At 48.8% G+C, this 66,558-nt stretch overlaps 1 protein-coding gene and 1 pseudogene across 2 annotated transcripts; one reads left to right on the forward strand and one right to left on the reverse strand.

Moving 5' to 3' along the window:
• The first annotated feature begins 3,425 nt into the window (after positions 1-3,425).
• On the forward strand, positions 3,426-51,557 carry UBASH3A (ubiquitin associated and SH3 domain containing A). 2 transcript variants are annotated; one of them, XM_024239521.3, is made up of 15 exons: positions 3,426-3,538; positions 5,780-5,833; positions 8,870-9,056; positions 12,691-12,889; positions 13,077-13,190; positions 16,077-16,246; positions 18,017-18,225; positions 26,309-26,432; positions 31,785-31,884; positions 34,718-34,840; positions 38,861-38,953; positions 46,540-46,684; positions 47,399-47,505; positions 48,424-48,533; positions 50,945-51,557. In XM_024239521.3, the coding sequence occupies exons 1-15, from the start codon at positions 3,426-3,428 to the stop codon at positions 51,080-51,082; spliced, it is 1,986 nt and encodes a 661-aa protein (XP_024095289.3). In that variant the 3' UTR covers positions 51,083-51,557. The 2 variants fall into 2 exon arrangements, with proteins under 2 accessions (XP_024095289.3, XP_024095291.3); XM_024239523.3 differs by lacking the exons at positions 13,077-13,190; positions 47,399-47,505; positions 48,424-48,533 and having other exon boundaries at positions 50,945-51,125.
• On the reverse strand, positions 17,132-17,230 carry LOC112130555 (U6 spliceosomal RNA; annotated as a pseudogene).
• Positions 51,558-66,558: the final 15,001 nt, after the last annotated feature.

The raw sequence follows: 66,558 nt of genomic DNA on the forward strand, positions 1-66,558 counted from the left end.
CACTGCAATAAAGCCAAAAAAAATAGAAGGAACTATTATGCGTAGAGCTGCCATGAACATTCATAGACCAATCTTTGTGTGGACACACATTTTCATGTATATTTACCTTTATAAGAAACCCTCCAAATGTTCCCCAAAGTGGTTGGACAGTTACACATTCCCACCAGCACAGTGTGAGAGCTCCTGTTACTCCCCAGCCTTGTGTAAACCTGGTATTTTCCATTTTAGCTCTTCTGGTGGGTGTGCTGTGGAATCACGTTGTGGTTTTAATTTGCATTTCCCTGATGACTAATGATGTTGAGCATCTTTTCATGTCTATGTATATATCTTCTTTTTGAAAGTATCTTTTTTGATACTTTCCACATTCTTAAAATAGATGCTTATTTTCTTATTATTTGTTATAAGTATCTATAAAATATTCTGTATATTCTAGATACAAGTCCTTTGTCAGCTATATGTATAGTGATACTTTCTCCCAGTCTGTGGTTGACCTTATTATACTCTTTATGATGTCTTTCAAAGAGCAGAAGTTTTCAACTTTCGTGAAGTCCAGTTCATCAACTTTGTCTTTTGTTGGTTTATTCGCTTTGTGTCCTAAGAAAGCTTTGCAAACTCCAACATAGCAAACATTTTTTTTCTAGGTTTTCTTAAGGAGTTTTATAGTTTTAGCATTTACATTTTGAGTTAATTTTTGTGCGTAATGTGAGGTAAGGGTTGAGGTTCATTTTTCCTCATACCAATATACAGTTTTCCTAGCACTAATTTTTTTTTTTTTCAGATAGGGTCTCATTCTGTCACCCAGGCTGGAATGCAGTGATGCAATCACAACTCATTGCAGCCTCGATTTCTTGGGTTTAAGCCATCATCCCACTACAGCCTCCTGAGTAGCTAGAACTAATGCCACCATGTCTTATTTTTTTTTTTTTTTTTCTTTAAGAGACGGAGTCTCACTCTGCTGCCCTGGCTGATCTCAAACTCCTGGGCCCAAGTGATCCTCCCACTTTGGCCTCCCAAAGTGCTGAGATTATGGGCGTGAGCCTCTAGCACCATTTATCAAAAGCATTATCCTTTCCCCCATTGAATTTCATTGGCATCCTTGTTGAAAATCAATTGATTGTAGGTGTGAATCTTTTTGCACGACCCAATGACACACTATGACACATCATGGCAACCTGATTTGTAAATGTTTATGAAAAAGCAAAGGACAAAACCAGAGGGTTTAGCACTATAGTGATTAAAACAGTGTAGAATGGGCACAAAAAGGGACAAATCAAACAAGAGAGCATAAAAGTTAGAAAAAACTAATCCATATACAGTCACTTGATTTACAATAAGCCTCCTACTGCAATTCACTGGGCAAAGGATGGCCCTTTCAATGGGGAAGAAGATGAAAGTTTACCCCTACCTCTTGCCATACACAGAATGAATTCAAATGGATCATAGAGCTAAATATGAACAGCAAAAGTAGGAAAACTTCTAGAACAAAACAGATGATCTTCATCAATGTTGGATTAACAACAATCTCTTGAATAGGATGCAGAAAACTCTAACCAGAGTTCCTACAAATTGATAAGAAAAAGCAAACAACTTAGTGAAAAAAAAAAAGAGCAGAATATCTGAACAGGAATTTCCCCAGAGAGGATATTCAAATGGGCAATAAGCCTGTGAAATGGTGCCCAATATCATTATCCCTCAGGGAAATACAAATGGGAACCACAGGGAGATACCACTACACACCACCCCCACCAGAGTGGCTAAAATTAGGGACTGATAATATTAAGTGTGAATGAGGATATAGAGCTTTGTACAACTGCTTGGCAGGTCCTAATGGAGTTTCATGTGCTCTGTGATCCAACAGCCCCACTCCTAGATGCACACCTAACAGAAATGTGTGCACAAAGCACTCAAAGACACATACAAGAACGTCCTCAGCAACATTAGTTACAATAGCAAAACAACTGAAAACTTCCTGAATGCATATCAACAGAGAAATGGATACATGAATTACGTTATATTTATTTTATTTATTTTTGAGCTGGAGACTCACTCTGTCCCAGGCTGGAGTGCAGTGGTGCAATCTTTGCTTTCTGCAACCTCCACCTCCTGGGTTCAAATGATTCTCCTGCCTCACCCTCCTGAGTAGCTGGGATTACAGGCATGCACCACCGTGCCTGACTAATTTTTGTATTTTTTAGTAGAGACAGGGTTTCAACATGTTGGCCAGGCTGGTCTTGAACTCCTGACCTCAGGTGATCCACCCCCCCCCCTTGGCATCCCAAAGTCCAAAAATGCTGGGATTACAGGCGTGAGCCACCACGCCTGGCCGATATATTTATTAATCAAATACTACACAGCAATAACAGTGAACTAACTGTGGCTACAAGTAATAATGTGGATAAATTTTACAGGCATAATTTGAGGAAAAAGAAACTAGATGTGATAGAGAATATGCTATATGGTTCTATTTACATGAGGCTCAACCACAGGCACAATTCATATACAAGTGATACAGCAGTTTACTTTCTGGGGGAGGGAGGAGATAACTGGAGGAGGCCGAGCTGGGGGCAGAGGTGCATCTGAGGTTCTGAGAATATTCCAGAGCAGGCTTTCTCCACCTTGGCACTAGTGACATTTTGTTGGGGAGACTGTCCTGGGCACTGTGACATTCCCAGCCTCTACCCACTAGTGCCAGTACCACAATGTCCACCCCACCCACCACCACCCCCGCCTCATTTTGGAAACAAAAATGTCTCCGGACGTTGCCAAATGTCCCCTTGGATGGAGGAGGTACAAAATTCCCCTGGTTGTCCTGTTTGATTTTGGGTTGTGGGGGAATTAGGGGTTTGGGCTCATTTATGGAAATTCCTTGAGCTATACACATATGATTCGTCAACTTTTCTGTACACATATTAAGCTTTTAAAGTTTTTAAAATAAAAAAACAAGTCAATGAATGACTGAAAGAACCAGTAAGTTTTCCAGCAATCCGAGACAATAGATAGAGTGGGGTTTAATATCTTGTTCACAGACAAGGAGACTGGGATCCAGGGTGGGTCAGGGCAGGATCCAGGAGGGAACTCATTCCCTGACTTCTCCTCCACTTCCTTCCCCCATGCTCTCACGCATTCTTGCTCCCAAATACTGGCCAAGTCCCTATAGAGGCTGATCCCATGCAGGGGCTGGGTTGGACCTTTAGCCTCAAACCCCCGTGGTGGAAACAGTTAGGATTGGTGGACGCTGCACCCAGCATCCTGCAAACAGAATTCTGAAAACCGATATCTCATGCAAACAGGATATCAACTTTTGTCAGAAAGATCAAAAAGAGCTTGAGGTTTCTCTTCACAGCCTCAGCCTTGCCTCTCCCCCTCTAGCTTTATCTCCTCATTTCTGTGTGCAGGCAAGCTTCTTGGCCTGTGGGCAGGAAGAGATGGCAGCGGGGGAGACGCAGCTCTACGCCAAGGTCTCCAACAAGCTCAAGGGCCGCAGCAGCCCCTTGCTCCTGGAGCCCCTCCTGGCCATGGGCTTCCCAGTGCACACCGCGTGAGTACTGCCCAGAGACCCTGGGGCCCAGCCAGTGAGGCTGGAGCCAGACCCTGCTGCGGCCCCCGGCATGGATCTACAGGGGTGTAGGGTACGGCTTCCTGTCAAAGCAGTGCACCTTGCAGGGTAAGACACTGCCTCTTAACAGGGCCCTCTTCTGCTTTTCGTAAATGAGGTGATCTTGACCAAGCTTGTCCAACCCACGTGAGGCCCAGGACAGCTTTGGGCTTAAGCCATCATCCCACCTCAGCCTCCTAAGGCTGCCCTGTTCAATTTGTGTTGGCTGCCCAACACAAATTGGTAAACTTTCTTAAAATATTATGAGATTTTTTTTTAGCTCATTAGCTATTATTAGTGTTAGCGTATTTTATGTGTGGCCCAGGGAGGCACAAGAATACCCCTGATATTCTTGACCTTTTAAAAACCAGCTCTGCTGGCTGACGGGGGACCCTGAAATTTGTGAAAATCAGAAGCCATGTATTACTCTGCATACCCCATTTTGGGGGTTTGGAGGAGATTGGGGCCTGGTTGTAATCTCTCTATGTGCAGCTCAGTGACTCTGAAGGTGGCATTTCAAGATATTCAAACTCTAACGTGAAAAGCCCCAAAGCCCGCTGAGTCTCTAACACTGGGACCAACTGTCAGCAGGGCTGTGCTTCCATGCTGTCCGGGGAAAGTCACTTGTCCTCACAGAAAATCCCTTGAGTGTCTGATAACGAAACAAATGGGTAGGAAACTTCAGACACAGTGTGAGCGCAACTCTGCTGACCCAAGGGAAAGGCCTGCGTGTGGAACAGCTTAGCCTTCAGAGTTACCGCTCTCGGAGAGGGAGGACACGACACCAACATTGGGTTATAGCTTTCATGGCAAACCAGTGCCTTAGATCTGACCCATTCAATTTTTCACATGGAAAAATATATCAGAAACACACTTGAGATCTGACCCATTCATTTTTCACATGGAAAAATGTATCAGAAACACACTTTAGGTAACTTTGGGTTGGGGAAGGAGCTAAACTTTCCTTCCACACTATAACAAAAGCTTGGCCAAATTGGGTGAAGTAACTTTGAAGCTAGATAAACCCCTTTCTTCTCCCCAAGTCAGGGCTTTGTCGTCACTGTTATGTTCGAGCTAAGCCAGGGGCCTTTGAATGGGGAGTGGGGTCAGGCATGTGCAGGGCAGCCACCGGGCACCATCCAGGCATTACAGACAATGCAGCTTTTGTCCACTGCTCGCCACCCAGTTCAGGCAGGACACTGGGCCCAGAGAGTGCATTAGTGGCGGAGGTAGGACTCTAACCAGCTCTCCATGCCTTTGAAGGAGTCCACGCTGGATTTTACTACTAAACCTGTAGCATGGACTTCTATTCAAAATTCCTTCCAGTTTAAACATTAAGCACATGTTGGAGGAAGAGAAATGTGTGTTAATTTTCCCACACCAGAGCACCTCATAGTAAGGGCCCTGCACCAAGGCTGCCTTGTTCAAACCTCTCCAGGTGGCCAGAGCCCCATCGGTGCCCACCCAAATAGCAGCATTCGGCATCATGTGGTGGGTTCCTCATGGACGCCCGCTGTTTCCAGTCTGCATTCCTGATAAATTACCTTTGCTATATTCCATTCTGTTTCATTTGGTCCAGTTCTGCCCAATTCAATGCAATGTACTTACGTCCCAGGTTACCGTGATGAATAAGACTCAGCCCTGCGTTCAGGGAGCTCTTGGTCTAGCAGGGGAGAGCCGTGGGTGCAAGGGGACTGTGTAAGCCATGACAAGTGCCTGCCTGGGTGCTTTGGAAAGGGCTGTTTCCCAGCAGAGAGGTGTGGGAAGCGAGCCTGGGGATCAGGGTCGCTGATGCTGGGGCGAGGAAAGCGTGGGTCCGAGCCAGGGGCACGTTCCACAAGGTGGGTCCACTTGCTCTAGGCAGTGGGGAGGGGCAGGCCAGGGAGAGGGATTGCAGGAGCGGGCGGAGGTCAGGTCCTCAGCACTGAGACCCTGTGCCAAGGGCTGAAGCAGGTAGCCAGGGAAGGACAGTGAGGGGGAGGTGTGAGCTGGTCAGCATTGTCCAAAACCACGATGGCAGCCCTCAGGGGACAGGCGCTGGAGCTTCCAGCTGGAAGTTCAGCATCAGGCCCTCTTCAGAGCACCCCCCAAAGATCCTGGGTGGGCAAGACTACATCCTGCCTCTCTGGTCCTTTTCCCAAGAATGGGCGACATGACTCTGTGCCTGTGTCTGCTCTTCTGCAGGCTGAAAGCGTTGGCAGCCACGGGGAGGAAGACGGCGGAGGAGGCCTTGGCCTGGTGAGTGCAGCCACTCCTGTAGACCCAGGAGCGTTTGGGCTGAATACCCTGTGCCTGAGGACTCCCTCCCACCAGGGCTGACGCCAGGAAGAGCCGGGCGCCTCTGGGTGGGATGGGGCCACTGCGGAAGTGAAACAAAATAACCTCCCTGCCTACCCATAGTGCACTGAGGGAGGGGCACAGGGCTTTGGTTAACCATGGAAAGAGAAAGAGAGAACTCTGAACAAGGCTTTCTTCACTTACAAACCTGATTCAATCCAATTTGACTGCCAAGAAGAACAGGTTCATGTGCTTTGCTGAGTAAATGGGGAAGACATAATTGTTGTGTTGTGATAAGCACGTAAATGAGGGTAATTGTTAGAATAAAGTAATTAGGTTAAAAATGGCAACATTTGGGTTTTATATTAGTACTGCTAATATTCAACCTATTTGAGTAATTGAAGAGTAGGCTGGGATTTTGCATACTTGTGTTTGATTAAGTCCTCCTCAGCTGCCTACTACGATGGATAAGATTGAGATAGATAGGAGGATGTTTGTGTTTATTGATGGAAAGATTTGAGACATAATTGACATCTTTGCTGATAGAAACTAGCGGCCACCATGCTCTCGGGCTGCCTCTGAGGGGAAGGGAGTTTACTGGTGGTCATGAAGCCAGGTGTGTGGGTCTAAGGGCGACAGGTGTGTGGGTTGGGTGAGGGCTCTGATTTGAGGTGACCCCACCAGGTACCAGCTGCGTGAGTGATTCTGCAAGCCACCCACTGCCATGGGCCTGTTCTCTGCTCTGGGGATGGAGAGGAGGGCCACCGGTTCTCTAAAACCCTCTCCCACCTGGATGTGCTGTGGGGAGTCCTTCATCCTCTGCCCTGAGATAGCCGCAGGGAAAATCAAACAATAAAAACCAGGTCCCGGGAGGCTGGAGTGCCCTCCCCAAAGCAGGAGGGTAGATACTGATCCTGGGTCTCTGAACGTGCAGTGTTCCCAATGGGATGCCCCCTCCTCCTCCAGAAAGTGTAGGCCACGGGCAAAATGGGCAACCGCTTCACAGACCCCACTAAAGCCAGTTGCCAATTTTGGATCAGAAACAAGCCCACTGCTGTGAGGGGCATGGCCAGCACCTGCCCACTGCAACCCAGTCAATAAGACTAGGAACCCCACCAAAAAACAGGGAGGCAATGGGGTCCCCTAGACTCAGTCAAGAGCACCCCAACCTCTCACTAGTAACCAGGGAGGTGGTGCAAATTGAGATATCATTAGAGCAAACAAGGTAACTCCAAGTGTTGATGAGGGTGAGGGAAGGGGGGGCCTCACATGTCACTGGTGTCACTGAGGAAGGCAGTGCTGGGTATCTGCCAACCTTGGCAATGTGCACAGCCCATCAGCCTCCATCATGCATCTAAGCAGATTCCCTGGAGAAACGCAAGGAGCCTAAAGAGACATGTACAAAGATCTTGATTACAGGGTTATGAAATGGTTTTAAAATAAAATAATTTAGATGTTCATCAGTGCGGGAATGAACAAGTGCAACATTATATATGTATATGATGAACTATTACACAGCCTTTAAAAAATTCGCGCTGACAAACTTCACTAGATGTATGTATCAAGAGGGATTAACTGAAAAGACATGGTAGAGGAAAAATGCCAGTTGTAGAATAATTTGAATAACAGCTTATGATTTATGTAAAATAAGTGCTATCTATAAGTCTGTTACTTAAATTTCTGGGAGAAGACAAAGCAGCTTCACCCTCTGGGTGAACCCTGGAAAGGGGGAGGGTGGGAACCGTGATGGAGAGGAGAGGTAACTTCCTCTGTGATTTTTATTGAAGAGAATATGGTCTTGCATAAGTTCTGTTTCCTCTAGTGATTGAATACTACTTTCTAAATTGAAAATTATATCAAGGCACTTTGCTGAGTAATTAGAAATTCTTCCAAACCATGATTTCTAATGAATGCACGATAAATAGATTTGCTATCAGTTATGGAGTTTTTCTTCTTTCTTCTAAATAACCCTAAATAACCTTCTAACTTTCTTCTAAATAACTTTCTTCTAAATAACCCTAAATAAATGTTTCATGTGTAAAGTTTTGCCTATACAGTACTTTGTGCTCTTTCCTCGGGAGACGTTTCTGGAAGTAGAATTATTAATTCAAAGAGTGTGGACATTTTAAGACTCTCAATACCTATTGGCAAATTGCTTCACATAAAATTTGAAAGGTCTGTCCTTAAGTCCTGCTGCACCTTTCACACATTGAGCAGAACTTTTATCCTTTTATTAAAAAAACTTTTTGAACTTGACAGATGAGAAAAATGCTGTCTCGGAGCTATTTTATTTCCATTTTTATCGTTAGTGACAACGAACTCCTATGCTGGGTCATCTGTCATTTTTCCTTTAATTTAAAATAACTGTCTGCCTGAAATCCCAGCCACTCAGGAGGCTGAGGCAGGAAAATCGCTTGAACCCAAGAAGTGGAGGTTGCAGTGAGCTGAGATTGTGCCACTGCACTCCAGCCTGGGCGACAGAGCAAGACTCCATCTCAAAAACAAAATAAAATAAAATAAAATAACTGTCTGAATCTAAAGAAACGCAGTAGCTACCTAAATTTTGTCTAGGTTTTTGGTTTTGGTTTTTATATATATGTAATTTGAAGTTTGAGGTAAAATACAAATGTGAGGGTTTTCCACAAAATTTTCCCACACCATCAAGGAGATGCTGGGCCCACAGATCATTTGAAGACCAGGTTTTAGGTCTTGCTGTCAACTTTCTTTCATTTTTTCCACCTTTGACTTTGGAATCAGACTAAGGTGGGTCTGAGAGCAGGACTCACACTGATCAGGTCTGTGCCACACACAGCTCTGCTGCAATGCCTCCCACCAGTAGGATGGCTGTGAGATTAATATATGTCATAAGCATATATGATGTGTTCAGTGTGCCCTATAATTCTGCATTGCTGTCATTGTCATTCTGTTGTGTGTCCTCAAAGGGGAAAAATCTTTTTGTTGTGACAGTGGGTGACGCCGGCTTGCTCTCTGTTGCAGGCTACATGATCATTGCAATGACCCTTCTCTAGATGACCCCATCCCCCAGGAGTATGCCCTTTTCCTCTGTCCAACGGGGCCCCTGCTGGAAAAACTTCAAGAGTTCTGGAGAGAGAGCAAGCGCCAGTGTGCAAAGAACAGAGCTCATGAGGTCTTCCCACACGTGACACTCTGTGACTTCTTCACGGTGAGTCAACCCAGTGTGCCTTCAATGCTCATGGCAGCTGGAGGCATTTTTCTGTGCTAATTAGGCCATGATGAGACAAAGCTGACTTATTTAAATGGGATGGTCCAGAACTGCATCATTAGCTGGCACCTTCATGTGAGCTGTCCTTTATTTTCCTCTTTGCCTTCATCTGGTCAACTCTTATTCATCCTTCAGAACCCAACTCATTTATCCTCTCCCCTTTTTGAGTCTTCTCCAGCTCCCCAGGCAAAAGGAGCTGCTGCCCATTTTCTTGTTCATGTGTCTACTGGCACTTTTGTATCATATGGGCCATGTGTCTGGTGCAGCACCGCATCCCTCACCAGATCAAGTCCCTTAAGGGAAGGCAGATGCCCCACTCATCTTTGCACCCCCAGAAACTAGCACAGCCCCTAAAACAGAGTTTGCGCTTCCAAAATGTGTGGTAAGTCAACTCAAGGACGGGTGATTGTTGGCTACCCCCAAATGCAGAACTTTTCCCTGTCTCAGGGACCAGCCATCTGATTCAGAAAAAAATGGCCCAGTGGGTAGCTCCACAGCCACACACAATGGCCCAGCGGGCAGCTCTACAGGGGCACTGGGAAGACAAGAAGGATGTGGGAGCTTCTCAGGAGAAAAGAAGGAGAAGGGAGGGACAGACAGCCACTGCCCTCCTCAGCTCCGCCAGAGGGGCTTAAGGAAGGGCACGCCCACTTTCGCTACTGCGGCCTGGCCACAACTCTGCTGTTGGCAAACTGATTTGTTCCACCCATTTCAAGGAATTCCATCAGGGCCCAAAGAACCCTCCATTCCAACACCAGGCCCCTCAGTGCTGGATGGTAAGGAGGAATGCAAACCTCTGAAGGGAAAAGATTTCTGGAAGATGTCCCAGGAGAAGCAGCACCTTCCAAAGCCTCCAACCACCACCCCGGATTGCCTGAGACTTGCAGGGATCCCCAGAGCACAGGACTAAGCCTGGGAAAGCCCCAGAAAAATCGAGAGAGTTTTCACCCTACATCAACATCAATGGTACTTGTGACAAGCTGATTCCCTTCTGGCTCACCCTCTGGAGCTAACAGGGAAAGGCAAGACAGCCCAAGCCGTGTGACACAGCTCAGAAATCAGAGTAGGCCTTAGCCCCCTGCTCCTTCCCCAGCCCACTGAGGCACAAGCACACACACACACACACAGACACAGAGACACACACATAGCTCACACACACAGACACACACAGATTGACACAGATACTTACACATGCACACAGATACACACACATACATGCATACAGACATACATAGATATAGACACACAGACACACACAGACACAGAGATGTACACACGGCACACACAGATATACACACATACATGCATACAGACATACATAGATATAGACACACAGACACACACAGATAGACACAGAGACATACATATGGCACACACAGATACACACACATACATGCATACAGACATACATAGATATAGACACACACACACAGATAGACACAGAGATGTACACACGGCACACACAGATATACACACATACATGCATACAGACATACATAGATATAGACACACACACAGATAGACACAGAGATGTACACACGGCACACACAGATATACACACATACATGCATACAGACACACACAGAGACACACAGATACACACAGACACACACATATATACATGCATACATGGATACAGACATACACAGACACACAGAGACACACATACACACATACATGTACATAGGTACACATGCACACAGATACACACAGATACACACACACAGGAATACACAGATACATGCACATAGACACAAACAGACACACACAGAGACACACATTAGATACACACACATGCACACACACAGACATGCACATACATAGACACACGCACACACACAGACACACACATAACCACCACGTACCCACATATGCACACAGATACACACATGCACACACACAGACACACACATAAGCACCACATACACACATATGCACACAGATACACACATGCATACACACAGACACAATATAGACATATGCAGGCATACAGACACACATAGACATATGCAGACACACACACATAAGCACCACATACATATGCACACAGATACACACATGCATACACACAGACACACATATAGGCATACGCAGACACACATACACACATAGACATACGCATATGCAGACACACACACACACACACATATAGACATATGCAGACACACACACACTCACACACCTCCCTCTGTCGTTAGCTCCTCCCAGTCCCCCACCCCAGGTCTGGCCTGGCTGTGGTTAGTGGAGCTCCCCTCACAGGCAGAAGAGTGTAACAGAGACTCACTGTGTACCTTTGATGCTGTAAAATGAAAACACTGATCTTCTGAAGTGTGATATTGATCACAGCTACATTTATAACATGACTATTCTTGAAAATTACATATCTGAGGCCAAGAAACACAATGTGAGACAGATTCAGGAATGGACATGCGTTCACTGGGTGGTTTTGTGTTGAGTACCATTGAGGGCTGCGGAGAAAACAGACAGGGAGGAATGTCAGGCCGGCCTGTCCACGGGGAGATGGAAGCTGCATTAAACACTGTGATCTGGCCTCATACTTGGGCTTGTAAGAAGCACTGTGGGAAATTCCGAGGGCAGCCCGGTGCTGGAAAGAGAAGGGATCAGGCCATCTCCCGCCAGAAGGATGTGGTGTCTGGGTTTCCCCTGTGGTCCAATGTGGCCAATGGCACTGGGAAGGTCTTCAAGCCCAGAAAGCAGCCTGCCCAGGGCGGTAGGCAACACCAAGCCCAGATGTCAGGAGAGGCCACGTCTGGCTGGAGGACGGGGGTGGGAGCCCCATAGGCAAGGCTGCCGGGCCAGCACCTGTCGGGCTCTGTGGGCCTGAGGGATTCTCCAGGTGACAGAGAGCCTGCGGCCTCAGGGGTGGGAGCTGCATCAGAAAGAGGGTCCTGCAGCCACTCAGGGGGCATCAGGGAGGCTGGGCCAGGGGCTGTGCAGGCTAAGGTCCTCCAGGGAGCAGACCCCAAGGCAGAATTCCCAGTGCAGGAGACGCACAGGGGAGAGACTGCTGGTGAAGGCAAAAGAGGAGGAGAGGGTTGGAGGCAGGCAGAGCCTCAGTGCCTTAGAGGAGTCCCCTGTGGAACCCGACTCAGTGCTCAGCCATGGACGAGAGGGCGGCCCCGCCACTGGAAGTGCAGCTGAGTCCCCCTCACTACAGGCTCTGAGCAGTGCCTGGGCAGCCTTGGAGTCTGCTAGAAACCTCCAGAAGCCAAATCATGCAAACCTGAGCAAAGCAGTGGGCCATGGGACTGAAGAAAGGGCCTGGCAGGTGATGAGCATGTGCCATGGAGGGAGGGAATGCAGTTCAAGGACCAGGGGATTTCCAACCTAGGCACCTAAAGGAGACTCCATCCCGAAAAGAAACTTACCTGAAATATTTGAAAAAACCGAGGTCCAGGTATAGAACAAATCCATAACCCCAGATAAATTATGTTACAGCGTTTTGAACAGAAAACAGTCTCACTTTAATTGCTGCCTGATTGTTATTAATTAAATTAATAGATGACTTCTGATGAGAGGTGTGGAAATACAGGATCTGTCTCTGTCCCCTTAGTGTGAAGACCAGAAGGTGGAGTGCCTGTACGAGGCACTGAAGAGAGCTGGAGACAGGCTCCTGGGCTCTTTCCCCATGGCCGTGCCCCTGGCTCTCCACTCCTCCATCAGCTACCTCGGCTTCTTCGTCAATGGCAGCCCCGCAGACGTCATCCGGGAATTCGCCATGACCTTCGCCACGGAAGCATCTCTCTTAGCAGGTGGGCAGCCCTGGCCGGTTGCACACACAGGGCCAGATTCACAGTGAGTGAGCCCTCTGTGGCAGGGACTAGCCCCCGGCACATGGATGCAGTGGGTGGGTTCCAGGGGAGCAGAGCCCAGCAGCAATGGTGGGATGGCTGGGTGGGCTTTCTTCCGGGCTCAGTGGCTGCACCTGTCCTCACCCAGGCACTTCCGTTTCCCACTTCTGGATTTTCAGCCAGGTGCCTGGACATGGCCCTAACCTGAGGTTGAACAATTTAACTAGATCTTCCTTCATGAGCCACTACATCCTTCAAAAATGTAAGCTGTTAGAAAGCTTCCAGACCAGCTTTGGTCTTCTCTTTAGGCGGGAATAGCCTTACGTTCGCATTATATGGTTTTTAAAATGCTTAGTTATATGCCAACAGCCTGGGAAAGTGCCCCAGAAGGGTGTGCCAAGCATCAAGACTGAGTGGGTGACAGTGACGGGGTTGGAGGCTGGTGCACACAGGGAGTCAGGGCCTCCCCACTCCAGCCTTCAGTGGGAGACACAGAAGTCCTACGTGACTTATTTCTGTATTTTCAGTATGAGCTTAGTGCTCTCTCCTTGGCCTCTCCAGGGAAAGATTATTTAGACTCATACTGAGAATCATCAAAATTCCCTTCTCTCCAGACACCAGCCCTGGCCTGGAGACCAAGGCTACCACTGGGGTTTAGTGGAAAGGATTGTGGACTTGATGTCAGAAGATGTGATTTTTTTCTGTGTCCCTGATGAGTGGCGTGACCTTAATCAAGTCATGTCCACTCTCTCTGTCTCTTTTTCTTTCTCTACAAAACAATGAGAGCTCTCACTCTTCAAGAACAATGTTGCCTGAGTCTGTGGCCCACCACGCCATAGTTCCCGGGACACAGAAGGCGCTCAGTATTGCCGTGATTTGCCGACTCTAAAATCTGACGAGGCTGCAGTGCCTTGGTGGGAGGGCTCCCCACTCTCTCTCTCCGGGAGTGAGTCTGTCTCTGTGCTCAGATGTGTATGAAACACAGATCCTGGCCTGTAAATCCATCCACGAATCCTGGGCCTCCACTTGGATGGCAGCTTGTGAGTCTGGAGATCGAATCTGCTGGGTAATTAGAAAGTCGCCCCCGGTCTTTGTGGATTAGTCTCCTTTATCAAATGATGGCTCTTTCACACCCAGGCCCTCCCCCAGTGAACCTCATTGGCAGTATCTTAAAAACAGGAAACTGAGGCTGCAAAGGGTGAAGTGCCTGCCCAAGGTCACTGTGGTGTGTAGAGTGGTGTCCCCTAAAAATGTATGTCCACCAGAAACTTTGGAATGTGACCTCACTTGGGAATAGGGCCTGTGCAGATGCGATTGGTTGGGAGGAGGTCACACTGGATTAGGGTGGGTCCCCGTAAGTATAGAGGCCGCGTAGAGACACAGAGAAGCCATGTGCCGACTGAGGCAGAGACCGGAGTGATGTAGCCACAGGCCAAGGGACGCCTGGGACCACCAGAAACTGGAAGAAGCCAGGAAGGACCCTTCCCAGGAGCTTTCAGGGCGAGCGCAGCCCCGCCAACACCTTGATTTTGAACCTCTAGTCTCCAGAAATGGGAGAGAATAAATTTCTGTTGTTTGAAACCAGTCTAGTCCCCTAACCAGGCTGGTGGAGCTGGGACCTGAACCCAGCTCTGTCCTGCTCCATGCTGCCTGGGTTCATGCTGGGCAGCCCCACTTCCTGTGGGAGCCAGGGTTGACCTCACATCCACGCCCCGACCCTGAGCAGGCTGTGTCCTGCCCTTCCGTGGCCCATGCCTGACACCGAGGGGGTGGAGGGGCCTCTCTCAGTGATGAGTGACCAGTCACTACTCTGAAGTGGCCGAGGTCCCGCTCGGGGCAAATGCACGAGGCCCCCTGCCTGCATTGGCCCTCCCCAGTGAAACATGCCCATAGGCACAGGTCCACAGAGAGAAGGAAACGCAAGGGCCCGTTCAGAAGTTGGTGTGACTCACTCTGACGTCAGCAACCTGCAGTGGGTCTTTCCCAGGCCGCACTCACTCACATGGCAAGGCGGTCCTCCCCGACTGCTAAAAACAAAAGTCAGAAAAGGAATTTCCCCACCACCTACACACTCATGCCGCTCTGGGCTGCGTAGCCTCAGTCCCCTGGCTTTCCTAGAGACCGTGGGAGCTTCCCATTTGCCTCTAAAGGTTCACCTCTCAGGTGGGAGACAGCAGTGGGCCCCAACTTCGGGGCTCCAGGGAAAGGCTTACATCACCCTTGACCTTTTTTAGGGAGTGAGCAGATCCTGTTTGTAAGTGCCTTGCCGTGGAGTGGGGGCAGGGGACCTCTGTGCACCGACACAGCGTCTCTAGCAGGAAACTTTAGGTTAGGAGGCTGATTTCCCACTGCAGCCTTGGCGAGCAGGCGCTGCCATCCTCCAGCAAATGCTGCTGAAGCAGAAATTGGGCCAGGCCCAGAGGCTCGGTCAAGGTCACCCTGCAAAAGGGGGCACGGTGCAGCCTAAAACTAGGTCTATCCAACACCAAAGTTTGTGTTGTTCCTGTCAAGACACAGACCGCCTCCCTAGGACATAAAATACTTTGAGGCTCAACTGAAATCAGATCCTGGCTGCTTCGGTGATGCCAGCTGCTCTGCTCACTGACCCAAGAGCCCCTTGCAGGACCAGGGAGGGCTAGGGCCACAAGTGCAGAGGACACCCAAAAAGACCTGAGGCTCAGCCACTCCCAGGACTTCCTGCTTCACCAAAACAAGGTGAACCTTAAAGACACTGTGTGTTTTATAGTTTTGTTGCCTAAAGAGTTTTCTTCTTGAAACTCTACAATTAAACAAAAAGCCATTGAACTGGAGCTCGGGCCTGCAAGTCCAGGCCACTGGGTAACGTGCACACCCCGGGGAATGGAGTAGCCGTTTACTCTGTGCATCTGAATTGTGCATTCAGGCAGCTAGCCTGCAAACTGATAGGTCCCCAAGACCCTGAACCCACATCTCCATATCCTCCTCTTTCCTACTTCCTGGAAAAATCTGCAGGGATCCAGCCATCTCCTTTATGATGTGAGTTCTGAGTGGGCCAAATGAGCTCTGAGTTCTGAGAGCCCTTGCCTTGTTGAGGAAGCATGGAGGTCGGAGGAAGGAGGCATTTAGGTAACAGTGCCCTGGCACCCTCTGTGTTTCCCTGATTTCACAGACTGCTCCGTGAAGCCTTGCACCAAGCAGCTGCATCTGACCTTGGCCCACAAGTTCTACCCCCACCACCAGAGGGCGCTGGAGCAGCTGGCCAGAGCCATCCCCCTGGGCCACAGCTGCCAGTGGACCGCAGCACTCTACTCCCGAGACATGCGCTTTGTGCACTACCAGGTGAGAGAGCCGAGCAGGGGCTCATAAGAAGCAGATGAATGGGCAGGGCTCAGTGGCTCACCCCTGTAATCCCAGCACTTTGGGAGGCCGAGGCGGGCGGATCATGAGGTCAGGAGATCGAGACCATCCTGGCTAACATGGTGAAACCCCGTCTCTACTAAAAATACAAAAAATTAGCCGGGCGCCTTGGCGGGCACCTGTAGTCCCAGCTACTCAGGAGGCTGAGGCAGGAGAATGGCGTGAACCCGGGAGGCGGAGTTTGCAGTGAACCCAGATCGCATCACTGCACTCCAGCCTGGGCTACAGAGCGAGACGTCTCAAAAAAAGAAGCAGATGAATGAACAGCCACTCACCTGACAGCACGTACCCTCTGGAGCCCTCCAAGGGAGATATGTTAGTAGCAAGGAAAATTTCTATTGCTTCTCTAAAGCCATTCGCTTTCTTGTGCAATTTACAACCAGCATTCTTTTTTATGTGAGTTAGAGATGCACAGACATTTTAAAACAAAATAGAAGCATTTCCAATATTAGAAAAGGAAGCCGGGTGTGGTGGCCCACACCTATAATCCCAGCACTTTGGGAGGCTGAGGCAGGTGGATCACTTGAGGTCAGGTGTTCGAGACCAGCCTGGGCAACAGGGCAAAACCCTGTCTCTACTAAAAATACAAAAAATTAGCCGGGTGTGATGGCACGAACCTGTAATCCCAGCTACTCGGGAGGCTGAGGCAGAAGAATCACTTGAACCTGGGAGGTGGAGGTTGCAGTGAGCGGAGATCGTACCGTTGCACTCCAGCCTGGGCAACAGAGCCAGACTGGCAAAAAAAAAAAAAAAAGACAGAAAGCAGAAAGGACTATTGTAAAGGTCTATGAATACATGTTTTGCTTATTAATTCTTTTTTATTTATTTATTTTTTAAATGTAGGGGCCATGCTAATCTTCTCCGTAGCGTTCCAATTTTAGTTACATGTGCTGCCAAAGTGAGCACAATTCACTTTAAAGAATGATTTGAGTGAAACCTCATTCTGGGACTTCCTGCCCATGAATTGATGGGTTTAGAAACGAAGTGTGTGATGCTCCTTTCAGACCCAGAGAGCACATGAGAATGAATCCACCATGTTCTGTATCGTATGAGAAGGTGTCAATAACCTCACACCAAGGAAAGCAGATGTGAAAGTCTGCTTAAGCCTTCAGATCTTTTGTAGACAAAAAAGTACCTAGATGGATGGATGATAGATAGATCCCAAAATGTATTTCTTTTTTTTTTTTTTTTTTTGAGAGGGAGTCTCACCCTGTTGCCCAGGGTGGAGTGCAGTGGAGTCATCCACGCCCACTGCAACCTTTGCCTCCCAGGTTCAAGTGATTCTCCTGCCTCAGCTTCCCAAGTAGCTGGGACTACTGGCACCCACCACCATGCCCGGCTAATTTTTGTATTTTTAGTAGAGACGGGGTTTCACCATATTGGCCAGGCTGGTCTCAAACTCCTGACCTTGTGATCCACCCACCTCGGCCTTCCAAAGTGCTGGGATTACAGGCATAAGCCACCGCGCCTGGCCCCAAAATGTATTTCTAAATCTATCCAAAGAATTCTATGCTGCGTTTCGTTATATTCTGTGCTATATATTGCCAGACAAAGCTTTGGATGGAGACTTGGAGACACAGAACACATTGGAGGGGCAGAAAGCAGGAGGTGGCAGGTGATAGGCCTCCTATTGCTGCCATTTTCCAGTGTAAATCTTTGCTCGAGACATGAAACCCTTTGCCTCTTTTCTAGACCCTGAGAGCCCTATTCCAGTACAAACCCCAGAACATGGATGAGCTGACGCTGAGACCTGGTGACTACATCTTTGTGGACCCCACACAGCAGGACGAAGCCAGCGAGGGCTGGGTGATTGGGATCTCACAGCGGACGGGCTGCCGGGGCTTCCTGCCAGAAAACTACACAGATCGAGCCAGCGAGTCTGACACGTGGGTGAAGCACAGGTGAGTGCTGCCTCTGGCTGCAGCCCCGTCATCTCTCTCTGAGTTACTGTGTGAGAGTGCCCACCTGCAAACAGTGTGCTTCTAGGCCATTCCATTATTGGCAAAATTGCATTCTCCATGCTGGCAAAATTATTCCTGCAGGTATATAGTAAACATCTTGGTTCATCCATGGTTTTCCGACGATAACATTCAAAAAAGAATGAATTACTCTGCATTAGAGTAATTTGAGATGGCAATCCCCAAATTATTGCAAAATACTACTTCCTTATCACAAACATAATAAATTATACTCAGAGGTCCTGAGCTTAGGTTTATTTATTCTTCTGCTCTGTGTATGAAATGTAAAGTCCTAGGGCGTATTATTAGTTTTCTATGACTGTATAATAAATTACCACTAAAACAAAGTGCAATTATTATCTTATTGTATTTATGGGTTGAGAGTCAGAGTCCAGCTTCACTGGGTCCTCAGCTCGGTGTCTCAAGGCTGTAATAAAGGTGCCTGCCAGGGCTGGGCTCCCCGCTGAGGCTTCACCGCCCCTCGCCTGAGCATACACAGTTGTTGGTGGAAGTGATTTCCTTGAAGCTGTAGGGCTTCTGGTGAGTTGCTTCTTCATCAGCTGAAGAATCTCTTAATTTTAGCACCTTTAGCATCATCTGGTGAGGCTAAGGACTTTCAGAATCATCAGATACTGGTTCTTTTTTGTTCAATGTTCTTCCCTCAATTTATCTCTTTCCTCTCCCGCTTCACTATAAATAACACGAAGAAACCAGGTGATACACTTAACACTTTGTTTGTAAACAGCCTTAGCTATGTGACCAACATCATCGCTTACAAGTCCTGCTCTCCACGGACAATTTCATTAAACTCTCTGGCACACATGGGAAGGATCCTCCTTGCTCCGATTTCCTGGAACACGTGTCACATTCCTTTCTGAGTTCTCCCCGGAGGATTCACCTTTCACATCCCTATTTCCACTAGCAATCTGTTCATGGTGATTTGGGCTTTCTCTGCCGTGCTACTCAAAAGTCTCTTAGCCTCTGCTCACCGCCAAGTCCCAAAGTTGTTTCCACATTTTGAGTTCAGAAGGTTTCCAGCTTCCAATGGTTCGGCTTAGGATTTCATAATGATACGAAAGTGATATGGGTTCAATAGAAACTGTACTTCAAGTGCCCATACAGTCATTCTGCACTACACTTTCAGTCCAACATTTAACGAATTACATGAGATACTCAACACTTGATTATAAAATCGGCTTTGTGTTAGATTATTCCGCCCTATCATAGGCTACTGTAAGTGTTCTGAGAGTGTTTAAGGTAAGCTAGGCCAAGTGTGATGTTCAGTAGGTTAGGTGCGTTAAACGCATTTTCAATTTATGATGAGTTTGTTGGAACATAACCCCATCTGAAGTTGAAGAGCATCCTCTGTTTGTTAGAACAGCACCCCATTCCTGATACCAAATTTAGTAAAAGTTTAACCAGAGATGCAGAACCAGTCACTTTCATACAATATATAATACAGATAAGTATATGTACAGTTGTCCCTTGCTATCTGCAAGGGATTGGTTCCAGGACCCCCACAGATACCCAAATCCTCATGTTCTCAAGTCCCCAATATAAAATGCTGTAGTATTTACATGCAACTTATGCACATCACCCTGTATCCTTTAAATCATCTCTAGATTACTTGTGATACGTAATACAATATAAATACTATGCAAATAGTTGTTATACAGTATTGTTTTTATTTGTATTTTTTAAATTGTATTGCTATTTTTTATCAATTAATTTTTTGAATATTTTTGGCCTGCAGTTGGTTGAATCCACAAATGCAGAACCTCCAGATACAAAGGGCTGACTGTACATACATAATATTTTATATTATATACACATGTATCACACACATATATATATATGGAAAGGTATATATGTATACACACATCTATATTGATTTACTACAATGAATTGCCTTATGGAATTACTGGGGCTAGCTAAGCAAGGGCAGACAGGCAGGAAGGGAGGATCCTACTCAGGCTGAAAACCCATGGGCAAGCTGAAGCTTGTTGTCCACATGTGGCAGTTGGAAGGACCACCCGGGTGATGGGAGAGCAGTCACAGACACAGCTGCTATTGAAGTCTCTGAGTGTGAGGAAAGCCTAAGTTTTTAAAAAATGCCTTCCAACTGCGTAAGTCAGGCCTGCTCAGAATAATCTTGCTTTTGATTAATTTAAGTTCAACTGATTAGGGGTTCTTGTCACATTTGTAAAATATCCTTCCAGCAGCACCTAGACTAGCATTTGCTGGGATAGCTAGGAAGACTGTGTGTGATGCTTAGGATGACTACTGCCTCCCTTCCATCCTCCAGCTCTCATGAGAATGCCTCTTGTAGCCCACCCTGATCAGACATGTGCTAAAAAGGAAGTCTAGGAACTGTCGTTCAGTCTGGCCAAGTTGCCACACCATAAAGCCATTGCAAAGTGTTAAGGTGGCTCTTGTGAGCTTTTTCACCCTCTTCTCCCAGGTTCCAGTTAGGAGAGTGGAGAGAGCAGGCAGAGGTCAGAGTACACATGGTGAAAAAAGAGAAAAGTTGCTCAGCCTCATGGGTGTGCATGTTGGGGTGGAGTTCTTGCAGGTGTCAAGACTGATGGTTGGAACAACTGAATGATGAGAGTGGGAGGAGAAGGGCAGAAATACACAGAAAAACCCTATGTTGTGGTTCTGGGCTTCCTGGCACCTTCAGAGCTGTGTGGCTGGGGAAGAGAGCCTGGAAAAGCACCATCATGGCCATCCCTCTGTCTCCAGGCAGGAGGTCTTAAAACCATTTTATATTTCACTTATTTGTTTAATTCTCTCCTAAAATGCTCCACAACTTCTCTAGGGTTCCCGCCATCACCCTGACAAATAAATAAATCATTAAGTTGAACACAGATGTATCAGCGTCTACTCAATCTACAGATTTTCAGATCTGTGCTGGACATTTGCTGTGGACATCTATTTCCAGCATCTATACATCCAGGGAATTATTTTCTGTACCCTTCCTACTGAGGTTCACACACAAGGCAAAACTATGAAAATTGTGACATTTTATTTGAGTAGTCATTAAAAGCTACTTAAAAATTCTCAGAGGCTATATGGATAAGCCTCTGTGTGGGTAAGACTAGCATTTTGAGTAAATTAAGAAAGAATATATTTTGAAGAGCTGAAATAAATGATTGCATATTGGTCATTTTTATCCAAACCTCCCAAAAAAGAAAAGATGGTTTAATAGTACCTGATAGAAGCTCTTGGTGAAATGATTAGAATTTGCAAGAAATAGTAGTAAAAATAATGGAAGTACTGTCTGAAATATTTATAAAAGGAGATTTGGTGACTATGGCTGATTTCTTTAGGTATTATATTTCTTTTTGCTAATTATTCAGACACTGAGATTTTTATAACGAGCCAGGGACAGCACCTATGTCCCTGGGCTCCCCCACTAAACATAATAGCCACTTGACACTCAAGGAGAGCAGATTCCAGCTAAAGCCCCACAGCTGTGCATACATGACATTCCATATCATCTTCTCTTGAGGCCATGTAACTTCTTACCCTAATGAATAAGAACTTAGGACCACAAAATGCAAATATGGGATGAAAAATGCAGCCGTAGTCACGTGTCTTTATTTATTGATGTGTTGACTCCTAGTCTACTTAAATCTATTTTAAGGCAGCTTAAGAGATGTCCAATAGCTTTGCACACTAACATCACTCCCTGTGCCTGGCTCTGTGCCATGCATTTCCCTTATTAACTGATTTACTTCTCCAATACCCCCGGGATAGGCACTTTTATTGCTCCATTTTATAGTTGATGAAACTGAGACACAAAGAGATCAACTCACTTGCCTATGTTCACACTGCAAGTGAGCAGAGGAAGCCAGATTCCAGTCTTATACCTAATCCCACGCTTGGGCTTTCAGCTATGACCTCAGCTGCCTATAGAAGAGATCACTAAAATTTAAAAATAAGTCCATAAATTAAATTATGACACATCCATATAATAAAATATTTGCAGCTTTAAAATAAAGGGGAGAATTTTATATATTTATTTGAAAAACTATGCAAGATTTATTGATAAATGAAAAAAATAAGTTGCAGAACAATGTGTATGGCATGATATACTTGTGGGGGAAGGGGAGAGAAACACATAACTGTCTGTAAATACATGTGCACAATATTTATTTCTATACATGTGTATGCCTAAAGGTTCCCTGGAAGGGAGAATGTCTAGAAACGTCTAACCATGGTTACCAGTGGGTGTTGGGAGTGGGAGCCAGAAGAATGGAACAGAAATGGGAGGGAGTCTTTTCAAACACGACCATTTCATAATGTTTAAATGTATGAAAGATATAAATGCATTACTTACTCAAAACATAAATTAATCCATTTTAAATTTCAAGAAGAGAATATAAGAAAGCTGGGTCAAAGGGAGAGTAAAGGTGGAAAAGCTAGACAAAGCCAGGGCTGAGGTTTGTCCACACCTTGGCGTATGCTGTGAGCTCCCAGCTCTGGGCTTTCCCACATCCAATGAGAAAATGGACACACATTCAACCAACAGTCATGGCCATCCCAGATGCATGCAGACCAGCGGTTCAGGAGAAACACAATTTGCTGACATAGACATGTCCGTGGGTCCAGGGGCCACATCAAAATCACAGGATGTGGGTGCCACAAGGGATTGTAGAGATAACCGAAGGCAACTCCCCTGCTTGAGAGCTGAGTAGACTCGGGCCCAGAAGGCCAGTTGATGTTGTACAATCAAGGAAGCTCTTGCTTTCTTGGAAGCTCAGTTCATCACCTGATCCAATCAACAGTTTAAGGAATAGAGAGGAGATGCTGGCTGTGCCCTAACTAACCATCTCAATTTCAGGAGGGTTGGGGGCTCCCCTGTGGCCCTGCATCATTCATCATGTCTTTTGCTCTCTGCCCAGGATGGGAGAGTTTCACTGTCACAAAGGAACCACAAAGACTCTGCAGAAGATGAGTCAGCGGCTATGATACTTTTCACTTCACAATTAATACATTAGACACCTGCCATCAACATAACCATTCCAGCTTTTATGCCTGACGTTTCTGGGACTGTTCTTTCCAGAGGAATTTTCTCTTGAGAATTAATCAGTATTAATGAAAATTGCAATGAGAGGAAAGAGAAATAAGCTCTGGGCTAGGTGCTGTGGGTTGTCTGATTGGTCCTACTTTGGAAGCACCCTCATTGTGGCTGGGGGAGCAGCAAGACACCCTGACAAGCTGTGATCTGTGCTTATGGGCCAGTGAGGTAGATGATGGGAGCTGTTGGACTTCACTGTGCTGGCTAAATCTTTTCAAATTGCTAAAAGTCCTTATTAAACATCTAAAGCTTTCAAAATCAGAAAATGATCCTTGAATGTCTCCACACATCACTGACATATTCATTAGTGGAAAATGGGGTCAGACAGCAATGTCCAGAGGCCAACTGACCCATGGACTGACAGATAGCTGTGCAAATGTTGAATAATTACTTCCTACAAGCCCTGGTCAGGACTCACACTTGCACAATCCAAGCAGCAGAACCGCTGGCGTTAGAGTGCCTGGAAACAGACCTGCAGGCACACCAGCAGGAATCCCCCTACCCGCCACAGAGGGCACCTTTCCCTGTACGAGTCTGCAGCTCCGATGTGTAGTACTTGTCAATTAACACATCAGTCACCCATCACCACTATAACGACCCCAGCCTCAGCTTCCGTGCCGGATGGTGCAGGGATTCTTTGGACTTACCTACCGCAAAATCACACTATGATGTTTGTCCATTGCTTTGAAGATCAGAGATGGCCTGGAGAGACTGGTGATGGAAGACCGTATTCACAAACACAGCAGCTTCCAATCCTCTGTACAGGAGAGCAGACGGAGCGCCCCTGTGGGACAAAGAACAGGGGGGTTTGAGTGTGAGAGCTCGGGAGAATAAGTGCCATCCCCCAGTCAAGATGAGGACATTCCCAACACTGAAGACAGACACAGCAGATTACTTCAAAAACCTCAGAGCAAGTTTACAGCAAATATCTCAGACATAAGAAAGGTACAATTAAGGGCTAAATTGCATCCTGCCAATATTCATATGTGGAGGTCCTGACCCCTAACACCTCAGAATGTGACCTTATTTGGAGACAGGGTCTTTGAAGAGGTGACTAAGTTCAAATGAGGGCATTAGAGTGGGCCCAGATCCAATATGCCTGGTGTCCTTATAAGAAGAAATGAGGACACAGACACACACAGAGGGACAGCCTGTGAGGACACGAGGAGAAGGTACCTGTCTACAAGCCAAGGAGAGAGGCCTCAAGAGAAACCAGCCTCAACGATGGCTTGACCTCAGACTCGCAGCCTCCAAGACTGTGAGGGCATCTGTGGCTGTCGTTGAAGCCACTCAGCTGTGGGACTTTGTTATGGCCGCCCCAGGAAATGAACACAGGGACGTAGTGATGCAACTCCCAGATGGCAGCTATGTCCTTTTAAGAACCAGGGAGAATTCAAACACGTCTGTTTCATGGTGTAAGTTACCGTCAAGAGGCTCTCTTAAGTTAAAGAGAAAAATGAAAATGTGAAAATGTTAAGTTCTTTTCTTTCTCCTTCCGTCACCTATGTTCACAGAGTAATCTTGATCGTATTTCATATGAAAGACTAGCAAAATGTCCTCCGTTTCTCTCTGTAAACCTCACAGATGTCATCTGTTGATAGCAAAGCCCTACTATCTGCACAGCGAGCCGCAGGGAGGCTGTGGGCGCCCTCGCCTTGCCCTCAGGAAGGGGAAACCAACCAACATTTCCTGTGCTAATGTGGGGCTATGAATTGTGCCTCACTGTTCTGAGCATGTTAATTTGAAGAGGAAACTGTCGATTGTTCCAATGAGACTATCTATAGTCTTGGTCTACTTAGGATCAACTCAAGTGTGCGTTTCCTATCTGTTGGCATCTGACAGCTTGAGAAGATGCAAAGTAAATTGGCCTGGACCTGCCATAGTTTATAGATGGAGACAGGGCAGGCAACAGTGTAAGAAGATCAGGTGCAATGCAGGTGCTGAGATGCAGAAGAAAAGATGCCCTTTCTGGCTCTGGACGGGTCTCAGTGGAGGCGTGGGAGCTACTGCTGGTTTTATGAGAATGTGGGGACTTGAGACCTCTATGGGAGAAATGTAAACATTTGCAAATGGGCTGGGTAAATAGAAACATGCCCTGTGCATGGCTGAGAACAGTAAACTGTGGCGGTGTGTCAATTCCTCCCAGAGTGGATCAAAGGGGATGGTGTATTAGTCAAGGTTCCCCAGAGACAGAGACAGAGACAAAGACAGAGAGACAGAGAGAAAGAGAGTGACCGAGAGAAAGAGAGAGAGAGAGATCTAGTTGAAGGAATTGGTTCAAGACTGTGAGCCTGGCAAGTCCACAATTTGCTGGGCAGGCCGGCAGGTGGGAGACCCTGGGAAGCGTTGAGGTTACAGCTCAAGTCCAAAGGTGGTCTGGAGGCAGGATTTCCCCTTCCTCATGGGACCCCAGTTCGTTTTCTCTTAAAGCCTTCAACTGGTTGGATGAGACCCACCCACAGTGACGTGTCGAGACATTCAAGGACCATTTTCTGATTTAAAAAGCTTTAAATGTTTTTAATAAGGACTTTCAACTATTTAAAAAGATTGAGCCAGCACCATGGAGTCCAACAGCCCCATCAACTAGAGGGTGGTCTCTGCTTTACTCAGCCTAGTGACTTAAATGTTAATCTCATTCTAAAAAAATACCTTCACAGTGACATCTAAAATAACATTTGACCCAATACCTGGGTACTGTGGCCTAGCCACGTTGACATGTAAAATTAGCCATCATAGATGGTGATCATTGTAATAAAAAACCACGTCATCCACACTTCCTGAATCCTGAGCACTTTGCACACGCTACTTCATTTTGTGCTCATGGGAACCTTTCTGCTGAGGTTGTCCCGGACATTCTCAAGTACATACACGACCAGATGCTGGGTCTCCATGGCAACAACACGGTCTCACCTCTGTTCAAGCCGTGCTTTCCTTCCCCCACAGGATGTACACCTTCAGTCTAGCCACGGACCTGAACTCCAGAAAGGATGGTGAAGCCAGCAGCAGATGCAGTGGGGAATTTCTTCCACAAACGGCAAGGAGTCTTAGCAGCTTACAGGCCTTGCAGGTAATAGAACATTCCCTTTTTTCTTTTAGGTAAACTAAGCAAAACTACACTTTGTATTAACTTCACGGTGGACACAGCTTCGTAGGTGTAGCTTTTGTTCCATAGACACATCCTCCCTGCCCTAGAGTGTGGTCAGCAAGGGGGCCTCCCACCGGTGCTGAGGTGCCAGGGGGTCCTGCCCTGGTCTGTCTGCTCTGGGCAGACAGGGAGCCACCCCTCCATGGCAGAGTGCCCCACCTTGAGCTCCTCAAGGCAGCTTCAGTCATGGTACCAGGACACGGGGCAAGGAAGAGGCAGGGACACAGCACTGCCCTGAATCCCGAGTTCTCATCCCATTCCCTCATTCATGAGCCAAGCGGCCCCCAAGACGTCACCTGCCCCGGTGCCTTGGCCCCTCATCTTTTGAGGCAAAATTCTCCATAACCTGGGGGTCAGCAGATTCAGGCCAGGGTCCAGGGCACAGCAGGGCACCCCGAGTCGGCCACCCTCATGTGGCACATCCAGGAGTGCAGGCTGCCAGGCAGGGACACCAAGGAGCAGGCAGCCCCTCCCTGAAAGCAAACAAGTGACATCGCATCCCTGATCCCTGTCCTGTGATCTGAAACTTCACACTCCTTACAGAGGAGCCCTCAAGAAGGGGCTGTACCTGCTGCTGGCCTTTGTCCAGTTGTCACAGTAGTGGAAATACCTCTCTGTCCTTGTTCTTCCCAAATTCTTCCGCCTGTGCCCTGCCATGTGCCGCACACATTACTTTAGGATCTCTCATCCCTGCTATCCCCAATCGACACAGGAGGCACTATTCCTTCCCACTACCCATTTTACAGATCTGAAAACTGGGGCTTATGGAGGCTAGGAAGCTTGTCGGAGAGCACACAGCCTCCTAACCACCCTCCCATCAGATTGTTGGGAGGATTACATGAGATGGGCCATCCAGTGCCCACCACGGCCAGGCCCCTGGTGCGGAGAAACTATTGTGCCCAGAGGGTGGGGTTGCAGTAGCCTGGCTTATTCCCTAGTCCCCGGGGCCCAGCCTGGTGCCTGGTCCATAAATCTCCAGAACAACCAAAAGAAGGCTCTGCTGGAACTTGTCACTGGCTCACCCTAAGGTCAACGCTCACCCTCTGTTACGGATTGAATTGTGTGCCTCCAAAATTCCTATCTCGAAGTCCTAACCCCTAGTCCCACTGAATGTGATTGTATTTGTAGACAAGGCCTTTAAAGAGGTATTTAAGGTTAAATGAGGCAACACAGGTGATGCAATCTGATCCAATCTGACTGCTGCCCTTATAAGAAGAGGGGATGAGGAAACAGACACACAAGAGGGATGGCCCTGTGAGGACACAGGGAGGGGACACCACCGGCAAGCCCCAGACAGAGTCCTCAAAAGGAACCAGCCCTGGCAACACCGTCATCTCTGACCTCCAGCCTCCAGGACTGTGGGAGAGTAAACTTCTGCTGTGGAAGCTAAACAGTCAACCCACACGCAGCGTCCCTGTCGCCATTTGCGCCTCCTGGCAGCTGGTGCAAATCAGCCCAAAGCTAAGTGGCCTTGGCAGGTCTTTGCAGCCTTGGTGGCTAGGCGAGGAGGCCTTTTCTTGAGAAATCAAGAATGTGTCTCTGAAGCTGGGTCCATGTGAAATGGTGATCAGTATTCACCATGTGAGAAAGGCCCAGACTCAGGAGAGCTGAGACTCCCCAGGGCTGTGGCCTCAAGATTTAAAAAGCTGATTTAAAAAGCTTTAAATGTTTTTAATAAGGACTTTCAGCTATTTAAAAAGATTGAGCCAGCACCATGGAGTCCAACAGCCCCATCATCTGGAGAGTGGTCTCTGCTTTATTCAGCCCAGTGACTTAAATGTTAATCTCATTCTAAAAAAATACCTTCACAGTGACATCTAAAATAACTTTTGACCCAATACCTGGGTACTGTGGAGAAGTACCCAGGTATTGGGTAGGGGGAGAGCCTGGAATGAAAGTCTCTGCTCGTAGCTCAGCCTGTGTCTAGACCGTGCTTTCAATGGCTGAAAACAGAACATGCGTCTGCCTGTGAACTGGCCCCCCTCACATGGTCTTCTCTATAGGGATCTCACCCCTTCCCTACAGTAAGAAAAGACAGCTGGCCGCAGGTCTGGTAGAATCATGGCCCCAGAGATGATGCCCTAAGCACGGGCACCTGTGCATGTGACCATATTAGGAAAGAGAGTTTCTGCAGATGGGATTGAGTGGAGGGTCTTGAAATGGGGAAATGATCCTGGGTTATCCAGGAGGGCCCTAAACCCCATCACAAGTGTGCTGATGAGAGAAAAGCAGAGGGGATCTGATACAGCAGCAGAAGAGGCCATGCAGCCACACAGGCAGAGACTGGAGCAATGTGGCCACAAGCCAAGGAATGCCTGGGGCCACCAGAAGCTGGAAGAAGCAAAGAATAAATTCTCCCCTAGAATGTCAGAGGGAGCATGGCCCTGCCAACACCTTGACTTTGGACTTCCAGCCTCCAGAGCTGTGAGAGAATAAATGTCTGTTGCTTTGCACCACCCAGCCTGTTATGGCAGCCCCAGGACACCAACGCAGCACCTGCTGTCTAGAGAATTGGTACAGTCCTGCCTCATTCCACAGATCTCAGGGGTCAGTCCATTCCACTCCCCACAGGGCTTTCTTTTGCTTTATCATCATATTCCTGTGGCAAAGCTCCACAGAAGAACATTTAAAATGCTCTGAGCTCTTCCAGGAAGAAAATACCCCAAATCCAAAACTTCAGCCCGCAAGTTGAAAACTTCAGGGACTTTGTTACTAGGCAGAATGAGGTTCCAAGCACATGCGTGCTTTGCAATCTACTTTCAGATCAGCTCTCTACAGGAGAATGGGCTAGGATGTTTTAATATTCATTCTGAGATAGGGGCGGTGGGTGCTGCCTCTTGGTGTCAGTGTAGGCAACCTCTGCATAACCACACTTCACATGCAAGAGAGCAAGACAGCAAGACAAACCTTCCCCTGAAGCTCTTCCCCTGGTGATGCGTGTTTCTATCCTGAAACAAACAACTGAAGTTCTCCAATAAGGGAAAGAAATATTATTCACTTGGTCTTACCGTGTATCTGTTTTGAAGACTCAGCCCAGTGACCCTAAGAAAGTGTTTGCATGGCGACTGCAAACGTTCTCACTGGCTCACCAATCCCATAGTTTATGCACCTACCAAATGTAGTCAGGGCTACCTAGAACTGTCTGGTCCTGATAAATTTCAGCAGCTGGAAATTCTGCATTGTCCAGGCCAGTGGGGACCTCACAAGGGATCCACAGGATCTGGCAGGAGCTGCCCGTGGTGCTGACCCCAAGAACGTTTGCTTGCAAGGCAGGTGAAATTGGCCCCCACCCTACTTTCTGGTGTCCCTTCCTTCCCAGTAGTTTCCGATCACTTCCCAAGCTACAGGGACACCACTGGGGACCACTCTTGCCAGAGCGAGTGGCCAGTTAGTGCAGACCCTTGAGACTGGATCACTGTTCACAGAAGCAAGTCCAGACAGGAATGATCAGCTGCACTGGCCGGGTAGAAAATAAGTCCCTTCCTCCCCAAGGGTGTTTGGATGTTAAAGGCATTTGCATTTTCCTCTCTAGGATTTGGAGGGAATCAGGGTGATGCTGGGGCTGGTGTACGAAGGTTTATGCGGACAAGGCTCACCTCTCCTCACCTGTCTTCCTTACCCTGCTCAGTAGGAAAACATACACAAGAGCCGCCCTCTCATTTTAGCCCAGAGAGAGCTGTGTGGCCAAGAGGGAGCAGGGCAGGGATAACGCCTGTCTGAGCTGCCTCCTGTCCAGGGGTCCTCCCTACCCTGTCCATCCCTGGTCGCCTCAGCTCCAGGTAGGATTTGGTCCCCAGAAGGCCCCGCAGCCCACCTCCTGTGGCAGGCCCTGTTCGCTCTGCCCCCACCATCTCTGTTGATGACTCATCTTTCCATGTTCATCCCTTGGCCCAGGGAGATCTGCAGCTCCCTAAAGCAGGGATGCTGTGGACTGCAGCTTCATGGCCCAGCATGTGACATGCTCCCTCCTGCGGTGCCATGTCACAGGGAGGTTGAGGCATGAGTCCTGGGTGCCAGAGGGCAGCACCACTGGGCCTGTGTTGCTGCCCGGCTCCCCACCTCTTGCTCTGAAATGGACCCCCCTGGATAGCCTGGGCCTGGCTCTGGGGCTGGGAACGTAGGTGAAGGGCCAATGTCAGCTAGCACAATAGTGCCCTCCAGGGAAGCAGCCGAGCCTGGTATCTCCCTCTAGGGTCCTGGTGCAGGGCTTATGCTCCACGCAGCTGTCCTGGTGGCCTCTAGCTGGCTCGGCCCCTAGCACTCTGCTCTGTGGTCTCGGGGGGGCATCCTCAGCTCTCATTCACTCTCTTCATCTCATTTGCAGTGGGTTCCTCTCAAGGCCAGTGCCTCCACTTGATCAGCCCTGCACAGCACGGGGAGTAGGGTGCCTAGCCCCCTGAGGACAGAGCGCCCCACAACACCATCCCACACAGAGGAAGGCCCCTCCCAAAGGATAGCCGGCCTCACTGCCCTAAGCATGACCTTTGGGCTACTTCCCCAAAGCACAGGCTCCCCAGAAACAGGGCGGGCGTGAGCCCTGTGACTACGAGGCTCCAAGGCCATCCTGGGGCTACCTGAGGCCGGGGAGGAAGGTGCCCGAGAGCTGCTGTCCCTGGCTCCAAGCTGCTGGCCACCGCCAAGGCCAGTCTCATGCCAAGAGGAAGTAAATAAACTATAAAGTACTGTTTTCCTCTAGCATTCAGCCAAACAGAGAATGACCAGCTACGGGAAAACAGCAAGGGGATGGATGAGGGCTTCTCCCCTTGGTACTCAGAAGCAGAATTCATACCTGGGAGCCATAAAAGGACAGCCCCTCAACGTGTCAACACCAGGGCAGTCCTGGAGGGCTTCTCAGAAGAAGTGTGCCAGCAAGAGAGGAGACTAGATATATAGATAGGTAATCTATACTATAACAATACGTACTATAATATAGATAGGGATAATGTCCTAAGACGTCTCTATGGGAATGAAAAGGACTTAGAAAAGACAGAAAAGTAGAAAAACAGATGTGTCATGGTAGGGGCCAATCCTGTCTCTTTTCATTTTCTTGATGTTAGAATGCCCAGAAAATAAAACACTGGAAGAAATTGAAGAGATTGCCAATTTCATGTCCTCTTTCATTCTAATGATTTGGGCAAAATGGGCTGAGCTATTGACTAACGAAGGAAAAAATTCCCTCACAGTTGCTGGGTGACTGGGAGAGCTGCCGTTGGTGCAAGTCTGGTGAGATGGATGTTAAACTGCATGTGCCTTGCTTCCTGCCCCACCCCCCAGGCCACCGTTGCAAGGAAGAGCGTGCTGGTGGTTCGCCACGGGGAGAGATTGGATCAGATCTTCGGGAAGTCGTGGCTGCAGCAATGCTCCACTCCTGATGGTAGGTCATGCTCAGGCGGGTCTACGGAGAGAAACACTGTAGATCTGACCAATGAGATCTCCTTCTCAATGACCTTACATGGCACCAGATCCCCTGAGGCACCATTCTGTAGAATGACCATGTGTAGACTGTATATGTGGAAAACGTGCCTGCTACATCTTCCTCCAGGGCTGTTCCATGTATGCATTTGAGTGTCTGTGTTGTCTGTAAGAATCTTCCATCAACTTCTCTGTGGATCATGGAGGAATGGTTCTCCATAGGAAGCAGTTCTGCTAGTGTGAATGCTTGGACAGGTCTTTTCATCCCAGCAGCATATGTATGTCATTTCATTAGTGAATGCACCCTGACCTGTGGTCTCTGACCACGCCACTTCTGGCACATGCTGTACTTCTCAGTCTCATCTCTGAACCTCTCCAACCTGATCTTAACTGATGTAATTTTTGGCTATGCTGCTTAACAGATGCACGTATTCTTGAACATGCCTCTTGCACACCCCAGCTTTTCTCCTCTGAATGCCAGGAAGTAAGAACAGTGCTTATAAATACACATACCCACAAGCCAACCTCTGTATTGATGATCAATGTCCACATCAATGCTCATCTCCTAATAGGAAGCCTGTAGTGTCACAATTTCTAAGCCATGACCCATTACATAAATTAAGGCATTGAACATAGTGACAAAATCAATTCACAGTTGCTAGGTTAGCCGAACCCTTTTGGGATCCCCCTCCAGAAGCCCAGCAGACCCAAGAAAGTGGGAAATGAGTAGGGAAAACCATTGGCAGATGACAATCACACACCAGAAAAGATTCTGAGCAGATAACATCATGATCAAACATATTTCCAAGAACTCACAGAGCTAATAATATGGTCGCCTCTATAAAACAAGATCAAGTAAAGATACAAGAGCTTAAAGGAGTAACAATAAGACAATAGGTGGCTATCAGGATGCATTAACAAACATATAAGAAACTTTCTTTCAATAAAACAGTTTTTTTAGCTATTGAATTACTGAAGCTACAGATTGAACTGACACACCTTGTCCATGGTGGGGAGAACCAATACAAAACAATCAACACCAAAAATAGTTATTGAACTTCATAGAAAAAGAAAAAATATTTGGTCATCTGGGCAAAAGATCAAGTCACTTATAAGGGAAAATATTTTAAAGGCACTGGAAATCCCCATCTGAAAGGAAACTCCTGGTGGATCTTTTCCCAAGGTAGAGAGGCCCTTGACAAAGTGAAGAATTACATCTAGTTTGTCTGAATTTTGTATATTGCAGGGTTTAATAAATCACAAGGAGGTATAGCCACGTCCTCCCCCAAGGTGACCAACCTCAAGGGACACAAGAGAGATTTGGGGGGCTCTACTGGCCTCTCCCCAGCTCAGCTCACTTTTGGCCCAGGCACCCACATCCTCACAGAGCCCCTTACCTCACCCCATATTCCACACAGACTCTGTTCCCATCAGAACCTGACTTTGCCCCACATCCTTGTCCTCCCCTGAGCTCTGCCCTCTGCCCCCAGAGTGATCACAGCTGAAGTGTCAATGACAGCAAAATACCTAAATGGAGTGTCTTGACATTTTGGGGGGGAATCACAGATGCCTTTGAGAATACAATGAAATTGATGGACTTTCTCTCTGATTTTAAAACTGCCTTTCCCAACAGCTAATGTTGGCATTGAATAAACACCTCTAAAATGCAGGGTTCAACCAAGAGTCTCTGCCCATGGAAATCCCAGGGAGGGAGTCTTCAGAAAACTCCTATATGGAACCTAAAACACAGGCATGAAAAATAGCCACTGTCCCCCGCTGACCCCTGCTGCCTCCCACTGCCCCCCGACTCTGGGTTTGTGCAAGGCTGTGGGCCAGGATAAAGGGGCATGGCATATTCTGGGGTGCAAAGGGCAGGGCCTGCTATGTATGGCAGAGCAGGTCTCAGCAAGGTCAGTGTGGTTGCTGGAACCTCCTAATAGCCAGGAGGCTTGGGGTCCCTTTGGAGAATGTGAAGGCAAACCAGAGTGCACTGGAGGGCGCAGTGTGTCGTGGTGTCCTGTGTGAGGATATCAGTCATCCTGACATGAGACCAGCTCCCCGACTCATTGGCCACTCCCTCTTGAGTCAGAAGCTGGGCTATGGGTGTTACCTCACTGACTCCTTGTTATCGCTGCTCTTTCCCTGTTTTTTACTGATAAGAGAGATGAAGTCATTTGTTTCTCGCTGCACAGTGAGGAGATAGTGATGCCAGGATTTGCTACCAGACTGTCAGATCTTGGAACTCAAGGTCAAACTCCACGTGAACCCTGGCACCAGGCAGCCTCTGGTGGGAGAGAGTCCCAGTGAGCCCACCTGACTTCCAGCCTGGCTTCAAGCAATTGACTAAAGAATGCACAACACAGGCATCTCCAGCTTGAGCACTCTGTCCCCTGAGCAAGAAGGATACGTTTAAAGCTAGGGGGATGGATCATTGATGCCAACTTCAGATTCTTACCGAGTTACACTAAACTAGTCATAGAGACACTTTATCAGGTTCTTTATCAGAAAAATGTAAGAGTGAATCTTCATGGGGCATTTTGGGAGGACAAAGAAGGTTGCATAGTTCCTGGGGCTGAAACCTAAGTTTTCTGCATTTGAGAAAATGTGTGCACAGCCGAGCAGCACCTTCTTCTCAAATTGAAGCCATGTTGCAGAGCATGTTCAGAAACAACACAGTTGATAATAATTTCAATAATAACATTGCTGTTAGAGTGGGTCTTGGTCTTGGGAGTTTTGTGGAACAAATCTGTACTAACTTGATGAAACTGAATGTCTGATGCTTATTTATACTTCAGGGAAATACTACAGGCCAGACCTGAATTTCCCTTGCAGTCTGCCCAGACGGAGTCGTGGGATCAAAGACTTTGAAAACGATCCCCCATTATCATCGTGTGGCATTTTCCAGTCCAGAATTGCAGGTATGTTTGAGGGCTGTCTAGTAGGAAAGGTAACAATAACAGCAACAATGATTATGGCTAGCAAGCATCCATCTTGAGCCCTAGCTATACACCCTTTGATACAGTGTTAGCTTTGTCTCCAGTCTGCTGAGGAGGCTGGGGCACAGAGAGGTTAAGCAACTTGCCCAAGGTCACACAGCAAGAAAGTGGCAGTGTAGAGGTTTGATCTAGGAATGGATGATTCAGGAAGTTGGCAGGAATGAAAGAAAGGCGTGGAAAGAACAAGAGAGGGGAGGAAAAATCAACAACCAAGGAGCTCCAAGGAGCTCACTTTACAAGTGGGAAACCACATCCTCTCATTGGTTTTATTTCAAAATCTGTCACTTTGGGCTTTTGTTTCATGTCTGGTGGTTCTGCTTCTAAGTGACTGAGTTTATTTAAACAGAAGAGACCGTTGAGTTCATCGAGTCTTCATTTCCTAAATTCAGAAAATGGAATCCAGAGAAGCAAGTTACAGCAATGGTTAACTGCAGAGACCCCCACGGCCCACTCGCCCAGGGCCCCACTCAGGCGTGTGCTCAGAAATGTTTACCCACCTGCTCCGGGCAGGGTGGGAAGTCCGAGTTATAGAGTTATAGAGTTATAGAGTTAGTTATAGAGTTATAGAGTTATGGAGTCATGGAGTTATAGAGTTATAGAGTCATAGAGTTAGAGAGTTAGAGTTATAGAGTTATAAAGTTAGTTATAGTGTTATAGAGTTAGAGTTATAGAGTTGTTATAGAGTTATAGAATTATAGAGTTGTTATAGCATTATAGAGTCATAGAGTTAGTTCTAGAGTTCTAGAGTCATAGAGTTATAAAGTTATAGAGTCATAGAGTTATAGAGTTAGTTCTAGAGTTATAGAGTCATAGGGTTATAAAGTTATAGAGTCATAGAGTTATAGAGTTATAGAGATAGTTATAGAGTTAGTTACAGAGTTATAGAGTCATAGAGTTATAGAGAGAGAGTTAGAGTTATAGAGTCATAGAGTTATAGAGTTATACAGTTAGAGAGTTAGAGTTCTAGAGTTCTAGAGTTCTAGAGTCATAGAGTTATAGAGTTAGAGAGTTAGAGAGTTAGAGTTCTAGAGTTCTAGAGTTCTAGAGTCATAGAGTCATAGAGTCATAGAGTCATAGAGTCATAGAGTTATAGAGATAGTTATAGAGTTAGTTACAGAGTTATAGAGTCATAGTTATAGAGTTAGAGAGTTAGAGTTATAGAGTTCTAGAGTCATAGAGTCATAGCGTTATAGAGTTATAGAGTTATAGAGTTCTAGAGTTCTAGAGTCATAGAGTTATAGAGTTAGAGTTCTAGAGTTATAGAGTTCTAGAGTCATAGAGTTATAGAGTTATAGAGTTAGAGTTCTAGAGTTATAGAGTTCTAGAGTCATAGAGTTATAGAGTTATAGAGTTAGAGAGTTAGAGTTAGAGAGTTCTAGAGTTCTAGAGTTCTAGAGTCATAGAGTCATAGAGTTATAGAGTTATAGAGATATAGAGTTAGTTATAGAGTTATAGAGTCATAGCGTTATAGAGTTATAGAGTTAGAGTTCTAGAGTTCTAGAGTTCTAGAGTCATAGCGTTATAGAGTTAGAGAGAGAGAGTTAGAGTTCTAGAGTTCTAGAGTTATAGAGTCATAGAGTTATAGAGTTATAGAGTTCTAGAGTTCTAGAGTTCTAGAGTCATAGAGTCATAGCGTTATAGAGTTATAGAGTTAGAGTTCTAGAGTTCTAGAGTCATAGAGTCATAGAGTTCTAGAGTTAGTTACAGAGTTAGAGAGTTAGAGTCATAGAGTCATAGAGTTATAGCACTTGCTGAGTGCAGTGGTGAGAATACTGCACTCCGCGACAGCTGATTCCAGACTCCCAGTGTGAGCTCCCAGGACACCGAGTCGGGAGGAGATGGTGGTCCCAGGCCTCTGTCCCTGGCTTGTAGGCGACATTTTCTGTCTTCCTCTCCTCTTCTCTGCATGTCTCTGTGCACAGATTTCCCCTTTCAGAAGGACACTGTCATACTGGATTAGAGCCCACCCTAATTTAATTGATTGAGGTGCACACCATTATTTTAACTTATCACTCTGTAAAAATCCTGTTTCCAAATGAGTCACATTCTAAGGCACCAAGGGTGAGGACTCTAACATGTTTTTCAGGGGAGGGGATACAGTTCAACCCAGAAGAGCCTCCACTGAAACCTCGCTCATCAGCTTTCGGGCTATGCAATTTTTGTGCTGTAGGGACTCCCATATTTCCCTGAGAGCAGGGCTTCCAATATCACAGGGGGAAAGGCAGTGTACAGGCTTGTCCTTCTGCAGGGTCCAGCCCCACAGGGTTGGTGGGTCTTTCCCCGTGTGCGGTGACGAGAGAGTGTAGAAATAAAGACACAAGACTAAGAGATAAAGAAAAGACAGCTGGGCCCAGGGGACCACTACCACCAATGCACGGAGACCGGTAGTGGCCCCGAATGTCTGGCTGCGCTGTTATTTATTATCCAATAAATACAAAGCAAAAGGGGCAGGGTAAAGAGTGTGAGTCATCTCCAATGATAGGTAAAGTCACATGGGTCACGTGTCCACTGGACAGGGGGCCCTTCCCTGCCTGGCAGCCAAGGCAGAGAGAAAGAGGAGACAAAGACAAAGACAGCTTACGCCATTATTTCTGCATATCAGAGACTTTTAGTACTTTCACTAATTTACTACTGCTATCTAGAAGGCAGAGCCAGGTGTACAGGATGGAACATGAAGGCGGACTAGGAGCATGACCACTGAAGCACAGCATCACAGGGAGACGGTTAGGCCTCCGGATAATTGCGGGCAGGCCTGACTGATGTCAGGCCCTCCACAAGAGGTGGAGGAGCAGAGTCTTCTCTAAACTCCCCCGGGGAAAAGGAGACTCCCTTTCCCGGTCTGCTAAGTAGCAGGTGTTGTCCCTTGACACTTTTCGCTACCGCTAGACCACGGTCCGCCTGGCAACAGGCATCTTCCCAGACACTGGCGTTACCACTAGTCCAAGGAGCCCCTCTGGTGGCCCTGTCCGGGCATAACAGAGGGCTCGCACGCTTGTCTTCTGGTCACTTCTCACTATGTCCCCTCAGCTCCTATCTCTGTATGGCCTGGTTTTTCCTAGGTTATGATTATAGAGCAGGGATAATTGTAATATTGGAATAAAGAGTAATTGCTACAAACTAATGATTAATGATATTCATATATAATCATGTCTAAGATCTATATCTGGTATAACTATTCTTGTTTTATATTTTATTATACTGAAACAGCTCATGTCCTTGGTCTCTTGCCTCGGCGCCTGGGTGGCTTGCCGCCCACATCCTTCCACCAGCTTCAGTGGGTCTTGAGTTTTCTCAAATGACCACAAATGTGAAGCCCCGCCCATTTCTGAGCTCACAGTGGTGCAGATCCAAAGCCCAGGCCCACGGGGCTGCTTCTCTGCTGAGGGTCTTAAAGCCTGAAGTCAAGGTCTCTGCTGGGCTGAGTTTTCATTGGGAGCTCAAGTCTCCTTCCAGACTCATTCTGCTGTTGGCCAAATTCAGATCCTTGCAGTGGGAGGACTGAGGTCCGTTCCTTGCTGGCTGTTAGCTGGGGGCTGCTTCCAGCCCTAGCAGAGGCTGCCCACATTCCTTGCCATGCAGTCACCTCCATCTTTGCAGCCAACAATGGAGAATGTTTTGCTGAATCCTTCTCACTTCACACTTCTCTGACATTCTTCCATGACTGGCTGGAGATAATCACTGCTTTTAATGGGCTCACCAACTTGGTCACCCCCACCTTGGATCCCTTCCCTTCTGCCATAGGATGTAATGGTCCCAGGAGCAACAGATCATCCTGGTCATGGGTTCCACCCATACTTGGTAGCTGTGCAGGGTGTGTCACACCAGGGGGTGGAAACCTGGGCCCTTTGAGGACCCTGCCTACCACAGGGAGCACATGGCTTATCTGCCATTGGAGGCTAGAATTATGAAGGGGCATTTTCTGCCCTTTTCACTATTTTCCAGGGGATGCGCTACTGGACAGTGGTATCAGAATCAGCTCTGTGTTTGTCTCCCCAGCCCTCCGCTGTGTGCAGACGGCCAAACTCATCCTGGAAGGTCAGTGAGAACCTCAGTGAGCCTCTCCTACCGCCTTGACCTTGGGGCTATTCTCCAAGGGGAGTGGGAAGGGAGTGGAGGTGGAATTGGATGACTGGCAATGAATGCCCACACCAAAGTTGTCAGGCAGGTACAAGCCAGCCGTCCAAGGATGCTGGCAGGCATGCTGGGTCCGTGAGCGTGTCTGGAATACCAGGACCGTCAGACCAGTAGGGGCTGGTGTAGCTAAATGCCAGGGCCTGTCCTCATACTATTTCTCTTTGGCCTCCGTCAGCTAGGCATTTTTAAAATACACGTGGAAAGCAGCATTCGAAAACCTTGAGAGCTGGGAACTGCTACGGTTCCTTGTAAGTCTGAATTGCATGACCCTGGGCCAGTGGAGCTGTCCAGCATCCTCAACGGCTGATGTGTGCCAGGAAGTCCTGGGCAGACCCTTCTGCAGCTCCCACCTATGGGAAGAAGAAAGTTCCTGCCCATAGGAGAGCAGCTTGTCCAAGAGGCCTGGGCTCTGCCTTCAGCCTGAACCCTGTCCTGCTCCTCTTTGTCTGGGAAGAGGGATAAGATCTCGGTCCCCAGGCAGGGACTGGCTGTGGCCAGGAGCATGGGTGACATGCAAGGAGGCATGTCACCTCCATGGTGACAGGGGAGAGGGCAGAGCACAGAGACGCAGATGCAGTAGGAGGGCAAATGTGGGGGACAGGGCTTGCCTCGACTTTCTCAGAGACCTAGGAAGTCAGGCCACCAGCGGAAAGTGGGGGCAGGGACTGTGGGAAGTTTGGGGTGAGCTGAAGGTATGAATGGCTGTCAGGGAGACGGGCCCAGGACATGGGCTGGGAGATGCAGAGTGACTGCTGGGCAGCACTCAGAGCCCACACACAGTTTGTGAGCATGAGTTTAAATGGAGGTGCATCAGCCGGGCTGGGGGTCTCTTCCAGCTTAGACCGGGAGTGGGTGGAGAGTGGGATGCAGCTAAGGGCAGGGTTGAGCTGTGAGTATGGCGGAGCCAGAGGGGACGGGAAGACTTGAGGGCATAGTGAGGGACTGCCCTCACTATGGGACTGTCCATGGGGAGTGCCCATGGACCTTCACCTGGGTCAGCTAGGAGGCCGAGCACGGGGGAGGTGAGTGCAGGAGAAAGGAGGTGATCTGAGTGAGGGTCAAGGTCCACGAGGGAGGCTGCTTGGAGACAGCAGAGTTTGGCACTGCACCATGGCGGGGCTGCAGTGGCTAGAATGACAAGTCCTAGGTGGAAGGAATGGGTGCTCAAGGCAGGGAGGAAGCCATGTCCTGCAGGAGAGGGGCAGAAATGGAGGGGCCATGGAGGAGCCATCCCGCAGATGGTGGTCTTGCCGGGACTTGCACATGGGGCCACATCAGAGCTGGGGCCACAAGAGGCAGGGACCTTCACAGGAGGAGCTGTTGGGACAGCAGTGGATCCACTGCACACATGTGCATTGCCGGTTCCCATGTCCTCAGATCCCCTCTAACCCATCAGAGGCTCCCTCAGAGCACCTTCAAATCCAGGTGCCCAGGAAGCCCCAGCCAGGAGCGGACCTGGCTCCACCCCGGAGCCTCTCAGGCTCATCATTCCTGTCCTGTGCTCTCATGAACTTTCCATCCCATAATCCAGTCCTAGTTTCATGAGGCACAGAAATCCATTTTATCAGCATGGAGCATCCATAATCCACCTTCCACGCACTTAAAAATGTCGAGACACTTTCTGCCCACCTCAGTCTTGCAGCTTCATCCTTTCGTTTCACGCCCAACTGTGGCAGAGGACCCCAACCCTCTGCACGGCATCTCAGGTTACAAGACAGAAATGCAGACTTATTCACTTTGCCTTGGAGGTTCCCGTGTTAATTGCATCATGGCTCCTCTGGGCTCTCAATGAGCCAGATGAAGATTAAAGAACAATATCAGCTTCTTTGACCAAACCACGAAAGGACTCGCGAATCCCCAAATGCCTGACGGCAGTGTAGCTGGAGGCCAGAGGCGGCTCCACCCGAGGGCAAGCAAGGCTTCCACAATCCTTGTCCCTCCTCACAACGCTTGCATGCACACACACATACCACACACCACACACATCCACACACACCACACACACCACACGCCACACACACACTACACACACCACGCACACCCACACACCACACACACCCACACACACCACACACCCACGCACACCACACACACCCACACACACACCACGCACACCCACACACCACGCATACACACCACAGACCACAAACACACACCACACCACACACACACCACACACACACAACATGCACACCCACACACCACACACCACAAACACACACCACACCACACACACACCATGCACACCCACACACCACACACACCCACACACACCACACACCCACGCACACCACACACACCCACACACACACCACACACACCCACACACCACACACCACAAACACACACCACACCACACACACCACACACACACCACACACACCAAACACACACACCACACACACCCACACACCCACACACACCACACACACTACACATACACACCACACACCACACACCACACACACCACCTACACCCACACACACCCGCACACACACACCACACACAACACACCCACACACACCACACACACACCACACACACACCACACACACAACATACAACACACTGAACACACACACCACACACCTCACACACACCACACACGTGCACACACCACACACACCACACCACACACACCACACACACCACACATACACACACACACTACAAGCCACATACACCCCACACCCCACACATACCCTCACACAACACACACAACACATACACACCACACACCACACACACCACACACTACACACCACACACACCACCTACACCCACACACACCCACACACCACACACCACACACACAACACACACCCACACACACCACACACACCACACACACCACACAAATACACACCACACACCATACAATACACACCACACACACCCACACACACCACATAAATACACACACCACACACAACATATGCTACATACCACACTCACCACACACATCACACCACACACAGAACACACACACACCACCCACACACCACACACCTCACTCACACACACCACACCAGACACATACAACACACACACCACACAGACACCACACACACGACACACACCACACACACCACACACCACACACATACCACATGCCACACACACCACACAGCACACACACCACACACCACACACTACACACCACACCACACACACCACACACCACGCACACCAGACACACCCACACACCACACTCCACACACACCACACATACACCACACACACACAACACACAACACACATACACACAACACACACACAACACACACACCACACCACACTCACCACCCACACACCACGCATACACACCACACACCACAAACACACACCACACCACACACACACCACACACACATGACATGCACACCCACACACCACAAACACACACCACACCACACACACACCATGCACACCCACACACCACACACACCCACACACACCACACACCCACGCACACCACACACACCCACACACACACCACACACACCCACACACCACACACCACACCACACACACCACACACACACCACACACACACCACACGCCACACACACACCACACACACAACACACACACCAAATACACACACCATGCACACCCACACACACCAAACACACACACCACACACACCCACACACCCACACACACCACACACACTACACATACACACCACACACCACACACACACCACACACCACACCACACACCACACACACCACCTACACCCACACACACCCGCACACACACAACACACACAACACACCCACACACAACACACACAACACACCCACACACACCACACACACACCACACACACAACATACAACACACTGAACACACACACCACACACCTCACACACACCACACACGTGCAAACACCACACACACCACACCACACACACCACACACACCACACATACACACACACACTACAAGCCACATACACCCCACACCCCACACATACCCTCACACAACACACACAACACATACACACCACACACCACACACACCACACCACACACACCACACACTACACACCACACACACCACCTACACCCACACACACCCACACACCACACACCACACACAACACACACCCACACACACCACACACACCACACACACCACATACACCACACAAATACACACCACACACCATACAATACACACCACACACACCACACACACCCACACACACCACATAAATACACACACCACACACACCATATGCTACACACCACACTCACCACACACATCACACCACACACAGAACACACACACACCACCCACACACCACACACCTCACTCACACACACCACACCAGACACAACACACACACCACACAGACACCACACACACACGACACACACCACACACCACACACATATCACATGCCACACACACCACACAGCACACACACCACACACCACACACTACACACCACACACACCACACACCACGCACACCAGACACACCCACACACCACACTCCACACACACCACACATACACCACACACAAAAAACACACAACACACATACACACAACACACACACACAACACACACACCACACCACACACATAAACACCACACACCATACACCACACTCACCACACACACACCACCCCACCCACACACCACACACCGCACACACAACACTCACCACACATATAGCACACCACACACCATGCACACACAACACACACTACACACACCCCACACACCACACATACCACACACCACACACACAACACACAACACACAAACACACACCACACACACAACACACAAACACACACACACCATACATCACACACACCACACACACCACACACCACAGACACACCACACACCACAGGCACACCACACAGACACACAAACACACATACACACACCACACGCCACACACATACACCGCTTGGGGTTTCACTCGGGGGCCGAGTCACAGACCACAGAGGAGGAGACTGTGATCCTTGAGAGCCACGACCCCAGCCCAGGCGACAGGGTCCCGCGATGTCCATCTCTCTCTGTTCCCATGCTCACAGCAGCAGGTCCCTCCTTCGGGTTTTCAGGAAGGCCTGAGAAACAGGACGTGGCCTCTCCAGCTCTGCGCTTTGGGAGGGACGAGGGTGGCAAGATCAGAAATGTGAAAGGGCAGGGTCTCCGAGTATCTGGGGACCCTTCAGTGTGAGGGTGGCTCTTAATAACTATGATGGAATAAAGCAAAATTGATATATAGCAATTTCATCCCTGGTTGTTTAGGATCAATGTATTTATAATTAACCAAACAGCTATAATCATAAGATGTGAACCAAGCAAGAAATCCACACAAATATACAAGAGGGGAACGGGCCTGTGCCTCAGTTTCCCCTCTTCTCCCCTGTCCCTGGTCTTTGCACCCCACCACTCAATGAGTGCATTTTGTTCGAAACCACCTAAGATGCTGCTGTTCTTCCACTAAGTTTCAGAATCACTTTGGTTTCTGCCACTGGCTGGCCGCCCACTAGCGGGCCATGTGAGAGTCCCCAGGTCACCCGTGCCTGCCAGGTCAGCAACAACAGTCTCCTCTTACTGGGGCTTTTACTGCCTCAGCCTGCAAGGTTCTCTTCCAGTGAAAACCTTCATCTTTCTTTCCCTACCCAACCTCTCTCACCACGATAACAACAACGAATAAAAAAGGAATCTCTTGGCCAGCCTTTGTAATAAAAGAATACGACTGACTGAAAACACTTTTCATAATTTTATCTCTTTTTTGTCATCGTTCATGGTTCCTCATTAACACACTTATTCCCATTTTTGGTGGATTTTTTGACTTCTATTATTTGGGTCACTTCGATATAAAGTAAAAAGCTTTCAAAAATGTCTTTTGCCAGCAATAATGTCAAAGTCTTTAATATGATCTCTCAGTGACCTTTAAGTGCAGATGATGATGATGATGATGATGATGATGCCACCTGTTTAAAAGGCATGGGTTTATAAATCCTCTGTTAATTCAGAAAAACAAGGACACCCAGTCTTCTTTACAAGGCCTCAGATATGATCAACCTGCTTATCAGATGGTGTCTGAGATGCTAAGGTGCTCAACTTTGTTTAAATTCAATGTCAGAGAATGTCCACATGAACCATTTCACAGCCAAGCCCACAAAACACTGGCCTGCAAGAGGTCCTCAAAGGAGAGAGACCCATGGCCACACCTGTCTGGGAAGCTCTCACACTGTTCCTTCGTCTTATTTGTTCACAATGGAAATGAGCTCTTCACTGGCTTGGGGGAGAATTCGGGGGCCTGGTTAATCAGGGAGGACTTGGGAGCCCGGTTGATGGGGGAGGACTTGGGGGTCTGGTTGATGGGGGAGGACTCAGGGGCTTGGTTGTTGGAGGAGGACTCGGCGGCCTGGTTGTTGGAGGAGGACTAGAGGGCCTGGCTGATGGGGGAAGACTCAGGGGCCTGGTTGATGAGGGAGGATTCATGGCCTGGTTAATCAGGGAGGACTAGGGGCCTGGTTATGGAGGAGGACTTGGGGGCCTGGTTGATGAAGGAGGACTCGGGGGCCTGGTTGATGGGGGAGGACTTGGGGGCCTGGTTGATGGGGGAGGACTCGGGGACCTGGTTGATGGGAGAGGACTCAGGGGCCTGGTTGATGGGGGAGGACTCGGGGGCCTGGTTGATGGAGGAGGACTTGGGGGTCTGGTTGATGAAGGAGGACTTGGGGGCCCGGTTGATCTGGGAGGACTTGGGGGCCTCATTAACTTGCTTTAACTCTCTTTTCTAAGCATGCTTGATGAAAGAGCTCCTTCCATGGACCTAAAACACATTTGAGGAACTGATTTTATGTCCAGCATTTGAGTTCAATGACATCTTCTCCATTCCCAGTGAAAACATTCAGGTCTTTTTTTCCACTCAAAAAGCCTTACTTTATGGCTCTTCCTTTAATCAAAATATAAAATGCTTGGGAAATGTGAGTTGCAGGGAGTCAGAATGTTCCAGAAGATGGCTCCTTCCATTCTTCACCTCTTGCCCAGTCTGTGTAAGTGTTTATCAGGAAAGTGCCTCATGAGGCCAACATTCTTCGTGATGGGTCACATCTTGTCCATTGATCATTGGATCCGCCATGTTGGAGGATGCAGCCGGTGGGCTGGTTTCACGGTGGAGCTGTGCTGGGTGCTCAGGTGAGCCCCAGCATGAGCCTGCTGCCTGGGACACTCACCAGCTCTTGGGAGACTCTGGCCCTTCCTGGCACACAGGGGGCCATCACTCCTCTGATACCTTCCCACTGCTCATCAGTTTTGGCTTCAGAAATAGCACAGCTATGCCTAATCACAGAACGGTATTTGCCAAGAAGAAAATCACACTGTTTAAAAGGCATGATTTAGACTTGTGTGTGACAGTCTGAGATCTAAAAAGAGACTTATTTATGCAAAGTCAGGGTGGATGTTGAGGATGATAAACATTTGTATTCTGTTGAATCCAGAACTCAAACTGGAGAAAAAAATCAAGATACGAGTGGAACCTGGAATCTTTGAATGGACAAAATGGGAAGCTGGCAAAACCACCCCAACCCTCATGAGCCTGGAAGAGCTGAAAGAGGCAAATTTCAACATCGACACTGATTACAGGTATGCTGTTCTAAAGTTCTCTGCCACTGGGGCTTTTCCAGTTATGGTTAAAGAAAAATTTCAAGACACCATTAAAATGGTAAGAAAGACTTTATTCAAGAGGGACCGCTGCAGTGGGGTTTTGCAGCAGGAGAGAGAGGTGGGGCTCAACTCCTAATACAAGGAAAAGAAGGGAGTTATAGCCACAGAGCAGGGTGGGTGTCAGTGGATGGAAAATTCCTGAGAAGGTGGGTCATTCTTGCTAAACTGACCTAAATGGGGACTCTTGCTGAAGGCGGACCAAGGTGATCAGACGTCACCTGGGGGTGGTAGAGGATGAGGAACTTGATCAGATACCGAGGGTAGGAGGTTCTTGCTAAACTCACTCTGCAAGAACAGACACAGAAGCCCAAGGGTCAAGACCTCATCGAGAAGAAGGTTCAGAGGAGCTGGACTGGAGTTTGGTCAAGGAGAGAGTCTTTGTCATTCTCTACCCATGTCTGACTCTGCCATCACAGAGCTCTCCCGGTGTTGAGTAAGAATGTGTGCTGGAGATTGACTGTCAGTGCTTTGCCAGTTTTCAGCACAAAACTGGAGCCTCCCTGTTGACCATGAGCCTGCCTTAAGGCAGAGACATCCTGGAAGAACATTCTCCTTCCCCAGCTAACTGCAGCTGAGCCTTCCTAATCCCTACCAAAGGGCCAGGGCAGCAGCCTCTCCTTCTCGTCCTTCCAGGCCCGCGTTTCCCCTGTCTGCCCTCATGCCGGCCGAGAGCTACCAGGAGTACGTGGACAGGTGCACGGCGAGCGTGGTGCAAATCGTCAACACCTGTCCGCAGGACAGTAAGTGCCTCACCGTCCTCAGTATGAACAGCCCCTGGGGCTTGGGGAAATATCTCTGAGATGGAAATTGGCCGATTTTCTGAACCTATGAATGCCCCCACTTCCCCTGCCTGCCTCCCCACCATTCTCCAGCAACAAAGTTTTCATCACTGCTGCTGCTGCTGCAGCTGCAGTAACCGGGTGCACAGACACGCACTCCCCCGCTGCCCAGGCCCTGGGATCCCCCATCCTGGGACTGAGTGCTGATGGGACCCAGGCCAGCAGGGTCAGCACAAACCACCCGTGTCCAAGGGATTCGAGTCAGCTTCCAGGGAAACAAAAGAGACAGAGAGAAAGAACAACCAGCTTCCAGATGGAGCCCCCTTCCCTGACCCATCACGCGGGTCTCCTAACCCTCCCGTGTTGCTTTGTCCTGGATGAAGCACGCACAGAAGCGCTGACTTCCCGCGCCTTCCCCCGAGCTGGCAGGGACACACGTGTCACCTGAGGGAGGCCCACTCGGCCTGTGGTCTCCAGGTGTTCGTATCTAAAGCAGGAGTCGTAGCAGGCTCGTGTGACAAAACAACCGGCTGACCTTTCTAAAGTGAATCAGGTCTGGCCTGGGCGTCAGCCACCACTACATCCCAGTCTGTGGCTGACGGGGCCCAGGCAGCCCGCGACCACGGGGGGTGGCTCAGCTCACTTCCTAGGCCTCCCTGAGGCTGGTGGGCAGCTGCTGCATGCAGACGAATCCATGAGCGAGGGTGGGACTCAGGCATCACTAAGCTGTTACCAGCCACACTTCTTCTAGCCCAGGGGTCTCGCCAGGCTTCAGGGCACTCTGAGGTAGCTCTGCCCCCACCACTTTGGGGGCCCCAGTCTAATAAAAAGGTGCTCTCTGGGGCTGCTTTGACCTGGAGGTGTTCTTGTTTTCCACAGCGGGTGTCATCCTAATTGTGAGTCACGGCTCCACTCTGGACTCCTGCACGCGGCCACTGCTCGGGCTGCCGCCCCGGGAGTGCGGGGATTTTGCCCAACTCGTGAGAAAGGTACGTGCCCACTCTTGGCTCTTTGGGCCACAAAATCAAGCACCCCGAAGACACAGGTTTATCACATCCACTTCTCGGAATGAAAACAAGTGTCCAGCTGACCCAGGGCCACCAGGATCCACGTGCCCCCGGAGACTGTACCCACCTGCTCTTGTGCAAAGGGCGACTTCAGGCTGGGGCTGGTGGGTAGGTCAGTTATCCTCATCATCATTGGTCACTTGCCGATTTTTTACCAGTCAGCTCATGCTATAACCCCTTGCAGCTCTCTTAGAAAAATAGACGGTCCAGGAGGGAGTAAGCAGTTTAGATGAGGAGGGAAGAAACGACTGTGGGACTCAATTCTGGCCCCTTCTGGGGACCTGGGGCAGGGCGGCTGATGGATGAAAAGGAGCCCCTCGATCCTCTTGCCCTTGGAGTCACCCAGCCTGGAAGAACCTTGAGCTGGTTGTAGCTGCCAGAGTGCTCAGGTGCTGGCAAGGGCCTTGTGAATGACAAACAGAGGATAATACACATGTGGCATCTTGAACAACCTTGATTATCACTCAGCAAAGCCAGAGGGTGATGTCCAGTCCATGGGTGAATTGAGGCAGGCAAACTCAGGAGTGCAGATCCCACCCCAGTCCCAGCCCTTCCCTGCAGATCTACTCAAGGCTGGACTCGCCACAGTCCTGACCTTTTTATGAAATTCATCAGTCCATTGGTCAGTGCCCAGGCAGCACATGCAGTATAGACAATGCCTGCCATCGGAGGTGCTTGAGGCCCTGACCTGGTTTCTTCACATAGCACTGCCACAGGACCACACTAGCCACAGCTTGTTTGCCATAAGTTGTGGGCAGGAGGGGGGTTACTGAGTCCTCCCAAGAGGTCAGAGGCTTCAGAGGAACCCAACTCCCAGGCCCAGCCCAGTGACACCATCCAGGTTCCTGCAGGAGGGCTTAGCTCTCTAGCTACGCCTGCCTCAGCAGCCGGATAAGAGGTTACACACACGAAGAGCATGCCTGCCACGGGTCATTGTCACTCAGCAATTAGGCATCAGACACCCGAATCCCCCTTTCTTGCTCCACTTTCTTCTGCACCTGAATAGAAACATGCTTCCCCTGCAAAATGTCTCCAGGGTGGTGTGTCCCAATTATGATCCATACTTTATTCCGAGCGCCCTGGGTTCCTGAGCCACCAGGTGAGCATTGTCCAAATAGCGCAGCTCAACTCCCCCGGGCTACACTGGTAGAGGTCTGCATGGATTTTCCTGGGGACGGTCCGGGGCAGCCCTGGCACCACCTGCTCCCAAAATGTTGCTCTTGCTTCTGCAAATGGGTCTCCTACACATGTGCTCTGATGTATCCCTCCTGTCCCTTCCCCCCTTCCCACAGCCCCATATACACATACCAAGCCTCCAGCCCCAGGTGCTCCTGGGGGTCCACGTAACCAAGGGTGGCAGCACTGCACACACCAGCTGCTGACAGTTCTCCAAACCCATGAACCTTTGTGGCCAAAGCTCCACCTGCTCCTTGGACCCTTCACCCCCTTCCATAGGTGCCAATCTTGAACTTCCAAACTCCTGGACTTTCTTATGCTGGTCACGTGGTGTTCACCCTGCCCCCACCCCAAAATAAGCTGGACTTGCTCATGCATATCAGAAGATACAAAGGGGGCTCTACCAAATGATGGGCCCCCAAATCAGGGCAGCTGGAAAGGGAGCACTCAGGACCCTCCCCGGCCAGCCCATCACCGCCCCCCACCCACAGCCCAAAAGCACGAGGAGAGAATTGCCCTAGAGTCAACACCAGCCTCACTCAGATCCCCCTGCCAGTTGGCATTTTTGTAAATTTCATCTGCCTGAGGAATTTCTAGACATTAGAAAGAGGAAGGGAAGAAAGAAAAGCAAAAGACAAAAACAAAAAAGCCTTCACCACAAAGCTCTGTTCCCACACATCCATTTCACAGATGAAGGGATGGAGGTCTAAAGGTTCACTTGGTGCTCTTCTTTTGGGTCTGAAAACTCAATGTCTGTGTCTTTTTGTGATGCTGATTGTGAGAATATGAGTCTCTCCTTAAGTGGTGGATGGCAATCTCCACCTCGGCCTGCAGACCTTTGTGGTAGGGGCCGTTCTACACATTGTAGGATGTACCACCTTGTAGGACCTCTACCTGCTAGGTGTCGGCAGCACCTCCATCCTCAGTTGTGACGATCGGAAATGTCTCCAGAATTACCCAGTGTCCCCTGGCTAGGGGACATCCCCCACGGGGCACCGCCTCGGCAGATGTTGGTGCCATTTGATGGTGGCAGTGCCAGCCTGGGCAGTTGCAGACCCTCCAAAGTAGAGGAGTACCTGACAGTTGGCTTTGGAGCTAGTCTGAAATTGATGGACTTGCTATAAGATATTAACAAGTGATTTAAAACTCTGTTCCAGATCCCTTCCCTGGGCATGTGCTTCTGTGAAGAAAATAAAGAGGAAGGAAAATGGGAGTTGGTGAACCCACCGGTGAAGACCCTGACCCACGGGGCGAACGCAGCATTTAACTGGAGGAACTGGATCTCAGGCAACTGAGAGCCACGGTGATGTTCTCATAACCTCAGAGTGGAGAGGCAGAAACCATGTGCAGAGGCTGGGAGATGCTGCTGTTTCCAGAGGCGTCTTAGTCTCACCCAATGTGATTTGTAGAAGCACAAGACGCACTTTTATATTCTGGAATATTTCCCTCCGGCTTTCGCCTTTGTAACTCCCATCTGTGGACCCATCGTCCACCAGCCCAGCTGTGGGGAGCACGAGGCAGGTGGCTGGGTGAGGATGCCGCCCTGCAGCATGTACACTAAGTGTCTGCAGCTGGGGACACAAGTGCCCAGGACTGTAACTTCCAGGAATTAAAGACTCACCACACACAAAGGATCTAACCACTTCATTTTCCATGGTCTAATCATTAAATTCCCAATTGTTTTTTCTTTTTCTACGTCCATCACTCTTTAGCCATATCCACATGGGCTAAAACAAGTGTAATAGTCAATAAAATGGTCCCAGAAAACCATCTACCAGATCAAAACTGGGTTGCTGCTCCGTGCTGTCAACATTCATGTTGCCATGTCTCTGCGGTTGCTGTAACCAATGACCACAAACCTGGGGGTCATGGAAAGAACACAGACTTTACACACACACACACACACACACGCACATACACACACACATATGCATACAAACACACAGGCACACACGAGCATGCACACACACACAAACACGTGCACATACACATGCGCACGCACATGCACACGCACATGCACACACATGCAGGTACACAAGCATGCACATGCACATACACATACAAACATGTGCATGCATACATGCACACATGCAGACACATACATGCACACATGAGCGCACACAAACATGCACACACTCACACACACACAAAGGCATACACTTGCAATGCACACACACAAACACACATGCACACACAGGCACACACACGCTCACATGCACACACACACACACACACACACACTGACTGTCCTACAGTTCTGGAGGTTGGAATTTTTTCAGCAGGCTGTGTTCCTTCTGGAGCCTTCCAAAGGCAAGGAGGGAGGATCCTTGCCTTTTCTCACTTTTAGAGGCCACCTGCATCCTCCCTCCTCAAGGACAGCAGCGTAGCAGCCTCCAAGCTCTCTCAGTTTCTGCCTTCACAGCCACATCGCCTTCTGCCTCTGACCCTCCTGCCTCCCTCCTACAAGGGCCCTTGTGTTGACACTGGGCCCACCCAACAACCCAGGACAAATTCTCATCTCAAGAGCCTTAACCGCACATGCAAAGTCCCTTTTGTCACATAAAGTTGCATATTCCCAGGTCCCGGGGATTAGGACGTGAACATCTTTGGATCCTGTAGCCTGCCATAACATACCCCAATCCTTCCAAGCACAGCGGAGCTGCCCGTACAGGACCTCGGACATAAGGATTTGACACACTCCCCTTGCAGGCCTTTTTTGGCTTCTCCTATTCTTGTTTCTGATCACGTAAAGGAGAGAAGAAGACTTTGCCAGTGGGAGAAGTAGGCTCCCCCGATTTAACGGGGCCCCAAAAGAAGGGCCACCAGCAAAGTGGAGCCTGTCCGTGATGGTGATGCTGAGGAAGCTGGTCCAGCAGGGGATGGGGTCTCCCCAGTGGGGAGTCTCATGCCCCAGCCCACAGGTCACACCTGCTCCCACAGCCCACACACGTGGTACCTCATGCTGCAGGCAGAGATCCCAGCATGGTGCAGTGACAGTCCATTGATCTTTCATCTATTCTAGCCCCCTGATCCAGTGCAGGTGTTATTTCATGATTGCAGTTTGGGGCTGTGGTGGTGGCTCTGTGAGTGCCTTTTGTAGTGTGAATGCAGAGACAGGGCAGGAGCGACCCGTGCCGCACCCTCAGCCTCCCCCTGTGAGCACCCAGGCAAGCGGAGGGCAGAACACAAAGGGAGCTCTTGTAGAAATAAAGACGGTGAACACGCCGGGCTGTGACAAAAACGGCCCACATTGTGTAGGATGTGCAGGAGGCCAGACCCAATAAAAAGTTCCTCACTGTTTTAGTCAATCAAACACGACCTCCTGAGAAAAAGACACATCTGTCTGTCCCTTGTTTTATTTCACTAATGATGTAGTTTTTCTGTGTCCAGACATAAAGAAGTTTGAAGTTGACACAACCACAGAGAGCAGAGCGTGCACCCCACTCACAGGTCTGCTTCGAGTCCAGGCCACACCGAGATGACGTCTTCAGGGAGATTGTTCTAGACGCATCCCAGCAGATACCGACTAGAAAAGAGATGGATTCACTGGGATGTAGGCAGATGGCCAGTACATCCTGCAACAAATACACCCCACCGCTGGGCACCTGGGCGGTTGGTTGTTCTTTCTCCTCGGCAAGTGTGTGTTTGGGTCCAAGTCCCTCCTGGATACCACAGTGCCACCCTCGCTAATCATGATGATGAATTAAAGTGCTGCAAGTCAAGGTATGGCATTGAAATCACAGTCATGTATTCGGGTGGTCTGTAACGAATCTCTGGATTCACCTTCCCAGGGGTGAAGCTTCCAGGTCCTCCACCCTGGACAAAGCCACACACAGGTAATTCCTGTCTCATCCTGCTGAGCTGCTCACAGGTTTTGCAAGAAGAATGACATGGGTTTGAAACTCAGATATCCAGATCTCCAGATCTAGTGTGCAAGAAATAGCATTTTCTTGATATTCTATGATTCTGGTTCTGTCAGATCCTCATTCCACCCCCAAGGCAGAGGACCCCAGTTCAGTGGTTCTGTTCCTCCAGAAGGAACCATTCGCTGTACGGACTGAGCCTTGGGGACAAAGCTGGACTGGAAAAGGGCAGAGATGGAAATGCCTGGTGGGATTATCATGATTGGGTGTAAACTGTCTACTCTATGAACCAATAGGAAATCCCAAAAAAAGAAAACAAAAGACTCACTCTTCCTTCCTCTCCCTGGGTGGGTCGCTTTGGTGTTTGTGAGCCAAGTCTGACCCCTGCCGACACTGTCTAGAAGTGGACGTCCTGTCACCAACGCCATCCCAACCCATGCCCCACCCTCATTCTCTTTTTGACTTCCTCACTGTGTGCTTGAAAAAAAAACAAGCCTGGGCCGGGCACGGTGGCTCATGCCTGTAATCCCGGCACTTTGGGAGGCCAAGGTGGGCAGATTACGAGGCCAGGAAATGGAGACCATCCTGGCCAACATGGTGAAACCCCGTCTCTACTACAATACAAAAACTTAGCCAGGCATGATGGCGCACACCTGTAGTTCCAGCTACTCAGGAGGCTGAGGCAGGGGAATCGCTTGAACCCGGGAGGCAGAGTTTACAGTGAGCCGAGATTGCGCCACTGCACTCCAGCCTGGCAACAGAGCAAGACTCCGTCTCAAAAAAAAAGAAAGAAAAAGAAAAAAACAAGCCTGAAAGGGAATTCTACCAGCATTCCCTGAGGCTAAGCGGATGACAATGTTGTTTTGTAGCTTAATGTTCCCCTCCAAGACCTGGTTCTTTGGAAAGATGGAAAGTGGTGAGAAGGGGGTGGAGCTGGCCTCAAGCTGGGCAGCCAAGGGGCCAAAGGCCTAAGCCAGTGCCTGTCTCCAGGCTGCAGCCTGTGGTGCTGAAGAGCTGAGGGACAGGCCTGGGGCCACCAAGCCAAGCACTGTCCCTGGCAAACACTGCTGCACTCGTCTAAGTAGAAAGAGCTATCATAACCATCCACCAAAGTACATCTTATTTTAGAAGCAAATTTGAGATTTTTTTAGACGTGATTCATATTGGTGCATATTATGGGCTGAGTTGAATGCTCCCTCCCCCACCCAAATTCAACCAGCCAACAATTCTGCAAGGATCAGAGGTCGGAAGAAAGGAAAACGGCAGCATCAAATGCACAGCCACAAATCCCAAGATGACCCCAGGTGCCTGGGAGTGGCTGCGGAGGAATTTAGGGCTGGACGACCCACAGGACATGGTGAGAACCATTACCATGGGTTGAATCGTGTCCCCCTAAAAACCTATGTTGAAGACTGATATGGTTTGGTTCTGTGTCCCCACCCAAATCTCATGTTGAATTGTAATCCCCAGTGTTGGGGGAGGGACCATAACCCTAACCCTATAAACATGGTATTTTTTATATCCTCATATCCTCATACCATGTGTAAACCTATGGTAAGCACCTGCTCTTACACAGGAACAGTAGATAACTGGAAATCTTAGAGGCCTTCCCAGAACTGGGGTTCATCAGAACATGGGTGTTTCCCGACCCATCACTCCCAGACCCAGAGTTTATGTACCATAGGGGAGAGGTGGTTCAGAAGGGATGTGCAGGACAACTAAAGTACAGTAACATCGAGGTCGCTTGACCTGAGGGCGGGACCTATGGTAAGTACCTGCTCTATGGTAAGTACCTGCTCTTATGTAAGTATGTACAGTAAAGGAAGCAGTCATAGCAGTTGGGGAAGGAAGGTGATTAAATAAATGACACCGGGACAACTGGATCACATTTGGGGAAAAGAAGGTTGGAATCACTCCTCATTCCTTATACCAAAAAAAAAAAAAAAAAATCAAAGACTTAAATATCAAAAAAAAAAAAAAAAGAAATCATGAGCTGGGCACAGTGGCTCACGCCTGTAATTCCAGCACTTGGGAGGCTAAGGCAGGTGGATCACTTGAGGTCAGGAGTTCGAGACCAGCCTGGCCAACGTGGTGAAACCCCATCTCTACTAAAAATACAAAAATTAGCCAGGTGTGATGGCAGGCACCTGTAATCCCAGCTACTCAGGAGGCTAAGGCAGGAGAATCACTTGAACCTGGGAGGCGGAGGTTGCAGTGGGCCAAGATCATACCACTGCACCCCAGTGTGAGCGGCAGAGTGAGACTCCATCTCAAAATAAATAAATAAATAGATAAAAATAAAAATCATCATAGAGTTAAAAAGTAAAAGGTAAGCTGGGAAAGCTGTGTGCTTCTCATGCCGCCCAGTTCCAGCCCACCCCCTCCAGGAAGCCCTCCTGGCCGCCAGCCCACCTTGCTGCCCCTGAATCCCAGCTCAGGCGTCCTCTGCACAATTCATGTCAGTCATATCTGCCTTGTCCTGTTGTTGCTGTCACTCATCGTCTTGTCTGTCACTCCTTCCCAGGGGTTGCAATAGTGACTGTGTGCCAGGCTTCCAGGCAGCCCCAAGACCAGTGGGACCAGTGACTCCCCTGCAAAGCTTCTCTGCTCCTATAGGCCAGGATTTCCCAGCCTGGGCACTATTGACATTTGGGGCCAGATACATCTTTGTCAGAGGATGCCCTGTGCATTGTGGGATGTCCAGCAGCATCCCTGGCCCTCCCCCACTGAAGCAGCAGTATGTCCCTCACCCCAGCCCGCCAGTTGTGATAACCAAAAATGTCTCCACATGTTGCCAAATGTCCTTAGGGGAGCAGGATCGTCCCCAGCTGAGAAGTACCAATGTATTCCCTTCACAGGGCTGCATGGAACCCTGGCCTCAGGGCTCCCGCCAGGGCACTCGGGCGTAGCGCGAATGGGCACAGGTGTGTTAGGAGTCTGGAGTCGCACATGTGCACTCCTGCTGAGCAGACAGACCTTTATGGAGACGAAGGTTGGAAAGGAATCGGCGCACATCTCGAGCTGAACACTTGTGTGATGCTGCTACAGAGGAAGTCCTAGTAGCACTGGAACTTTGCGGACACTGCTCCTGGACGTAGGTGTGGGCCTGGGCAAGGGGAGCCACGCGGAGGTGGGACCAAGTCCCGCACAGACCCCACTGCCTCCGTGTGATGTGGTGGCTGTGATGGCAGCTGAGCCCTATGTCCAGCCTCGTAGTCCTCTTGGCTGGCCCCACACTCAAATTCTAGAACACTTAGGTGCACCGTGGACACCATGAGGCTCCACACTGTTGGACTCCAGTCTTTTAGCCCAGCTGGGAGCAGCCCTGACACAGTAATTCAACAGAGGCTTCTCCTCAACCCTGTCTCATGCTTCTCCTCTCCCCTCATCCCCAAGGCCGGCGGACAGCGGCTGCACACACATTCAGGAGACTACAGGAAATAATTTCCAACAGCAAATGAGACATTAATTATTCAATGCAGATAAACATCAACAACAGTGCTTCATCCAAAGGAATTCCACTGGGATCCAGGGGCTCTGAGTTGGAGCCCAGTTCAGTCCTCTACTCACGGTGACCTCAGACACAGTCTCTGTGTCTCGGGCTCACTGCTATAAAATCATGCAGCTGTCGATGGGTCCACGTCACTTGCAGCATCTTAGTCCTCATTCTGGAGGACACGTGCCCTCTTAGCAGCGAGCCCTAGAGAGGCTGACTCGCAGTGTCTGCTGTGTTTTCCAGTTTCCATGATGTAAATGCATTAGGGCTGATTCTGGGCTGCCAGTGTTTTGACAATTGATTTGCAGACAGTGTGAAAATTTTAAACTCAGCTCTCTTGAGCTGATATGAGCCACCCCAGCCCACCCCACCCCTGCAGCAGGCACGAATGTTTGTTTGCAGGGAGAGGCCAGCTGAGCTGCTGCACAGACCTGTTGGGATCATCACAGCTGTGCGCTTCAGGCCGGTGCCTCTTCCTGTAAAAGGAAACAACAGTCTCTCTACAGAAGATGGAAGGACAGAAGGGCTGAGGCCCATGTGCAGGTGGGGTCAGGAGAGAGAGGAGGCCAAGTCCCTGGGTCTAGGAAAGACGGGTGGGTGGAGCCAGGCCAGGGGCACTGAGTGGAATGCTGTCTGCTCCCTGCGGGGCACTGGACAGACTTTTGGTTCCAGGGATTCATCCCGAGCTGTGTCTCTTCCGGGATCCTTGGCCAGCAGCGACTCTGGCACCTGGAGCACACCTGAAGAGAGCCCCCAAGCTCTCACCTCTCTCCAGCCCTGCTATCCAACTGGATGTTCCCACTCCTGCTCCTCCCTGCCTAATCGCCTCAGTCGCCCGGGGTGAGCCACCTGCTCTCCCAAGACAAGACACAGCCGGCATGCTTCACACACTCACCTTGAAGTTCAGGGTTGGAAGGTCAGTCCATCCAGCTGAAGTTCACTGCCAGAGATGTAATTGAATCAGCCCTGGCAGGAGCATTTGGACCACAGGAACAGGCAAACACTGCTGCGAGTCAGCCCCTCCAGGGCTCACTGCTAAGAGGGCACATCATGTCCTCCAGAATGAGGACTAAGATGCTGTAAGTGACGTGGACCCATCGACAGGCCACATGATTTTACAACAGTGGGCCCGAGGCACACAGAGACTGTGTCTGAGGTCACCATGAGTAGAGGACCGAACTGAGCTTTAACCCAGATCCCAGTGGAATTCCTTCGGATGAAGCGCTGTTGTTGATGTTTATCTGCATTGAATAATCAATGTCTCATTTGCTGTTGGAAATTATTTCCTGCAGTCTTCTGAATGTGTGTGCAGCCACTGTCTGCCGGTGCGTGGGGGTTCTTCATGAAAAGTGAGAGGGGTCCAGCTGTGTGAAAGGCCTTTGCAAGTTGCCACAGCAAACTCCCAGAATTACGATGTATTTATTCCTGTGTGGTTCCAAGTAAATGCCACTTCCAGCTGTCCAGTACCATTTTTTCTTAGGACTTAAGGCCACAAAAATAAATTAAGAAACACGCATGCATGCATGCAATCTTCCTGGTGAAGTCTTCAAACAAAGTTCTCCAAGAAGTCATTAAAAAATTAGTGATCTGCAAATGTCATGTTTCTCCTTCTCTCTCCAAAATGTATTTCTTTCAACCATTAACTCATTCTTTTTCATTGTGTCCCATAATGAGACAAAACTGTGTTAGGACAATAAACCAAGCAATTTTCCAAAGAAGCTACAGCACAAAAGCAACGTAAATCCCAAAGGAGAAACGCCTGAGAATGAGCTCACCAAAGGCACACTCTCCTCCCAAGCGCCTCCCCGGAGAGGCAGCCCGTTTATTTGAGTTAGTGATTTTGGAAGACACACTGCATTTTCTTTGCCTCCAGCTATCCTTGAACCATTTTGTTCTCCTTGCCAGGTACTGATAGCACTTATTATCTAGAAAATATAACCAGACTTTGAGGAAAGGCAAGGGGCCCTATAAATTATTTATTTTTTTGCTTCTCAAACTCTGGCCCGAGGACCAGGATTACAGGCATTGCCTGGGAGCTTGTTAGAAATGCAGGGCTGCAGGCACCCCCATCTCCCATGTCAGCAGCTGTGTCTTAGCAGGATCCCCAGGGCATTGCCTCACAGTCAGGGTGGAGCAAAAGTCCTGCCTGGCGTCCTGGTGAGTGGACCAGGACGGGGCAGGTGAAGGCGATATTATTGGTCCTTCGACTCCAGACAAGAACTTGCAGCTTAGCCTGTGGAAAGAAATTAGCCCATATGATGAAACACAATCTGATGATGTAAAGGATTTTCGTACTTATTCCCACATGTTTAGACATGGCAGCCCGCATACTCTTAAACCTGAACTTTAACATACCGTGACTTAGAGCCACAAACAACAAAACAGAGTGCAGAAACCAGAGTTCTCCAGAGAAACAGCCAGTAGGAAACAGGACCCACATCCATATAGATACAAACATACAGATACAGGCTGGGAGAGGGAAGAAGAGAGGGGCATTGGCTCACACTGTTACAGAAGCTGAGAAGCCCCACGATCTGCGGGAGCTGTTGGCCTCCCATCTGGAGGCCAGTAGGCTAGAGACCCAGACAGAATCGATGTTTTCATTCAAGTCCAATGGCAGGAAAAAGCCATTGCCTCAGTTCAAAGGCTGTCAGACATGAGGAGTTTCCTCTTAGCCTTTTGTTCCATTCAGACCTTCAACTGATTGGATGAGGCCCACCCACCCTGGGGAGAGCCGTTTGCTTGACAGTCTCCTGATTCGAATGTTCATCTCATCCAGAAACCTCCTCACACACCCCCAGAGTGACACTGGGTCAAAACGTCTTTGCACCCTGCTGCCCAGTCAAATTCACACATGCAACTGAGCTTCACATTGGGCGTTTCTGCCCTGGTAATGTCCTCCCATTACCAAGAGCCTGGCATTTATCCTTCTTTTCAGTGGTTTTCACAGCCCAGCAGCAGCTGGCCCTCTCATAGAGCAGCAGTTCCCAGCCTTTTGGCACCAGGGACAAGTGTCGTGGAAGACAATTTTTCCACAAACCAGGGTGGGGTGGGGGTGGGGAATGGTTTTGAGATGATTCAAGTGCAATTATATTTATTGTGCACACTTATTTCTATTATCACATTGTAATACATAATAAAATAATTATACAACTCACCATAATGTAGAATCAGTGGGAGCCCTGAGCTTGTTTTCCTGCAACTAGACAGCCCCATCTGGGGGTGATGGGAGACAGTGACAGATAATCAAGCATTAGATTCTCATAAGGAGCTCACAACCTAGATCCCTCACATGCACAGTTCACAGTAGGGTTCACACTCCTATGAGACTCTGATGGCACCACTAATCTGACAGGAAGCAGAGCTTAGGCGGTAATGAGAGCAATGGGGAGTGGCTGTAGATACAGATGAAGCTTCACTTACTCACCCACCCACTGCTCACCTCCTGCTATGCAGCCTGGTTCCCAACAGGGGTTGGGGGCCTCTGTTACAGAGGACCCTCTCCTGACCGCCAGTGAGACCCATGAGCTCACCGTCTTGTCTGCCCTTCCACAGCCCATGCTCCCTCCTTAGCCCATGCTCCCTCCTCAGCCCACACTCCCTCCTCAGGCTCAGCACTGGGAAGAGTTCGTCCTTCCTCACCTCAGCCCTCATGTGTGGAGTCCGGCCCCTCAGTCATCCATTCAACAGACATTTATGAGGGAATGCTTGGGTGCCATTAGCACTGCTGGGAAAGCAGCAGTGGATCAGATACAAGCTCACTCTAAAAGAGCTTATATTTCAGTGGAAGGTGGTGAGCAATGGACTAATAAGCCAGTGAACACGTAACACCTCCTCTGCCAATACGTGAGGTGAAGCGAAGACAGCAGAGAGGGGGACAGAGGCGGAATACAAATGTTATGTTAGCAATGAACAATCAGTAAGTAAAATAAAAACATCACTTATAGTGGCATAAAGAAACCAGAAGCAAAAGGGTATGTACTGCATGATTCGATTTATATACAACTATTTAAAGACAAATCTAATCTGTGGTGACAGAAAGCAGCACATCAGATGCTTAAGGCTGGGAGTAGGGGAATGGATGGCAAATGGGCATGAAGGTATTTTCAGGCTGACGGGAATCTGTGTGCTGATTGTAGGGTGGTGTATTAGTCTGTTCTCACACTGCTAATAAAGACATACCCGAGACTGGACAATTTATAAAGGAAAGAGGTTTAATGGACTCACAGTTCCACATGGCTGGGGAGGCCTTATAATTATGGCAGAAGGCGAAAGGCACATCATACATGGCAGCAGGCAAGACAGAGAATGACCAGCCAAGTGAAAGCAGAAGCCCCTTATAAAATCATCAGATCTTGCGAGCCTCATTCACTACCATGAGAACAGTATGGGGAAAACTGCCCCCATGATTCACTTATCTCCCACCAGGTCCCTCCCACAACATGTGGGAATTATGGGAGCTACAACTCAAGATGAGATTTGGGTGGGGACACAGCCAAACCATATTAGGTGGTCACATGGTTGCCTACATTTGTCCAAACTCATTGAACTGTTCACTTAAAATGGATGTTTTACTGTCTACAAAATATACTTCAAAAAAGTTGATATAAAATGTTTTTAATTTTTTAATTAAATTGGGATATTAGGGTACTGGTGCCAATACCCAAGGGCTTCTCATGGGCCCCGCGGAGGGCCAGCTCTTGTCACACCCACCAGGTGAGGCACAGAGAGGCCAATGTTCCCTGAACCCGTAGCCAATGGCAATTGATAGAGTACTTTACATATATCTTTATGATGGTTAGTGTATTTGGATGATTTTGTTAATTTCTGAGTTGTCTACATTTTGGGGCATTGGTTGGAAGCGACACTCTTACCAGGTTCCCACAACGCAGGAGCCAGATTTTGAAGTGGCACAGGCAGTCTAGGGTTGTAATTACATGAGCTCAGGTTGGTTCCTCCATCCCTTAGCCACCAACCCCCTTCCAGTCCCTCTTCCACATACCTCCCTTCATTCTGTGCTGTATTATTATTATTATTATTATTATTATTATTATTATTATTACCATCATCATTGAGATGGGGTCTCAGTCTGTTGCCCAGGCTGGAGTGCAGTGGCATGATCTCCACTTACTGCAAGCTCTGTCTCCCGGGTTCACGCCATTCTCCTGCCTCAGCCTCCCGAGTAGTTTGGACTACAGGCACCCACCACCACACCCGGCTAATTTTTTGTATTTTTAGTAGAGACAGAGTTTCACCATGTTAGCCAGGATGGTCTCAATCTCCTGACCTCCTGATCCACCCACCTTGGCCTCCCAAAGTGCGGGGATTTACAGGCATGAGCCACCGCACCTGGCTGCTGTATTATTATTTACTCACAAATATATCTTGCCATGACATTGCAGGGATGCAACATGAGTTTACTACTCCATGCTCCTTCCACCTAGCCACCCCCACTCCTGCCCAAGCCTGACTCCATGCGCAGTGTTTGATCATAGTCCCCATTCCATAAGCTGTGGTCATATTAAAAGTGAATAAAATAATCCCCAGAGTTTAGTTGTGTATCATTCTATTTCAATAGTTGTTTTTATTGTGGTGGTAAAACTAATATAACCTAGTTATAACACTCTTTATGATATTAATATAGCCTCTAATCTGTTGAAGTTTCTAATTTTGTGGACACTCCTTTTTATTGTATTTGCAAAAAGCAGTAAAATCCGGGAATGCAGTGTACTCTTGTTCCCGGACGAGGCTGAGTGTCGGGCAGCTATTTCTTGTGGCCCAATAACGAGATGCAGATGAACTGGGGAGGAGGAGAGTTTTTATTTCTGAAACCAGTTACAGGGAGAAGGCCTGGAAATTATCACTAGACCAACTCAAAATTACAAAGTTTTCCAGAGCTTGTATACCTTCTAAGCTCTATGTCTATATGTAAGTGTACATTCATCTGAAGACTTAAGTGATTAACTTATTTTAATCTATAACTAAGGTCTGAGTCCTGAAGACCTTCCTCTGGAGCCTCAGTAAATTTACTTATCTAAATGGGTCCAGATGCTGGGGTGATTACCGTTATCTTGACTTCTGCTAAATCATCGAGGTCTGGGGAGTTCCTTCAGACCTCCAATAAACTTGTTTGTGGAAGCCTAGGGAGTTTTTTAACCCCAATACAACTTGTTTAATCCTAAATCGGTCCTGTTGAGAATTCTTTCATTATTTTGTCATGCTTTAAGGCCCAGGAAAGGCCTGGGCAAAACCCTTGGTGGGCTTTTGTTACATTTCAGCCTTTGTATAGGGGTACTGGCTTTTCTTAGCTTTTAATATTTAACTGAACTACTCGGTCAGTACTGAAACAGTTGTTATGGAGGCCTGCATTAGTGAAACCTGGCCTGCCACACTCTGTTTTACATACTCTTACAAATCCAAGTTCTAGAAAATTGTTTTCAAATAAATTTATCTTATGCAGCAGCTGTGTTCTGGATTGCAAGTGGATAAAACGAAACTGAGTGGATTTAACCATGCAGCACCAATAACTACCAGGTAGGGGCTTCCCACGTGGAGGTGTCAAACGAAGTTCGTTCCCTGCACTCCCTCATGCAATCCTCAAGGCAACATGTGAGATTTGCAGTGAAGAAATTATACAACATGCAGAGATCACAGAGCTAGCTAACTGTGACGCTGATGCCTGAATCTGGCACCTGGAAGTTACCAGTCTTTGGACTGGACGACTGTTACACTGAGTCATGAAAGCTGATGGTTCTCAAAATGTGGCCCCTGCACTAGCAGCACCTGTTCCCACTGGAAACTTGCTACAAATGCACATGCTCGGGGTGGATCTGAAATTTGGGATGGGGCCCAGCCATCTGTGATTGGACAAGCTCTCCAGGTGATTCTGATGCAGCTTAACCTGAGGACCATTTCTCTTGGGGAAGTGGCTTTGTGGAGGAATGCCACTACAGATCCAATACAAAGAATGGCCCTGGGAGGTTGGCAGTCAGGTGTTCAGGTCAGGTTTGCTCAAAGGCAAGACTCCTATATGACAGGAAGATGATCCTGTGACTTTATAACTACAGATGTTGTGTGTATATGTATCTATGTGTGTGTGTCTATGCCATTTGTATACACGTATTTTTGTATTTTTTTTCTTCCTACAATGTGATGAAGAATCAATTGCAGGCTCTTCATCCACAGAAACTCCCCCTTGTGATCTGAGGCTCTGCCAAGCAGTGGCCCCTCCCCAAAGCAGCCCCAGTTCTCCACTTCCCTCCTGGCCCCCACCCTTGATCATGGCTCCCGAGCATTTTGGGTTTTGTCCAGGGGCTCACTAAGAGCTCTGAGCAGGAAGTTCTCGCTACAAAGATTCAGCTGTGGGAGAAAACCGTGTCATTTCCCCAGGTGATGTGGGGTGTGAGGGCAGGGCTGGAGTGCCCCTGGGCTCACTGGGGAGCAGCAGAGACTATCGCTTGCCTTCCAGGAACCCTTACCCTGTGCCAGCTTCCATAGGACTGTGGTGGAAATGTGGTCAAGGTCTTAGGAGCAGGCCACACAGGGATGGTTCATGCACTGAAGGAGGGGTGTGGAGCCTCTGATTCTGATGGGACTCCCGGGGTGCTCACAATGGCAAATGGGCTGCTGTTAACTCCTAGCACTGGACTCTGGGTCACCCACAAGTGTAGGTCACTTCCTTGGTGGTCAGTAATGGGGCACAAGTCACCACGGCAGGCGCCGCTCCTGAAACTCTCTTCAGTGATAGCACAGGGGGAAATGCAGGCAGCAGGCACAGCATGGGGGTCCATGTGGTGCTCAGTCACTATGGCAACTAGAGATCATAGAGCCACAGTCACCATCCCCCTAGGGCACCTGCCCAGGGAAAAGGAGAAATGTAAAACCACAAGCACACAATTAAGAACAGGTACAGAGACCCAGCGGCTTCCAGGGCAGCTTTGAAGGGATCCCTCATCTCTCTGGTCCCAGGACATCTGTGCCAAGGGCCAAGCATGGGCCTGATTATAAGGAGCAGCACTGAGGTTCCGATTAAATGCTCAACCCTGCCTGATCTCTTACAAGGAAAAGGTGTGATACGTCCCCACCCAAATCTCATGTTCAATTGTAATCCCAAGTATTGGAGGTGGGGCTGGGGGGAGGTGACCGGATCATGGGACTGAATTTCCACCTTGCTCTTCTCGTGATAGAATTCTCACGAGATCTGGTTTAAAAGCGTGTGGCACCTCCTCCTTCTCTCTCTTCCTCCTGCCCTGATCTTGTAAGACGTGCCTGCTTCCCCTTCGCCTTCCGCCATTAATGTAAGTTTCCTGAGGCCTTCCCAGCCATGCTTCCTATACAGCCTGCAGATCCCTGAGTCAATTAAACCTCTTTTCTTTATAAATTACCCAGTCTCAGGTAGTTCTTTATAGCAGTACAAGAACAGACTAATACAAGGTGTCCATGGGGAAAGACACAATGGAGAGATTTGGGGAGAGATGAAAGAGAGGCTGGAAATTTGGAGCTGCCAATTCCCCTGAACTCCTGTTGTCTACAGAGGTGGCGCCCCTTTGCTCTCCCTTCTCTTTCTCCCCTCCTCTCTCCTCCTTTCCCTTCCCCTCGCTTTTGCCCCTTTTTCCTCCTTTCACCTCCCGTCCCCCATGGAACCCAACACTCCTCTATTAAAAAGCCTTGCAATGACTGCACCTGGGGAAGCTGCCTCCTGAGCTGATGCCACTTCCCCAGGACCCACCTCACACCTCTCATTGCCTCCAGTCCCGGAAACAGTTGACACCAGCAGAGGCAGGGTGAGGAGGGCCCAAGACCCCCCTGGGAGGAGATTGCCTCAACATGGAGCTGCAGGTCCACTCTAGCAGGTAGCAGCTAGAGCCTGGGAGCAAGCGTGGGGTGGAATCTGACAGTACCTGCCTCACATGGAAGAGAGCGAGCCGGGATTAGGCTGGGTTTCAGCGTTTAATATGTAGGCTCAAACCCTGAGAAAGTGGTTAATAATCCTCCAGGTTGGCTAATTGGACAAAGTTAATGAGATTGAAAAGCTTGAAATCCTGGCACGCTCTAGAGAACAGATCTCAAAGTCTCAAGGAAATAGAAATGTAGAAAGGCGCCTACTATTTGCAACTGACTCAGACCTTCCCTAATATGCCTCTTCCCCAAGGGGCCTGGAAGAATAGAGGAAATGCGTTGGTGAGTCCTTCACCAGCTCTGTGGGCCGTCCTCTGTGGGCTGGAGGCAGCGCCACTCTAAGGCCGTCCTCTGTGGGCTGGAGGCAGCGCCACTCTAAGGCCTTCCTCTGCAGGCTGGAGGCAGCGCCACTCTAAGGCCGTCCTCTGCGGGCTGGAGGCAGCGCCACTCTAAGCACCAGAGTAGGGGTGGCTCTTAACCATCAGAGACAAGGCAGGTCTCAATGCCCCAAGGA

The sequence above is a fragment of the Pongo abelii genome, chromosome 22 (genome assembly GCF_028885655.2).
Source record: "Pongo abelii isolate AG06213 chromosome 22, NHGRI_mPonAbe1-v2.0_pri, whole genome shotgun sequence".
In the NCBI taxonomy this organism is placed as follows: Eukaryota; Metazoa; Chordata; class Mammalia; order Primates; family Hominidae; genus Pongo; species Pongo abelii.

Coding starts and splice junctions, on each gene's coding strand:
- UBASH3A (XM_024239521.3), top strand. CDS start 3,426: ATGGCAGCGGGGGAGACGCAGCTCTACGCCAAGGTCTCCAACAAGCTC. Junction 9,057..12,690: donor CACTCTGTGACTTCTTCACG/GTGAGTCAACCC, acceptor CTGTCCCCTTAG/TGTGAAGACCAGAAGGTGGA. Junction 18,226..26,308: donor GACACGTGGGTGAAGCACAG/GTGAGTGCTGCC, acceptor CTTCCCCCACAG/GATGTACACCTTCAGTCTAG.